This window comes from Haliotis asinina, chromosome 15, assembly GCF_037392515.1.
Source record: "Haliotis asinina isolate JCU_RB_2024 chromosome 15, JCU_Hal_asi_v2, whole genome shotgun sequence".
In the NCBI taxonomy this organism is placed as follows: Eukaryota; Metazoa; Mollusca; class Gastropoda; order Lepetellida; family Haliotidae; genus Haliotis; species Haliotis asinina.
Genome location: NC_090294.1, coordinates 26,600,332 through 26,672,420, shown reverse-complemented (window position 1 = coordinate 26,672,420; position 72,089 = coordinate 26,600,332). Strand labels below are relative to the sequence as shown.

General features: G+C 39.6%; 1 protein-coding gene across 1 annotated transcript; it reads left to right on the top strand.

The window, feature by feature from the left end:
- The first annotated feature begins 31,031 nt into the window (after nucleotides 1-31,031).
- LOC137264944 (uncharacterized) lies at nucleotides 31,032-32,471 on the top strand. The gene is made up of 3 exons (XM_067800294.1): nucleotides 31,032-31,426; nucleotides 31,665-31,929; nucleotides 32,235-32,471. Exons 1-3 carry the CDS (start codon nucleotides 31,032-31,034, stop codon nucleotides 32,469-32,471), a joined length of 897 nt encoding a protein of 298 aa, XP_067656395.1.
- The last annotated feature ends 39,618 nt before the right edge of the window (nucleotides 32,472-72,089 follow it).

Genomic DNA, 72,089 nt, shown 5'->3' with positions numbered 1-72,089 from the left:
TTGCCATTATTTATTTCTACGGCTGTTTATGCAATTAGCCATGAAATCCTGGGTTATAATTGGTCTTTAAAAATGCATGCTTGTCATAAATGGTTAGTAACGGGTGGTCAGTCGCACTAAGTTAGTAAATATAGATCATTGTATACTATTTGATTGATGTTCATGATATGAATAAATATCAGTTATTAATGTGAGGATATCGGCATATAACGCGATTAACCTTTACAGTCAACATGTGATATCTCATCGTTTGACGTTTATGTTTTGTATGTCACAGTGGTTTCTGAAATACTGAAGCCTCTCCCACACATGTTAGCATAGTGTCCATGTGAGGAAGACACTAAATATTCACATATACATACATTTCTTTTGCATCTAATTAAAACATATTCTAGCGAAAGTTATGTTTGTTTCTATTCTGTTGTGTTTACAGTAAAACTGGGTTGCTATTACTTCTTACACTCTATTTTTGCAATATTTTGGATATTTGCAAGCAGCGTGCAGTGGGTGGTCTTATGGCGATATATGATTATCGACTTTTTAAACACATCGCCCTTGAATGACTAAATACTGCATTTGTCAATGAATTATTTACGAATGGACAAACATATTTTTGGAATAGACACTAGCCACGTAAATACAAAAGAATTATATGATTCACTTATTTTCCTATTTTGAGGTGTCGAGATCGAGCCCACCTGTGACCGGGTGTAAAAACCTTGGAGTCAACTTTGTGTGCAGATTCTTTCCGTGTAGTCACAACCCCTAGTGAACGGAACACAACCCTGTGCACTTAAAAGAACCCACGAATCCCTTGGTAAATGACCGGATGATGACAAACACATATTTGCGGGTACAACGACCAGTTAACTTGGACAAAGTACTGTGACTATGTGTCCCAGTCCACCCAGCTGTGAGGTGGGTACCTAGATAGGATGAGACAGCTACTCGTACAAGTAACTCGGTACACCTGGTGGCAGCATGAGTTGTACTATCCCCACGGAGTTGAGACTGATCGTACGATGTGACACTGAGACTGACATCCAGTTATCGAGGGAAACAAATCCCAGCGCCTTGAGCAAGCACTAGTTGCATGGATATGTGCGCTATATAAATATCCTATAATAACGTCAGAACGCTGAAGAAGGTGAACTATCAGTGACACACAGATTTGTTGCCTGGTTAGATTTTTTTGTTTGTTGTTGCACCAGCCAGCAGTATTCTTGCTACACTGTATAATCATGTCGGTAATTGAGTTTGTTGTTTGGTACCTCTCTGGGTAATATTCCAGCTTAACAACGGCGTCTGCCAAATATGGAATCTTGATTAGACACTCTAGTGACTGACATCAGGAGCGTGCATTTGCTCATTTGGGTTACAAATACATACATCAATTAAGTAAGGGACAGGCACCACAAGCAACGGTTTCTGATGATCTGATATTATGTTGTTGTGAGTAACGAGTCACGTTGCTATTCGGATTGACAAATAGCTTTTTGACGAAGTCCGGGGTACGAGTTGATAGCCATTTGTATTCACAGTGCGTACGGTCGAGGTCTCTGTGTTGGGATTGTATGTGAGTAAAAAACTCATTATGTTCAACTAGCCTGTGAATTGATGCTGAACATCCATGCTCCTAGTGTAAACATACATCAAAATAGTTGGTTGTTGTTGTCTACGTCGCACCGAGCAATATTCCATTTAAATGGCGGTCTAAAGTAAAGAGGGCGTGGTGAATGAATGGCAGAATAGCGGATTCGAAAGACCTTTGTTCCCTAAACATCTTGCATATATGTGGATTTGATAGGATTTCTTTTAAAATTTCAATGAAGTCCGCTGTTGTTACCTTTGCATTTACGCGAACGTAAAAGAAATTCAGCCCGCATCTTTCATTTTAGACGAAACAGTTTCCTGTTTAAGTACCATACAAGATGACATCCAAAATGGAAAAGGAAGCCTGTCTGATTCGTTTATTTGAAACCGAGTTCTTTGACGGAAAAGATCTCAGAAAAAGGATGCAATAACTTTGAAATATTGGAGGAGGAACAAGGTGAATACAAATTGACCCGTCCCTCACCAGATTCGCTGAAGGGAATTTCTTGACATTCCTGGAAAACAGACAACCGTGTAATGTTTATACTGTTCAGATTAGGAGATTGAATTCAGATGGAATCGTTTGAGTCAGGAGATCGATGGGAAAGTTAAAAGATAGATATTCTGTACAGTGTTTGTCAGTAGTTGGATACTGGCAGTGTCTGGCTGGAGAAGGATGACAACAGGTCAGTTTGGTCAGGTTTGACCTCGATCTGTACACAGCCTGATGAATTACAGGTCACATTCAGGGTCTCTGGGGTGGAGATAATTTAAAATGTCTCGTCAAGAATGGAGTTATTTGCGATGAGGCTTGGCGTCGAATCGTACATGTTTACTGAGGTGTGTCGATGTACCTAAATTCCACTTTCACTGACACTGATTAATTTTTTATGAGACCTATAGAGCCGATGTTTATCCTGTTCATCATCTCACGGTAAAGCTTAACAACAATAGTCATCACAATGCAAATTGCATTAGATGATAGAGAATAACTGCCAAAATCAACATTTTCGCACCTCAAATAACTTTAAGCCCCATTTAATTTTAGTCCTACGTAGGAAGGAGAATGCTCGGTTGTGTTTCCGTGAGGTAGGTCGAGATGTATGCAACTTCATGACAATAATCGCAGCAAATGTCCCCACGTTTTAGCGGGGTGGCATTAACGCAATTACAGAGATAATAGGGATTATTTGGACCACGAATCCTTATTATAAATAAACTTCCAAATAACATATCAACATTCTCATGCTACAAATCGAGGTTTTCTGGCAAGTAGCCGTGTAAACAACATGCTCCAACTACGCTGTTTCGTAATAATGAATTCTTTGTGAGGGCCATTTTCAACGCCAGTTACCCTTTTCCCATGAGTTAGACTACAATATTGTCCTTCGAGTTAATAAGAAAAATAATTGAAAGACGTATGTTCGCCAAATGACGTTATTGATACAATTAGCTTTCGCTTGCTGTCCCCAAGGAAATACTTAATGCCAACGCAGTAATAACATACGCACAGTGTCATTCTTTAACAGTCGAAAATTTGCTAGCTGCCATGCAGATCGTCATTTGACATGAGGTGAAATACAATTGAGATGGCTTCAGCGTCTCTCACTAGAACCACAGAACCACTTATCGCCCTGGTGTCTTTCTTTAACGGCGCTGAACGTGGGTAAATCACCCAGTTGACCACAAAGGTTGCACAGGAGGCTTTTATGCATAGGTACCTTACATGAAATACATACCAACAGAATTTCTGATCGTTTCCGACATAAAAGGAAGGAGTGTGGATTTAATCACGTTGTTGACAGTGTGAAAACCCAAGTCCAAATCTCTTTAGCAGTTTGTTCTAGTTCTTGTGGAACAAAAGGATGAGCACCATATTCTATAGATAATGTATGCAGATTTACTGCTTGTGTGCAACAAGTTTGAAATCCAAACAGTAGGAATGTTTTGCAATAGTCTTCTATTCTTACATGAAGTACGATGAAACAACACCATACAATCAACATTGCCCTTTTCATACGTGACGGCATGTTTGACAGCTTACAAGTCCAGCTGAAAAACTACAGGTTACAGGTTAACGCATTAGTTACTATTTCAAACGATGCAGCCGTCCTTGGCTTCTCTTTAGATTAGAGATAGTCGTGCCGTTACCATGGAGATCTGACGCCGAGTTTCATATGTACTTGAAGAACGCCTGAGATGCAGTATAAATTACCCAGCAATATAAACTTTTCAGCGGTCATTTGTGTACACCTTGGCACTGAATCACATTGGAAGGCTAATTCCATTACGAATGATTGTACAATCATTCTTTTCCACAACTGGGTGAAGTATCCGTTCTTTATGGACTTGGTGTTACTGTTGTTCCAGTGAATATGATAGCTTGACAAATGCTTGAAGAGGCAAATACAGACAAATGAACTAGCATACGATATATTTTGTTTCATAAGTATTACTTTGATAACACTCAAACACGCTGATACACATAAAGCTTGATATTCAACATTGCTTTATGTGTCGAAGATATCTGCTGTAGTAGCAGTGTACAGATTGAAAAAACAGCTGTACCCAGCTTCCTACCATTCCTTCCTTCATTATGCATATGAATCAGAATTCCTCCTCTGACAAAATCAAAATCAGCTAATTTGACGAGATAATTAGTCTAAGCTTCAGATACATCTTTCATCTAACAGCTTTCAATAAGTTTTACATAGTCAGTTCCTATCCACTTACCTACCCACCTGAACCTGAAATAACGGAGACAAGTGACCACCGCAACTATTTCCTGTTTGTGTCTATGTGTTAAAATTCAGGCTGTCTAACAAAAGAGATGACGTCAGTACTACCCTGTGACAAAATAGTTTCTGGATCAGAGTTACCACATTCAAGCCCTCAGAAGTGGTGCATGGAAGACCTTCACTGGATATTGCTAAATGTGACGCATCGGCGACAACAATTGTCCGCAGGTTTGATTTGATTTGTACCATGTGTTCCTAATTGTTTGAAATGTACAAATGACTAGCAAATGATTGTGGCAGGTACACAGGTGGCCACATACCATTGTACCAACACCTAATTTGATTTAGGTTTCTTACAGTTGGAATTATACAATCGACTCTACTTCTATTTAGCAGTGTGCTTATGGATATTCGGGCTTTCATTGTATCTTCTCATCCAAAACAACTTTTCCCAATACATGCACCAGTGATTGAACTAAACCAGCAATAGGTCGGACACGGGCAAGGATATTCCGCCAGACACACCTAGAACCATCTGGGCGAACCAGAAATCAAATAGATTAATGACTCAAGCTAGTTTTAAATTGTTGTGTGATCATCTAGTCATCATACTGTCTGACATTTTTAAATATATGTATATGTTATCCCCAAAAAGAAACGCATAAGCGATTTGTAAGTTTAAAAATCTTTTAATTACCTATTGCGTTCACACAATCGTCAAAATATGTAACAAAAGTGTTGATAACATGATTTTACACAATTGCACAAGTAAAACATGAATATGACCTGAAAATGTTGATTTTGATGAGATTTCTAACAAGGATTAGAAAGGCATCGCCACAACCCAGCAGAAATCACCGTAGAATTGAAATTGTGCAGCAAAGAGCCATCACTGTCACTTAAAATATCCACTTGTTTGTATAGATATCGCCTTCTTCTAAAGTAGTGTAAAATTTCACGCACTAATTTCTATTTGTGGACGAGTTATACAACATTTTGGCAACAGATTTCTCGTCTAAACTCAATCATTATCAAGGTGCGAAAGACTGCGCCTTGGCGCCATAGCCACTGGTCCACACATATGTGCCATCCAACAATATGTGAATGCAGGCAACCATTTACAACACACATTACCCCGACGCTTATGTCAGTAAGTAGCTTTCACAGAATTCTCATGCTCGCCTGCAGACACTTAATGAAATACAGACAAATGGAGGCATTGTTTGGTCCTAGAAAATTTCTCTTGGGAAACGAATATGTTTAACAAAACCTTTTGCTAATGTCAATTTAGCGATTTCTCCCCAAACCTTTGCCACGCATTAGTTTTTACCGGAACTAATGCTGTGACACGTGTCTTGGAATTCATCACCTATCTTTCAAGCAGTTATGGACATGAGTTCACTCAAGCTGAAAGAACGTTTAGCGTGGGAAGTTGTACGCATGAGTATCACACACAGCGATGTTTGGAAGAGAGTTTAATGTCGATTGATATTTATTACCTCCATCCCCGTGATATTTACTTAAATGGCATTTAAATAGTTCAAAGTTTCATTTTAGTTCCACATGCGACATTTCGCAAATCCATTGCCCGAATGTTTTTCGCCATATTTATTCTCTACACTTAAAAGGATCTGGTTAATGTTTCATCGTTCAAACCAATATGAGCTATCACCAGCATTTGTTAACAAGGAAATGGGTAAGTAGAACGAACAGGGACTCTCATCGTATTCTTTCCATCAGGAAAAGTATGTGTCAAAATAGCCTTTGCTCAGTTTCATTCCTGACAATGTAATTAAGTAAAACACTACGTTTCTAAATTCAAGTCATCGATCAGCATGGAATCCAGATACATTCTCAAACCGACACACCCCTAAATCGGCATTTCAGGAGTTGGAATATACTCAGTGCAAGTTTACACAAAAATCCGAGCATAAGACGTGTATGTGTGTGTGTGTGCGCGCGTGCGTGAGTGTGTGTGTGTGTGTGTCTGTCTGTCTGTCTGTATGTATGTATGTATGCCTGCATGTATGTATGTGCGTGTATGTGTATGTGTGTGTGAGTGTGTATGTGCGTGTGTGTATGTGTGTGAGAGTATGTGCGTGTGTGTGTGAGTGTGTATGTGCGTGTATGTGTATGTGCGGGTGTGTGTGTATGTGCGTGTGTGTATGTGTATGAGTGTGTATGTGCGGGTGTGCGGGTGTGTATATGTGTGTGAGTGTGCATGTGCGGGTGTGTGTGTATGTGCGTGTGTGTGTATGTGTGTGAGTGTGTATGTGCGTGTATGTGTATGTGTGTGAGTGTGTATGTGCGGGTGTGTGCGGGTGTGTGTTACGTATGCGTATGCGATGGCTCCATCTTTACAATAAGAGCGACCCTTTTTCATTATCCTAACTGGAAGTAGCTGCTCTAGCATTTATCTCAAACTCTAAATACCATTCGTCTTTGACTTTAGTTAATATTCAAGTGGTGCTTCGTTTCTGATTAATACAGAAGTTTCGTTGGCCATTGATGAAAAACAGATACCCCAATCGCACTTAACATGTTCAAACGATACTAACAGCTTACTATTATTTTTTTTATTAATTTCACTATTCATCATCATTTGGAATTCCAACCATGTATAGGCATGTCACAGTAATTAATACACAAGTCAATTATGCATTCAAAGTTTCAGATCAATAAGGACGTGATGATATTTCAAAGAAGGATAATCCCGGTTACAATTGGTCTCCATCGATTCAAGAGTAGTCTAATGTTTTGGGAATACAGAAAAGGGTTCTGTCCGTACGTCCTCATACTTCGTCCAAAATATATCTCCTAAACTATTTGTGATAGCTTACCCAAGCTTGGTACACGTCAAGCAAGATCCCTAAATGTGCCTCTTGGGGGTTAGACCCAGACACATGGAAACGTGACTTAGGCTGTGACTATGAGGATGTCATCTTGTCCTTAGCTAAACTATATATGCTAGCTACATCAAACGTGGTGCCATATATCATGCATGATCCCCAGATGTGCCTTTTGGAAATTAGAGCCAGATATGAATTTATATTTTACGGTTTCCATGGAAACGTGACTTATGCTGTGGTTTTGAGGATACTATTTTGTCCGGAGCAGATCTCTTAAACTGTACATACTAGCTTCATCAACTTGGTACACGTATCAAGCAGGATACCTAGGTGTGTCTTTGGGAGAATAGAGCCAGATTTGAATTTATTTATTTACTTACTTACTTACTTACTTACTTACTTACTTACTTACTTACTTACTTACTTACTTACTTACTTACTTACTTACTTACTTACTTACTTACTTACTTACTTACTTAAATTTGGTACACATGTTCGCCATGTTCACCACGATCCCTAGATGTGCCCTTTGGGGGTTACACCAGTGTGTGAATTTTATATTTTGTGGTTTCCATGACAACAAATTTGACTTTGACTGTAATTTGATGGTTGAACTTTAAAGCCGTTCACAATTTCTTCACTTCACCAAACGTGTCATATAGAGAGTCTGGTGGCACAGTGGTGCATTTTGGTAGGTTTGGTTTTCAGAAGTCCATACTAACACGTTCGACCTCGACTGAATTTGGTGGTTGTGTTCTTTTCAGGTGCAATACTGTAAAACCTGTGGGCATTGATGACTTTAAATTTCTCTTCTTGTCTATGTTTGGAGATCAGCATATACTCTTAACGATACTAATGATATCTGTCAGTGTGTCCCTGCTCATCGTTTAACCTATATATTTTACAGCGGTGTCAGAAATACTAAATCCCAGCTGAGTTGACCTTTGTCTCCCACACATTTTGCCCTAGATTCCATATTATGAATGTTCCAGTATATAATCAATAACCCCTAGGGATAAAAATGTTTGCTTCCCATTGTGTTGTGTTTTAGTCAAAGTCGAATGCTAACCATGCTTTCACTTGTCTATTTGCAAGCGGTATACAATCGAAAATATTGCAAACTTATATGCTCTTTGATGTTTGTGTCACTTAAATCACCAGATAATGCATTTGCTTGTGATAGTTTACGATTGAAAATAGATGTTTAATAACAAACACTTACCATGGTAATAAAACGTCTAAGAAAAATTGTATAATGATAATTGATAAAATATATAGCTTACATAGTCATCTGTTGAATACTTGTGTAGAATATATTGCTCGGTTTGGCATTAGTTTGGTTCCTAAAAGTTTGTTTGTCGTGTAACGCAACCATCAATGATGGCGGTGTGTAAACAGCTGAGTCTGCAATACACATACTGGACATGCTGGACATGCGTTTGTTTGTTTGTTGTTGTTTTTTGTTTGTTTTTTTGTTTGTTGTTGTTTGTTTTCTGTTTGTTTGTTGTTTTTTGTTGTTGTTTTTTTGTTTTGTTTTTTTTTGTTTTTTTCTTCTCTAAATTATTTAATTTTTTTATTATTATTATTCATTCAAGTCAGTAGACAGTTACACAAATAAATGATGCAACAGCACAAGTACACAATAAGACAAAAGTTCATATGGATAAAAGTTGTACATACTGGATATATGGCAGCAGTGGTGACCATTTTCTGTCAAATGGTAACATTTTATTATTCTTAGTAGCAATAAACTTTTCAGTTTTGAATATATCACCCAGTATTTTTAGAAATGCGTCCAGTGATAACTTGGTGTTTTTAATACTTGATACATGAATGTATTTTTTACCAGCAAGAAGTATATGGTTCATTGAGTCATTAAGTCAAAAGACATGCGTTTGTTGTTTGACTCCCCTCACTCTACAATATTCAGGCTACACAGCGGCGGCCTGTCAGACGAGACAATCTAGTGACTGACATCCATCATGAGTACAATTGGGTTACAAATTCATGCAATAGCCCTGTAAGGGACCGTCACCATCCGATCATCTCGTACTACAAGGAAGGGTTTTTTGGGGGATGGCATTATCTTTATAAGGAAAACGTTTCACGTAGCGCTTCAAAGGATGGACGAATATCTGTATTATGCATTAATAGCCGTTTTCAAATGTAATCCGTACCGAGGAGTAGGGGTTCAAGTGTTGGGATTTTGTACCAGGGATTAAATCTCATTTGTCTTAACTCGTCCTTGAAATACTGCTGAGTATCCTTGTTTCTGGTGATGACATTACCAAACGCCCTGACAGTTGAATGAGTCAACAATTTAAGAGGCCGTAGAGATCGAATACAAAAGCGCATTGCTCCCTGAACAGCTTGGATATCTGTGGATCGATGACATGTCTTCTAACATTAAGATTAACAGATAGTCCAATACATTAACTTTTGTATTTACACGAACGACATAGAAATTCTAGTTGCATCTTACATCTAGACAACAGAACAATTTCCCATTTAAATACTATACAAGCTTACTTCAAATGGAAATTGAAGCCTGTCTAATTGTTTGATGTTAAACCAAATGTTTTGACGTAAAATATCTGAGGAAAAAAGACACAATAACTTAGAAATATTGAAAGAGTGACATGTCGAAATCATCATTAATCTTGACAGGATTTTTGGCATCGCCAGCAGACTTTCATCTGACGTTGAACTGTGATATAGTTATACCGCTGAAATTGAATCAGGTGGAATCGTTTGAGTCAGGAGATCGATGGGAACGTTCAAAGATAGAGATTTATTACAGTGTTTGTCAGTAGTTGGATGCGGGCGATGTCTGGCTGGAGAAGGATGACAAGAGGTCTGTTTGGTTAGGCTTGACCTAGTGGTGGTGGCAGCTTTATGAATTCCAGATCACGTCCAGGGTGTCTGGGGTAGAAGTAATTCAATAAGCACTGTCAAGGATGGAGTTATTTGCGTTAAGGCTCGGAGTGCCTTAACCGTACATGTTTTCTGAGGTGTGGTGCCGTTATGGCGATATAGTGAAAGGTGGCGTCACGAATACTCTAAATCATATTTGTTAAATTGATGGTGGTCACATGAGAATGTTGTCACAATCTTGAAACAAACTATTTGTTTATAAACCATGCGGTAATTTAAAGTCGATTTCTACCAGCTCGTCACTTCAGTCAAAACGTATTTAAAACCTTAGCAGTAATCATGAAATATGCCCTTACTATCCAAATTGGATTGAATGTATAATACTGCAATTTACATTTAGAATATATGCTTGACATTTATGTTTGATCCAAATTCTGTAAAATGTTTTAATCGTTATAGTACGTCTATTATGTCGTCACACGAAACTTTAAGGACATTTGGAACTTCATTTATACCTAATAAATATAAGTGCTATATAATGAAAAAATAATGATTGTAGAATTTACACCGATCCGTGAAAAACAAAAGTTGTGCGGACATCAAGGAACTACCACATAAGACATAACGCCATTGTTCAGTTCCCCTCGATATGTCAAGAAATTATCTAGAACCAGCAATTCTTTTCCAAATAGTGAGTGAGTGTGTTTAGTTTTACGCGGGTTTTAAGTTTAGCAATATTTCAGCAATATGACGACGGGGGATCAGAAATGGGCCTCACTAATTATGGGGAGTCGAACCCGAGCAAACGCTTTAACCACTAGGCCACCCAACCACCCTTTTTTCAAAGAGCGTAAAACGGCGTGTTAACACAATATATTCAGAGAGCATAACTTTGATCCTATACAGCTATTGCTATCTGTTTGTGTGAATATTTTTATACAATATTATCTTATTTGAGCTTATATTGACTTAACATTGTATAATTCTATATTAGTCTCCGATCTACAATATTCTTGGCAAAAACTGGGCCTCTTTCAACTGCCATAAGACGCGATTAAATGGAATAGGTCCCAGAAAACTGTAATTGTTCATCATCACCCGATATGCTGTTTTTTTCTCACAATATCAGCCACTGGTTTAGATTATGTCATTTACTGCTTGAAATAATATCTTTGGATGAGTACTGACTATGACAAATATAATAAAGAAACACACATAATAATAACATTGAATATGATGAGTTCAGTTTGATGAGTAAAACTTTGCATTAGCTGATTACTGAAATGCAGTTTACAAACTCACTCTTGGTAGCATTTCCGCACTGAATAGTTCATTAGACATTCTGCAAATGTAAGGCAATTGATTCCCTAAGAATAATGGTAGAAATAGGCTTCGAACATTATTTTTGTCACATTTGGATTTATCCCCGCACGTCTACCAGAATACATTTCAAAAGTTTTACTAAGGTCTTGAACGTCACATCGTCGTTGACGTTGACGTCAAAGTTACGACTAAGACCCATGTGAAATCATCTGCCCGTCTATTATTATCGCTTCCTTAATACTGATCTCATGATTTAAATAACCACATCATCTTGCTGATTACAGGTGTAATGGACCTCAACATCCAGCAGAGACGCAAGTGCATGTTACCAGCAATTACACCAATATATCTGATGCCACAGATATTTGTTCTAATCGCAGTTTCGAGCAATTTGTCTCGACGGAACAGCTTTCGTTTATCTGGTCATCAAGACGAAGACACCCATAGCTTTTCCAATATTGGCGTGATTTCGTGCGAAGTCGTTATTTACTGTAATAGTCCGTGATTGGTAAGGACGATATGGTGAAGATTGGTCCAGGGGTTATAGACGTATCCCGCTTACTAAATCAAGGATAAGATGATAGTCGTTATTGACTGGCCTCCCATCGTCTGGAAGAGCGTCTGAATCGTCATCCTCCATTGACAGAGATTTGTCATGATGTACAGTCCTGTTTGTTGCTATAGACAGATCCTGTCTGGGTATTCTTTATATGTGGTTAAAAGACAACTGTCCTTTCCACATGTTTCTGAAAACATCGTTCCAGGTGGACATCAAGACGACGTGGTTTCTGAACATCCTGAAGTCATCATGATGTTTCATGATACTCTTATATCGGCATTGGTATCAGGAATATTACATAAAGTGCATATTACTGGTTGTGAGACTGACTGCGCATCGTTAAGCTGGATAAGGATCTTCGGATACAGATATTTACCTGTTAGAGTCATATCCATTTAATAGCCTTTTCAAGATTAAAGCCCCAAGGTGCCTTACAGAAAACAGAGACACTGTGCAGAATGCAATAACTAGCTTAGGTCCTAAAGTGGCAAATTCATGTTTGTGGGTAATGGGGAATAGGTCAGAACTTCCAAGCTGTCTAAGATCTACGTGAAATAGGCAGCAGTTTGCTCAGCTTTAAAAACCATTACTTGTCAGTTGACTGCAATTGGTTCTCCATTGTAAGTCGCACTTCACCATGCTTTTGTGGGATCAAATATTCTCGCCTTTTCATGAACAGCAATTCAAATGGGATCATCATTGTTGAAAGGAATTCTTACTTTATCTCATTTAAATACATCGCATATGTGGATTTCTCGCTTAGAGCTGGTCTTTATCGGATTTGGCTTGTCCTAAGTGGCAGTAAACGGGATCATAACTTGTGGTCAGACTCGCTGATTTCGTTGTACCCCAATTGCATAGATCGATGCTCATGCTATTGCACAGACCACCGCCATTTAGCCAGAATATTGCTGAGTGTGGCGTTAAACAACATATAAAAACAAAGGGCGATGGTTACGTTCGATGACTTGTTTGGCACATGTGACTGTATGTCGAACTTTCCTGGTTCACATCCACGCCAAAACGACTTCACTGCCAAGATTCAGCGACCTCCAACTGGTGTCTGGCAACACCACGCGCATTGGTTTTCGACGTTTACCGTAATGACGTTGACACATAATGATCCGAGTAATACAAGTCAGTTATGCCTGATATATTAACATGTTATTTATTAAAATAACAAAATAAAATTACAAAAAAATCCATTTTCCAACCAAATAAAGTTTCGTGTAATCCAAACATTTGGACAGTTTTCTGTAATAATTATTCCATATCAGTTTCAAATGTTGATGTTGAATGTTTGTTAAGTAAACCGTTGATAATTGTGACGTCAAGCCAATAATCGAGGTATGTTTCCCGCATGACTTAAGATCGGAACGTGACAGACGATGGAGCTAATGTGTTCCACAAATGTGTCTTGACAAAATTCCAAACAACCCGCTAAAACAACCCATTCTACAAATGTGTTTAGAACTTGCAAATAGCAGTGTTCCCCGCAGGGTATTAGAAAGGAAAAAACAATTGCTTGCAAAGGTCATTTTTCACTGCGATGTGTTGCATTCTCCATGGACCTCTTCCATTGGAGTTGTTTCCGTGCATTAGAAGATGTCAAATTACTGAGCGTGCGTAACACCTTTCCAGGTGACATTATGGATACAATTACCTTCTCCTTATGCTCCCTAACAAAACATTTATGCCGAGGCAGCCTTTGCAAAAGAGGCTATGGTGCGAGACCAGAGTCAATTCATGAGGAGTAGTATACTTTAAATGGGCCTCCTCTTCTCTTTCCGAAATCACTGATCATGCTGAACGTGGGTAAATCGTCCTATCAACCACGTGGTTGACGTGCCCGTGTGGCTAATGTTTAACATATGTGAGGGTCGGTCATGATTAGTGAAGATGGATAGTAACTTTCATATTTATATTTTTTCTGATAAGTACAGGAGGACATACTGGACAACAGACTTGACACCTTGCAATTGATTGAAAAATGACAGGTTAGCAGTTAACAAAGAAGCTTGTTTCAAAAGATGTGTTGCCGTTCTTGACCTCTGAGAGTGGAACTCGTTAAGGATAGTCTTTCCGGCTGGAAATCTGACACCGACCTTTACATGTTCTTGAAGAACATCTGGGGTACGTACTTAATTACTCGGTTAGCAATGTCAACCTTATATTGAGCTGTTACATGTTTCTCCGGACTCAAGATTGGAGGCTACTGTTTCATTACGAACTGTAGACACTGATTCCCACAAGACACAAATGTCCAGTTCCATATTTGGGTGAAATAACTCTTCAGTCTTGGTAAGTGCAGTTGCAGAAGATGTCTTAAACTGACAATCACTTATCACAAATGAGACTTTTTCACTCTCAACGCACTCTCAACGTCGTAAAAATGTCAATTCATACGACAGATCGTATCACAAAATGTGGTAAAAGACAAACAAATTAAGTTACCATGTTACTGGTTCCTCGAGAGTAATGTCATTTCACAAATCTGACTTTAAAAGAGATCAGTTTTATTTCACGTACACGCTGCAGCACGTGCCGTCCAATGGGCCACTGGCTGTGTACCCGTTCAGGCTCTTTGAACAACAGCTCAGTCAAACTGATAGAAAGCTCAGCGAAAGAATTTCAAGGGTTTCAAGTAGTTGTATCGCATACAGTGATGCTTTCAAGCGGGTTTGTTGTGTGATGATAATGATTGATTTTTATCAACTAACAGTGCTTCAAACTGAGAGGCAGTGGCAATTTATGAATGCATATTTGTGTATTCGTGACGTGATATATTGACATGGATTTAACTGGTTCAAATTCCCTACTCCACATCCACACATTACACCTGTGAATTACGTGAATGCCTTACACCAGATTTGTGCTATTAACGTTGTATCGATCTTGTAGAAAGGTTCATAAATCAAATCGAGTTGAGCTATCTTCTGCTTAAACCTGGAAATGTGGTTGTAAAATATACATGAAATGTCACGATATTCCCTCCATCAGGGAATATAGGTGTTACATTGTCCTTTGCTTACCTTCATCAAGGACACGTTAATCCCACAACGCTTCAAAATACAGACGACTGACCTGAATACCATAGGGAGGATTTGTTCGGTTCATTCAAACCAATCCAAGCCAAAACATAGCCACTAATTCAATAACATCCTCAAAACGCCCTGCTCACTGAAATATCTGATATAATATGATTTCCTAACGGATAGATTTTTTTCCAAGTGCCGGTGTATATCTCTTTATGCATGTATTTGCTACAAGAAGAGAACCAGACCGTTTTCAATAGCAGTAGGAAATTGCTGCTCTTTCACCAATCTCTATTACCAAGTTTATTTGTCTTTGTTCTCCAAATCGATTTGTCTAGAATTTCATACATATTTCAGGTTTGCTCTGTTTCATGCGTATCTGTTTCAGTTCACCAAGGGTGGCGGCTACAAGGATTTGGTCTATCCTGCTCACCATGTTTGAACGATTCTAACAGATTTTAACTGCCTATTTGGGTCACAGCCACAATTTAACAGCATTCATTCCAAGTATGAGATCAAATGTAGGGATTTTATATCAGGAATAACGCCTCACAGTGTTTAACTGACCCTTGAAGTGAAGCACAGGATCCATGTTCCTGGTGTAAAGATGCATCAAAGGTGCCGACCTTGGAAATGCACTTACAAGTAAGAGGCCATAACGACTGAATGGCCGAATAGTGACTATAAAACATCCTGGGTATTTGTGGATTGATAGCATGTCTCCTTTTTAACGTCGCTGCAATAATATTACGATGAACTCTCACATAGTCCCTTTTGTATTTACGAGATTTAAAAGAAATTCAAGTGGCATCTTACATCTTCGACAACAAAACAATTTCCTATTTAAATGCCATACAAGCTCACTTCAAAATGGAAAAGGAATCCTGTCAAATTCTTTGATGTTAAACCGAGTTCTCTGACATGAAAGATCGGGCAAATGGTAAAACTGACAAGTGTATTCATCGGAGACGACGGAGGCAATTTTGAAATAAACTAACTAGTAACAGGATGATAGAATATTTTCCTGTCTCTCATCAGATGAGCTGAACGGGATTTCTTGACATTGTCAGAAGACTTTCATCTGACGCAGAACCGTGATACGTTATATTGCTGGGATTGGGAGGACTGACTCAGACAGAATCGTTTGAACGGGCATCGATGGTACGTTCAAAGATAGAGATGTATTACAGTGTTGGTCAGTAGCTGAACATTGGCGGTGTCTGGCCAAGGGAAGATGACAGGTTGCAATTCCAGTCAGGTGGCACCTGACCATCTCAGGGGATGCTGAAATTTCATAAGCATCACGGGCATAGGCTTGATATAAGGTTGTACTTGTTACTGAGGTGTGACGCCCACATGGGGATGTACCAAAGTTTGATTTCATCACATCATCTTTCTCTTGCGTATTGATCTTACGGTTATGTGAAGAGTATTTTAACGTCATCTTTTGAAGCTGAACTTCAAGTCGTTTATTTGATAGAGAGTTATAAATGTCATTTCTATACGAATTATATCAGAAAATCCAGGAAAGCTGTCACCTGCATTACGAGAATGTCCGACTCTGTATGATTGAGTATAGTTTTACGCCACTTTGAGCAGTATTCCAGCAATATCGTGACGGGAACACCAGAAATAGGTTTCAAATATTGTAGTCATTTGGGGAAACGAATCTGGATGACGATTGAATGCTTTAATCATTAGGCTACCCCGCCGTTCTATAGAAAGAAATGGAACACGCATGACAGTAGCGATTGATCCATGTTTGTCTTTAGTCATTTCCAACTCGCATTATAAGCCTAAAGTATCACGACTGAACGCTTATAACTATACAAAATATCAACTTCATTTCTACCAAATACAAATGAATACCTAAATTACGGAATCTGATCCGTGAAGGTCCAGAGTATAATAAGCCTTCAGCAACCCATGCTTCCTGTAAAAGGTGACTCAGCTTGTCGTAATAGGCGACTAACGGGATCGGGTGGTCAGGCTCGCTGACTTGGCTGACACATGTCATCGGTTCCCAATTGCGCAGATCAATGTTCATGCTGCTGATCACTGGATTGTGTGATCCAGACTCGATTATTTGCAGACCGCCGCCATTTAGCTGGAATGTTGTTGAGTGATGCGTAAAACTCAACTCACTCACTCCCAACCATCTAAGGACTCCTTTAGATTGCAACCTCATTCTCCCCAACAAACAGCATAGTGATTTATAGAATGGAATCTCAAATTAATGCTCGTGGGTAATGCGGCTTCCAGGTTTGAAGCGCCAGATTTCTCAAGTCCATTGTTTCAGGAATGTTCAGTGTGAAACTGCGACTGCGTTTCTCAGCTTCAAAAAACATAGCATGTCAACTGACTGAAAACAGTTGTCTTCAAATGATCCGGACTTCACATTCCTTTTGGTGAAGGGTGAGAAAATCCGCTCACTTTTTCATTAACAATATACAGATACCCCCAAGGGCGCTGGTTGGTGTCGTCTGTTTATCACACTCAACATGTTCAAAGGATTCTAAGATACTCGCTATATTTTCTTGAATTAACAATTTAGTATCATTCGACATTCAATAGTAAACATTCATGTCATTGTAATTAACACACATTTCAATAACCAGAGTTTCAGATAACAACGGACGCAGTGATATTTCAAAATACTCGTATGCAATTACCTGTGAATTTCTCTGTCTTCACTGATCCATTTTCGTCGTAAGAGTTGTGTAATGTTTATCAGTACTCTTAACAACATTATCAATATCTGTCAATTTGTCCCTGCTCATCGTTTGACCAATATATATTTTACAGCAATGTCGGAAATACTGCCCAGCTGGTTTGACCTTTGTCTCCTCCATCATCAGTAACCCCTCCGGACATACTCTTATTGTGCATATTTTACAATATTCTAAGGCAAAATATGTTTGTTTCCTATTTTGTTGTATTTTAGAGAAACCGAAATGCTAATACTGTTTTAAGCGGTTCACAACTGAAAATATCACTAAAATATATGCTCGTCGATGTTTGAAACTCTTGAATGAGTAATAATGCATTTACATATGATATGATATTTTACAAATGAAAATAGACCTTTAATAACAAACACTATCCCAGGTAATAGCAACTCATTCTGTGAACATGTCTATCATAATTGATAAAATATACAGCTTATACCAGTCATATGTTGAATACATATGTAGAATTACTGGCAATTTTACTCGATTTAGGATTATTTTGATTTCGTAATAAATTATGTCTGACGAACAGAAGCAATGACAATGGAGCAGAAGCAGTTAGCAGAAGGCTGAAATGGGTTGAAGGCCACTGAGCTCCATGATAATCCAACCTGTTGCCAGGTAATGTAGGTGTGTTTGTCGTGTAACACAACCACCAGCCTTACAATGAAACATTTGAGTCTGGAATAGACGTACTGGATATGAGTTTGTTGTTTGACGACCCCCTCGACAATATTCAGGCTAAACAATTGCGGTCTGTCAGACGAGACAATCTAGTGACTGACACCATGAGCATGGTTTTACATAATTGGGTTGCAAATTCATGCATCAGCCAGGTCACCTCTTTCTGTGAACATGATATTATGTTTTTACGTATAGCGTTTCATAGAAATTTAAGTTGCATCTTGCATCTTAGACAACAAAACAATTTCCCATTTAAATACCACGCAGGCTTACTTCAAAATGGAAACTGAAGCCCGTCTGAGCCTTTGATGTTAAACCGAATTCTTTGACGTAAACGATATGTGGAAAACGACGCAATAACTTTGGAACATTGAAAGAGTGACATGTCGAAATCATCATTAATCTAGACAGTATTTTGGGGCAGCAGACTTTCATCTGACGTAAATTAAAATCGTCATATGTTTATACTTCTGAGATTCAGTCAGATTCAGTCAGTAGTTGGATACAGGTACTGTCTGGCAGGGAAAGGATGACAAGAGTCAGTTTGGTTAGGCTTGACCTAGTGGTGCTGACAGTCTGAGGAATTCCAGATCACGTCCAGGGTGTCTGGGGTAGAAGTAATTCAATAAGCATCGTCAGTGATGGAGTTATTTGCGTTAAGGCTCGGAGTGCAACCGTACATGTTTCCTGAGGTGCGGTGCCGTTATGGCGATATAGTAAAAGGTGGTGTCACGAAACTCTAAATCGCATCTGTTAAATGTGTGGTGGTCACATGAGAGTGTGATGACACAAACTTGAAACCGTTTGATAATGAATCATGCGGTAATTTAAAATCGATTTCAACCAGTTCGTCACTTCAGTCAAAGCTTACTTTAAACATTAGCAAGCACAGTTAGTTAGGCAAGTGTTATGCAAATTGCCTTCAATTAATAATACTGCAATTTACATTCCAAGAAACTATATGAGCTTTGTAAACTTCATTTATACCTAATAAATATACGTGCTTGACCTAAAGAATGGAAAAATATAATGATTATACAATTTACATCGCTCCATTAAAAACGAAAGTTCGGCTGACATCAACGAACTACCATGCAAGACATAAAATGTCATTGTTCAGCTGCCCTCGATATATCAATAAATTCTATACAACCAGCAAACCTTTTCCCAAAGAACGTTAAAACGGTGTGTAAACACATTATAGTCAGAAAATATCATTTTTAGACTAAACAGCTAATACTGAGTTAAATCTTTCTTTATACTATAACAGTTTATGTGAGTTTATATTGACTTAATATTTTCAGTGCAAGTTACCAGCACTTACACCAGTACACACCAGTATGTTGCCATAGATATTTGTTCTAATCGCAGATTCAAGTAATTTGTCTCTGCAGCTATGCAAAGGTTTTCCAATATCAACGTGACTTCATCAGAAGTCATCATTTACTGTGATTGATTATTACTGCTTGGTTGGTTGCATCGATCTGGTGAAGATTTGCCCTGGGTTAAGATGATAGTCGTTATTCACTGGTCTCCCATCGTCTAGATGAGCGTCTGAATCGTCACCCTCGACTGACAGAGATTTGTCATGAAGTACAGTCCTGCTTGTTGCTGTAAATAGACCCTGTCTGGATATTATCCATACATGTTTTTTCAAAAATGCCCTTTCTACGTGTTTCTTAAAACTCGTTCCATGTGGACATCAAGAAGACGTGGTTTCTTGAACATCCTGAAATCATCAAAATGTTTCATGATACCGTTATATCAGCACTGGTATCAAGAGTATTACATAAAGTGCATCTTACCGGGTGTGAGATAATTGGGTGCGGCTCGTTATGCTGCATAAGGAGGTTCGGATACATATATTTTTCTGTTCAATTACTGTAAACAGACAAATTTTCGCGACCGTTTAATTTTCGCGAACTTCACGTCAGGCTTCATGGCCCGAGAATAAAAACACGCGATAATATAGATATATCACACGCTCTATTCAGGGACGTCAACAACACAAAAACAATACAGGTGTCATTGCTCAATCACGTGTCACCCCTGGGCTAATCTGGATTAACACGGCTCAATCACGTTCTATTTCATTGCTCTTAAACCTAATTGAAAAGGATTAATTCTGAAATCAGTTACATGAATTTGTTGTTAGATCACGTCACAAATCTGTTTATTTTCTAACAGCTCAATGGTCACGCACCTGTGTGTCGTGGAAAAACATTCAGAGACGCCCCTGTAACAAGATCACCTCGCGGAGATAAGAAGGCGCGAAAAGGTTTAGTGACCGTCACTCGCGAAAGAAGGCGCGGAAATAAGACAGTTTACAGTAGTACATGTCATGTTGTCGTGTTACCATTGGTGACATAAATCATGGTCATAACGCCATTTAAGCACCTTGCTATCATGTTCGAAACATATCCTTTTAATAGCAAATTACTGTTTGTGGGTAATGCCGGATCTAACTTAAAACGTCCAGGCTTTTAAATACGTTCTTAAGATCCGTTCTTCTTGATACAGGCACAGCTTCAAGCACCATGTCATCTAACAGCAGCTGTTTCTTCTTTATGCCTTGCACTTCACCATGCTTTTGTTGATGGGTGACGAGTGGGGCCAAATATTTTCACGAACAGTAATTCAAATGGTTTCATCACTATTGATAGGGATTCTTTAACACATCCCCGTGATATATTCAGAATCGTACTTTACCTCATTTAAATACATCGCATACCTGACCCGTGGATTTCTGGGTTAAAGGTGGTCTTCAGCAGCCCATGCCGATGCTCATGCTATTGGTCAGTGGAATGTCTGGTCAAGAGTCCGACTCGATTTTTCACAGACCGCCGCCATTTAGCCAGAATATTGCTGAGTGTGGCGTCAAACAACACATAAATACAAAGGCGATGGTTAGGCTCGATGACTTGTTTCGCACATGTGATTGTATGTCGACCTTCCCTGCTTCACATCCACGAAGACGACTTCTGTCTATAAAATCTATAAAAATTAAATTTAAATTGTAGAGCGCTAGGATCTGGCAAAACAACTCAAAAGCGCTATTTTATCAAAATCTCTGTTGAGGAACATCATATACCTTCCTGAAAATGTGGGTCTTTAGATTTGCTTTGAACGCTGGCAGTTTATCACGTGACCTATGACTGAATGGCAGACTGTTCCAGATGGTTGATCCAAACCTGTCGAAACATCAGTCTCCAAATGTTTTTGGTTTTGTTGTTGTGTCACCGGGAAGCAGTTGATCGCGTGACCTTGGATATTGTGTTGACTGGCAGAGTTTAATGCGGCCTATGAGATATGCTGGAGCGAGTCCATGTAGACATTTGAATAGCATCACTGGTATTTTGAAACAAATCCGATATCCGTATCCAGTGGAGCTGATGCAGTAATGTGTTCCGCTTTCTAGCGCAGCTTTATTGTGGACTCTCTGCAGTTTCTTACCTAGAGGATCCGGGAGTCCTATCAGAAAGGCGTTGCAATAGTCCAGCCGTGATGTGATGTATGCTTGGACCAATGATTTGTTCCAGATATCTGTGAATCATGCTGATCTGACGTAGATAGTAGTTTGGTCTCCCACAAATGTTATTCATTTGTTGTTCTATTGTCATTTGCGAATCAAAGATGACGCCCAAGTTGCAAGCCAATGCTAAATACTGTCAGAGAGAGTCTAGAGTGCACATGTGCGGTTGTGAAAACTAGTAATTCATTTTGTCATTTTTTAAGTTTGAGAAAATTACCCGACATCCATTTTCTGATGCCATCTACGCAATGCTCCAAACAAGACAATGTCCTTGATGAGTTTTCTGAAATTCTGAACTCTAGATATATCTGGATGTCGTATGCGTATAAATGCAGACCCAATCCAAAAGATCTCACAAAGCTACCGGGAAGGGATTTGTATATGTTGAACAACAAAGGACCCAAGACAGACCCAAAATTCCAAATTGTAGCTCCTGAGAGCATGATAAATGTCCATCAACGGCTGCCTGAGCTGTATGATCGGAAACACGCCAGAGCGGTTGCTGTGACAGCACACCTCTTGGAGTAGAGAGTAGTGCCTGGTGTCAGTAGTGTCAAACGCTGATGAGAGCTCCAAGAGAACAAGAACTACTGCTCATTCACAGTCAATACCTGGAAGGATGTCATTCTGGACTTTCAGAAGCCTAGTTTCCGTGCTGTGAAACCTTCTATACACTGATTGTGATATCTCTTGAGAGCTGTTCACTGCCATGTGTGCATTGACTTGTGTAGCTACTAGACGTTCAGTGAGTTTAGAAATGAATACGAACGTGGGAGACGGGTCTAGATCTGTAGTTCTTGAAATGTTCTGGGTCCAGGTTTTTCTTTTTGAGGAGTGGTGTGATCATGCCTGTTCTGAGCTGTGGAGGCTTAACACCTTCGAAAGGAATGTTGAGGTAGCAGTTTGCGTGAGTAGTCATGTAGGCACTGGATCTAGCAGACATGATTTGGAAGGTAATGCTGACGCACGTTTCTTGACTTCAGACCCAGTGACAGAGCTTAAGTCTTCAAGAGACATGCATCTAACTTGGGCGTGGGAGTCATTACGTTATTCGTTTGTTTGAAAACCAACTTCAGTACCAAGTTTCAGTCACCTTCAGCAGGTGTCCGGCCACACCACGCGCATTTGTTTATGAGTTTGACTTTTGACACATTATGATCCGAGTAAGATAAGTCAGTTATGCCTTATATATATATGAACGTGTTGTTTATTTAAATATCAAAATAAAGTCAGAAAAACTACAAACTAAAATTAGCTTCGTATAATTCAAATGTTTTGACAATTTTGCGTAATAATGATTCCACACCAATTCTAAATGTTTAATGTTTGTTAAGTTACCATTAGTCTTGATAATTGGAACGTCGAGGTAGATTTCCCCATGACTTTCACCTTCCTTTGATCGGAATGACATTACGGTGACAGGCAATAGAGCTAATGTGTTCAACAAATGTTTCTTGACAGTTTGTGCAAAACTCTTAACAACATGCTGAAAAACCTCATTCTAGAAATGTGTGTTTAGAACTTGCAAGTAGCTATGTTATCACAACGAGCTATTTCAAAATAGTGCTTGCAATGGTCATTTCCAGTGCCAAATGTTGCATTTTACATGGAGTTGTTACCGTGCATTTCAAGATGTCAGATTACTGAAGTGCGTAACGCCTCTCCAAAATGACATTATTGATACACTTACCTTCTCTTCTACACTCCCTAAGAAACCACTTACGCCAACGCTGTCCCCAAAAGTTTATTAACCCTGTCATCCTATAACTTTAGAAAGGAGGCTCTAGAGCGAGGCCAGTGTCAATTTACATGAGGTGTAGTAAACTTCAAACGGGCCACCACTCCTCTTTCCTAAATCACTTATCGTGTTGTATTAATTTTCTAACACTGCGTTGAATAGGGTACATCGCCCTAATAACCACTTTGTAAACGTGTCAGTGTGGCTAATGTTTAACAAGGTTGAGTCTAGATTGGCCAAGATGGATAATGACTTTCACGTTTCTAATTGTTTCCGATGTGTACAGGAAGACATACTGGACCACGGACTTGACAGATTGCAGTTGATACTGGGAAACGACAGGTTAGCAATTAACAAAGAAGTTTCTGTTTCAAAAGATGTGTTGCCGTTCTTGACCTCTGAGAGTGGGCCTCATTTAGGAAAGTCATGCCTGTTGTCAGCTTTATATGTTATTGCAAAACACCTGGGATATGGAGTAAATTACTGGGTCACCAATATCGGCCTTTTTTGGCTGTTACAAGTTTCTACTGACTTCAAAAGGAAGGCTACTGTTTCATTACGAATGATCGAAATTGATTCCCACAAGAGACAAATGTACAGTTCCATATTGTGAAACGACAGGTGAGCAGTTAACAAAGAAGCTTCTGCTTCCAAAGATTTGGCACCGTCCTTGACCTCTGAGAATGGACCTCATTAAGGATGGTGTTGCCTGCAGTCGTGGAAATGTGACGCCAAGTTTCACATGGACCTCGAGAAGATCTGGGTGGTAATTTATTCGCTCAGCAATATCAACCTTTTATTGGTCTGTTACGTGTTTCCCCCGACTCAAAATGGAAGGCTACTGTTTCATTACGAATGGTAAATACTGATGTCCACATCAGACAAATGTCCAGTTCCATATTTGGGTGAAATAACTCTTCAATCTGGATACGTGCAATTGAAGATGTCTTATACTGACAACCACTTAACACAAATGAGACTTTATCGATCTCACCTTACACAAAACCTCGTGTAAATATCAATCAATACGCGTTATCACAGAATTTGGTACTAAATAAACAAGACCTCCCAAATTAAGTTTCTATATTTTTCTGGTTTCTAAATAGTAATGCCATTTCCAAAATCTGATTTTAAAACGGGTCAGTTTTATTTCGTGCAGACGCTGGAGCAAGTACCGTCCAATGGGCCACTGGCTGTGTATCCGTTCAGGTTCTTTGAATAACAGCTCAGTCAAGCTGACAGTAAGTTCAGCGAGGGAGGTTTCAAGTAGTTGTATCGCATAGGGATATTTTCAAACGGGTTTGATGTGTGGCAATAATGACTGATTTTATCTACTACCTGTAGAGTGAGAAGAAGTTTATGTTTGAAGGTATTTACGTTTTGCATGTCTGTGCGTGTATTGAATCTGCAAAACGTGTTGGCGGTGTTAACTGCTTCAAAGTCCCTACTCTATGTGCATATGTTACACCAATGAATATCGTGAATGTTTTACACCAGAAGTGTCCTATAAAAGTTGTATCGAACTTGTAAAAGGCTTCATAAATCAGATTCAGTTGCGTTGTTATCATCAGCTTTAAAGTGGCAATGTGGTTGTAAAATATAAATGAAATGTCACGATATTCCGTCCATCAGGGAATATAGGTGTTACGTTGTCCTTTGCTTACCTTCATCAAGGACACGTTAATCCCAAAGCACAACGCTTTTAAATACAGGTAACTGACCTGAATACCATACGGGGGATCTGTCCGGTTCATTCAAATCAATCCAAGCCAAAACATCCCTACTAACTTAATAACATCCTCAAAACGCCCTGCCCATTGAAATATCTGATATAGTTTGGTTTACTAACAGATAGAATATTGTCAAGTGCCGGTGTATATCTCTTTATGCATGAATTTGCTACAAGAAGAGAACCAGACCGTTTCAATAGCAATAGGAAATAGCTGCTCTTTCACCAACCTCTATTACCAAGTTTATTTGTCTTTGTTCTCCAAATCGATTTGGGTAGCGTTTCATAAATACTTAAAGATTCCTCTGTTTCATGCGTGTCTGTTTCAATCAGAAACATTTTACGATAATATCCCGGAATCCCCCAAGGCCGTCCTGCTGAGAGCATTTATTCTATAATACTCGCCATGCTTAAACGATCCTAATGAATTTTAACAGGTAAACGCCACAATTCATTCATTCCAAGTTTGAGATCAAGAGTGGAATTTTATATCAGGAATAATACCTCACAATGCTTATCTGGCCCTTGAACTCATGCAAAGGATCTATGTCCCTGGTGTAAAGATGCATCAAAGGCACTTACAAGTAAGAGGCCATTATGATTGAGTGGCTGAATAGGCACTATGAAACATCTTGCGTATTTGTGGATTGATTGGATGTCTCCTTTTACATGTCTCTGCAATAACGCTACCATGAACTCTCAGTCCCATACATTTACTTTAGTATTTACGAGAACGTGAAAGATATTCAAGCGGCATCTATCTTAAACAACAAAACAATTTCCTATTTAAATACAATACAAGCTTACTTCAAAATGGAAATGGAAACCTGTCAAATTCTTTGATGTTAGTCCGGGTTCTTTCACATAAAAGATCGGGCAAATGGCAAAGCTGTCATGTCTATTCATCGGAGAAGAAGGATGCAATTCCTTTCAAATAAATTAAATACTAACAAGATGATGAAATGTTATCCCCTCTCTCATATGGTGAGCCGAATGGGATTTCTTGACATTGTCAGTAGACTTTCATCTGCCGCAGAACCGTGATATCGTTATACTGTTGAGATTGGGAGATTGACTTAGATAGAATCGTTTGAACGGGGATCGATTGGAATGTTCAAAGATAGAGATGTATTACAGTGTTGGCCAGTAGTTGGACATTGGCGTTGTTTGACGAGATGAGAATGACAGATATCCATTCTGGTCAGGCGGAACCTGGTGGGTTTGACAGTGAGATGAATTACAGATCTCGGGTCTCAGGGGATGATGAAATTTCATAAGCATCGTCAAGGATGGCGTTATTTACGTTTAGGCTTGATGTAAGGCGGTACCTGTTACTGAGGTGTGGCGCCCACATGGCAATGTACCAAAGTTTGGTTTCAGCACATCATCTATTGGTCGCTTATTAATCTAACGGTCATACGAAGACTCTTTTCAACCACATCTTTTAAAAGCTTTACTTCAAGTCGTTATTTGACATAGAATTATAAATTTTCTTTCTATGCGAATTGCATAAGAAAATCCAGAGAGTTGTCAACTGCACTGCAAGAATACCTGACTCTGTATAGTGAGTGATGGAGTATGATTTTACGCCGCTTTTGGCAGTATTCCAGCAATATTACGGCGGGGACAACAGAAATGGGTTTCAGATATTGTAGTTATCTGGGTCTTCGACGTGATGATTGTATCCCACCGTTGTATAGAAAGAAGTGAAACACGCATGGCAATAATGATCGATCCACGTTCGTCTTTACTGATTTCCAACTCTCATTATAAGCTTAATTTATCACATCAAACCGTTTATAACTATACAAAATATCAACTTCATTTCTATACAAATTAATACAAATACAAATTAATGCCTAAATTACGGAATTCAGAAATAAACAGTGAGCCTCAAAGATATTTTTGATTTACATGTTACATGTTTCATGTTTATAAAAAACGAAAGAATTATATGGAGATTTCAAACTCAAATGTGTTCAGAGATAATATTTAATTTTGTCTTTCAGTATTTCATGCTTCACTATTATGTTTATGAAAAAGAAGAAGAAAAAACCTAACATACTATTTTCTTTATATATTCTGCGCAGCTTGTTCAGATGCGATTAATAGTATCTTCTCACTGTTACAGTCATTGCGATTTCCTGTTACAGTACCTGTGAATTCCTGTTGCAGTACCTGTGAATTCCTGTTACAGTACCTGTGAGTTCCTATTGAGTTAACGTTGTATTAGTTTACATAAACTCAAATTTCCTGGTAAGAATGTAACCTTAGGGGCGACTAAATGACGGTTCGTCGTTAGTAGATTTACCAGGGCTTTACATATGATGTCAGTCAATGATTTATCTTTTTAGACCTGATTATTTCCATATAATCTCTTTGGATTATTTCTGACTGCATAATAAAACAATCAAAGTGAATATAATGATGTTCCTGGAAGATGATTGTAACTGTTTTAGTAAGTTAAACATTGTCTCACACGAAAACTGACACACCATTCACAAACCAACGGAAGCATCTTGCTATTAAAGGTCCTGCTGTTGTGCTACCATAGGTTACTTAAATGACAATCTTATTTTTCGTAACTTTCGTATTCATCCTTTTTCTGACTTGCTCTCTGGAATTCAGTTGTATTTGCCTCAAACTGGTCACCGTCAAAGTTTGCGTCCCGCGGGCGTGCCATGAGGCTTTAATTTCAGGATTTTATCGCGTTTGTTGGCACACTGCACAAAGGATAGCAATGCATCATCTCTTTCCTCACTCACTCACGCACTCATTCACTCATTTCCGCTTTAATTAAGTCATACTAAATGTTGAATTTAAAGTCCTGAAAAATATAATAAGATTTGGTTGGCACCGCTCAAGTGTGCCCAACGGCGAGGTTGGTTATATTTGACACACAGTTGCACACCCATTTCTGAAGCGCCATTTTGAGGTTTTCTCACTCTCTCACTCTCACTCACTCACTCACTCACCACGCCATTCCGAGTTACTTTGACACTGCTATGTTGTAACGTTGCACCATCATATCAGCGGAATACAAAAGAATTTGAAAGATGAAAAAAATGACTGGAAATTATGAAACCCGCACGTTTCATTAGTTCGCTATCATGTTAAAAACCCATCCATCCAACTGCTCTTACAGATTGTAATCTCATTCTTCCCTGCATGCAACACAAAGATTTACAGAATGCAATCAACACTTTGGCTCCTTAAGTCGCAAATTAATGTTCGTGGGTAATGCGGCATCAGGGTTTAAGATTTCTCAAGTTGGTTGTTTCAGGAACGTTGCACGTGAACTTGCGACCGCTTTTCTCAGCTTCAAAACCCAATGCATGTCAGCAGATTGAAAACAGCTTCCTTCAATGTGCTCTTTTAGATCCGCACTTCACGGTGCTTTCGGTGCTTGGTGACGAGTGGGACAAAATGCGCTCACCTTTTCACGAATACTAATTTAACTGGTATCATTTGATAGCAATTCATAAACATATCATCATGATATATTCAAAATCGCAATTTACCTCATGTGAATACGTGGTATAATGGATCTAATGGTGAGTCTCTCAAGAAAATAGATGGTGTGATACTTGAGCTGTCTCTTTGCATGCAGCAGATGTTGCCATCGACACCTGTTTCACATGCGACGACCCATGAAGATGCGGGTTAGAACTGCTCTTCAGTAACCCACGCTTATAAGCGACTAACAGGATCCGGTGACTTGGCTGATACAAGTCATCATATCCCATTTGCGCAGATCGTTGCTCTTGGTGTTGAACACTGGACTGTTTCGTCGAGAGACAGTTCAGTGATCAACCGCCATATACCTGGAATATTGTTGGATAGTGTTCAGACAATTGAACGCTTTAGTCAACAGGCAGTATTCACGGAATTCATACTCACCTGACAAGTTAATCACAAGAGACATTTTAAGCTCATGTCACCGACATCTGGCTACGTCTTAATACTGAGACGTCCCCAAAACTGCCAAGTCGTCTCTCTATCATACTCAACAATTTCAAAGGAATTTCTAAGAGGTTCACATGGCCGTGTGTTGTCATCACGATATTGACAGTGACTACAGCATACTGCTATTTACATTCCAAGAATGCTTGACAGTGACTAGAAAACATGCAAGATACATGACGTGTATGTTTGATGCAAGTTTCTTTTTTATGTTTCCAACTTTCATAATGCGACTAGTATGTTGTCACATGAAAATGCTTATGAAAAAAGTAAAAAAAAATAATTTACATCCATCCAACAGAAACGAAAGGTACACTGACGTCAGCAAATCACCTTATCAGATTATAAAATGTCATAATGCTTGTTCAACACTACCATTGATATATCAATAAATTTATCTTATCAGAATATTCTTTTTCAAAGAAAGTTAAAATTCTTTTATACTAAGGCAGTTTTCACTATAACAGTTTGTGTTACTTTATACTGGTCTAACTTTGTATTACTGTCTATTTATCTCCAGTTCACAATATTTTGGGTGGGAATTGGACCTTCTCCAGCTGCCATAACAGGCGACTAAATGGAATAAGGCCCCAAGAAACTGTCGTTTGTCATCACCAGACATGCTGCTTTCTATAATATCAGCCATTACATTAGATTATTTACCATTTTAAGTGTAGGAGAATGTCCGAAAACTCGTGATTAGTTTCGCACGTGAAGCAGGTTCGAGGCCGTAGGCCGAGAACCTGCTTCACGTGCGAAACTAATCGCGAGTTTGAGGACCTTCTCCTACTTAAAACTAAGTTCGACTACTTGTTCGTGCGCATCTAATGTCAATGTTACGATCAAATGCTTGTCATAGTCTGGAAACGTTTGTACACGTCGCCAAAACGCAGTTTAACACGACGAAAACTATGGGAGTGTTAATCTCGCGAAAACTGATAACGGCACGTGGATCATTCAGTTTTGCTTGAAGTCATAGTTTGTTGGGTTCATAATGGAAACCTCTGATTCAGATATGGAGATTTTTATTACGCAAAACATTTTTTCTCAAACTTCAGAAGTTGTAATCAATTCAGACTTTGAAGATTTACTTAATACCACTATTTCAGAACCAAAGGACACCCCAAGTTTTGATATAGGTGTTGACGACATTTCCTCAGGTTCAGATGATTTTTTGTTTGAAGCAAGTCAGGCTATTGAGGAAAGAATATATGATAATGAATTCGATTTGTCTAACAAACGTAAACCACCTGGGCCCCTTCTACAAAAGCAACTGCAGCCATTTGTTCCGGAAGCCGTTACTGCTGAAAATAGATGCCGTTTTGCGGAACCTTTGACAGATTCTGACTTCAGTAAGTTGTGTAATTCATCTTATTCTAGAAATACTGAAAACAAAAGTATGTGGGCTGTGAGACTCTATCAGGCGTGGGTAGATGAGAGGAAAACAAGAGAAGGTCCTAGTAGTTGTGACTTAAATTCAAACATTTTGGAATTAGCTGTGAATGAAGGTGAATTGAAGAAAACATTAATGTACTTTGTGACGGAGGTCAGGAATCGGAAGGGTGAAGAATACACTGTATGAGGTTATTGCCTCTCTTCAATACTTTATTCGTCGGAATGGAATTCAAATAAACTTTTACGAATCTCCCTTATTCTCCGGACTTGGGACTGTTTTGGACGCCAAAATGAAATCTCTAGCGCGACAGGGAATTGGGATTGATAAGAGACAGGCAGCTGTAATAACTGTTGAACAGGAAGGTGTGTTGTGGAAAAAGGGAATTTTAGGTGAGGACACCCCTCAAAACCTCATAGACACTCTGGTGTATCTGATTGGTTTGAACTGCGCTTTAAGAGCAGGGGATGAACACAGGAATCTAAGGGTGGGACCGAATTCACAGTTCTACCTGACCAATATGGAAAATGGGTGTAAAACTCTTAGGTACACTGAGGATGTTTCCAAAACCAACAGAGGGGGATTAAAACACAGGCGCATGGAAAAGAAGTCAATAAGCATATCCGTCAACAGAGAGCGACCTGAGAGATGCCTAGTACGTCTCTACGAAAAGTACATGTCACTTCGGTGAGTAAGAAATAGTTTTACTATGCTGGATGTGAATATTTTAGTTTTAGGTCTCGCTTTCACTCCTAATAATTGGTATACACAGAAAGGCATGACATGTGTGACTCAGAAATTATAGTATTACTTTTGTCACGGTTTATAATATTGGAAATACTGTTACAATGCACTGACATTATTGTAAATTGTCACTGAATGGGCAAGATGGTATCAATATTACAAATTCCTTTTTCTTTTTTAGGCCAAGAGATGGCAAGTGTTCTGATTTCTACCTCCGACCACTCAGGTTTGTGAAAGATGACACATGGTATGCTGACTGTCCTTTTGGTAAACATCCTTTGAGAGGAACAGTCGGTCGAATATGCAAACTTGCTGGGTTTGCGGGATTCTACTCCAACCACTCTCTTAGAGCAACAACAGCTACACGTCTCTACGACGCCGGTGTGGACGAACAGCTTATTGCAGAAAGGACGGGGCATAAATCTGTAGCCATTAGGAGTTACAAGGTGTGTATACAGTTATTCTTTATCATAAACTCGTCCCCAAACGACGTTTGATATGAATAGTTTTTTTGGGCGAAACATAATGTAACTACTTTAAAATATAGTTTGTCGACTCAAATGTTCCACATTTCAACTTTTTGGGCCACGTCCTTCTGAATATTAATTTGTAAACTGCTATTCGTCTGGCTAAGATTATGTTGTTTAACCTGTCGCCTGAATTTCACATAGCAGACTTAGTCTATACTACATTTACCAGAAGATCAGGATAATATGCTGCTGTGAATAATGTTAACATTTTCACAACGCAGAGAACATCATCGGAGATGGAGGCCCGGGTTGATGACATAATACAGAGGAAACGACGATCTGTCACAGCAGCAGCTACAGTCACATCCACGACATCGTCGCCCACGTTCTCAGTCTGTGCCGCACCAGCCACCATTGAACCTGCCACTGAACATGCCACTGTAGGCCAAGATGGAACTTCTCCGCGAGATCTTCAACTAGTTTTGAAAGATGGTGTGACACTGTCTACTAAATTTTGAATGAAAATGTAATCATGTTATTTGTGTTCTTATTGATATGTTATTTTTCCGAACTACTGTCATAATGTTTGCTTTTAACAACCAACTGAATGAGAAATTGTTGAAAACGGTTAGATACCATTTTCAACCAACCAACCAAAAGTTTGTTACTGAATGACGTCATGCTGTCTCCACCTGCTGTATTTCTGCGATCAGTTTTGGTGATATGAGAACGTTGCATACTATGGATCAGAGACAGCTAGACGTACTATGGGAGTGTGCATATGACTATGAGAGAGTAGACTTTAGTTACAAACTACGGGAACCTTTCCTTTAGTTTGTGTAACTAATGGCTTTTTCAGTGAACATGAACATTTACCCTTTTGCGACTAACATTCACATAACTTAGTTTTAAGTAATATGTTTGGATGATTACCGACTGTGACATGAAATAACAAAGAAAAAATAATAATGCTATAATAGGATTGAATGTGATTGTGATGCTTGGGAAGGGGTGTATTCTATAAGTTAAATACTGTACCGGATGATGCGGAAAGGCAGTTTAAAACACACTTTTGTTAGTATTTCCTGTATTTCAGCCCATCAGGCATCATGCAAATGAAAGGAAATGGCTTACCTGCCAAAAATAGCAGAAAGGGTCAATACAAATCATATTCGACAACTGCTTCCATCATTAATGTGGCCATAATGTGTCAACTTTGAATTTGTGTCCACATGTCTTCCAGATAACATTTTAAAGTGAGTTTTTACCAAGGCTTTGAATGTTATATCGTCATGAATTAGATTGAATGTGAAGACCTGCGTGTCTATCACCATATCTGTCTTAATATTGATCTCATGATTCCAGTAGCCACATGATCTTGATTATTACACGTATAATGGACCTGAAGATCATGCAGAGACGCCGGTGTATGTCACCGACAATTCCACCAATGTACCTGCTGCCATAACTATTCGTTCTAATCTGACATTCGACTAATCTGTCTTGACGGCTATGAGTTTATCTGGTCATCAAGACCAGGACACCCATAGGTTTTCCAATACCGGCGTGATTTTGTATGAAGTCATCATTTACTGTTATAGATCATACCTGCGGGATTGACTGGGACGATCCGGATGAAGATTGGTCCTAGAATTATAGACATATCCCGATTTCCAAATCAAGGACAAGATGATAGTCGTTATTTAATAGTCGTTTGATTTGTTGACAACTGTCCTTTCCACATGATTTTGAAAAACTCGTTCCAGGTGGTCATCAAGAAGACGTGGCTTCTTGAACATCCTGAAGTCCTCACCTTATAGGCAACACAGACAGGTTAGCAGGTTAACAAATAAGCTTTTGTTTCAAAGGATGTGTTGCCGGCCTTGACCTCTGCGAATGAACCTCATTAAAGATAGTGTTGCCTGCTGTCGTGGAAATCTGACACCGAGCTTCACATATACCTGGGATGCGTAGTAAATACATCCTCTTATTTGACTGTTATATGTTTCTACTGACTAAAAATGGAAGGCTACTGTTTCATTACGAATGGTAGACAAACATTTCCACATGCGACAAATATACAGTAAATGTTCCATACTTGGGTGAAATAACTCTTCAGTCTCGGTGTGTGCAATTTGCAGAAGATGTCTGACAACCACTTGACACAAATGAGACTTTATCAGTCTCAACGCACTCTCTACCTCGTGAAAATGTCGATTAATACACGTTATCGCAAAATTTGGTAGGATATAAACAAGGCCTCCCAAATTAAGTTACCATTTTCTGGTTTCTCGAGAGTAATGTCATTTCACAAATCTAACTGTGGAGTGAGAAGGTATTTATGAATGCATATTTGTGTATGTCTTCATTCTGCAAAATACACTGGCGTGTATTTAACTGGTTCAAAGTCCCTACTCCACGGCCAGGTGACGGACTTGAATGCTATACGAAGGCTCCCTTCCGTTCATTCAAATCAGTCCAAGCCAAACCATCACCTGTAACTAAATAACGTCCTCAAAACGTCATCCCTACTAACATTTCTGCATTTCTTCAAAACGAGAACAAGGGCATTTTGTATAATTATAGCAAATAGATGCTCTTTCACCATTCTCTATTACCAAGTTTCTTTGCCTTCGTTCTCCAAATCGATTTGGGTTCAGTTTCATAAGTATTTGAAGGTTTGCTCTCTTTCATACGTATCTGCTTCAATCAGAAACACTTTATGATTATATCCGGTATCCCTCATTTGCCCGGCTTGGGTATTTGGTCTATCCTATCCACCAGGTTTAAATGATCCTAACAGATTTTTGCTACCTATTTTGGAATCCGACGTAGCATTTATTCCAAGTTTGAGATCACGTGTGGGGATTTTATATCAAGGACTAACACCTTACAATGCCTGTCTGGCCCTTGAACTGATGCTGATATAATATCCATGTTCCTGGTGTAAAGACGCATCAAAGGTCCCGACAGTTACTTGCACGCAAGTAAGGATGCCGTAACAACTGAGTTGCCAAATAGCGACCATTTAACATCTTGAGTACGTATGGATTGATAGCATGTCTCCTTTTCCACCTCTCTGCTAAAACTTTACCATGAACTCTCAGATAATCCCATACTTTTACTTTTGTATTTACGAGAACGTAAAAGACAATGAAGAAGCCTCTTACATCTTAGACAACAAACCAATTTCCGATTTAAATACAATACAAGCTTACTTCAAAATGGAAAAGGAAGCCTGTCAAATTCTCTGATGTTAGACCGAGTTTTTTGACATAAAAGATTGGGCAAATGGTAAAACTGACATGTGTATTCATCGGAGAAGAAGGATGCAATTCCTTTGAAATAAATTCAATACTAACAAGATGATGAAATACTGTCCCGTCTCTCATCAAATGAGCTGAACGGGATTTCTTGACATTGTCAGAAGACTTTCATCTGACGCAGAACCGTGATATCGTTATACTGTTGAGATTGGGAGATTAAATCACATGGAATCGTTTGAAGGTAGATCGATGGCAACGTTCAAAGATAGAGATGTATAGCAGAGTTGGTCAGTAACTGGACACTGACGCTGTCTGGCTAGAGGAGGATGACAGGTTGACGTTCCATACAGGCGGGACCTGGTGGATTTGAAAGTGAGATGAACTACAGATCACATCTCGGGTCTCAGGGGATGATGTAATTCCATAAGCATCGTCATCGACGGAGTTATTTGCGTTTGGGCTTGATTTTAGGCAGTACTTATTTACTGCGGTTTTAGTGCCCACGTGGCGATGTACCAAAGTTTGGTTCTATCACATCATCCATCGCCTGCTTATCAATCTAACGGTCATGTGAAGAGTAATTTCAACCACATCGCCTAAACGCCTAACTTCAAACCGTTTTTTTTAAAAGAGAATTACAATGAGAATCCATAAAATCTGCCAATTTCATTGCAGGAACGCCTGGCACTGCATAGATAGTATGTACGACTTTACGCTGCTTTTGGCAATATGACGACGGGAACACCAGATATGGGCCTCAGATATCCCATCTGGGGAATCGAACCTGGGTCGGACGGGGGAATGTTTCAACCTCTAGGCAACCCCATTGTTGTATAGGAAGAACTGAAACATTGCATGACAGTAATGATCGATTCATGTTCGCTGTATTCATTTCCAACTCTCATTATACGCCTAGTGTATCACATCAAAGGCTTTATAACTGTACAAAATATCAACTTTAATTCTACCAAATACAAATTAACGCCTCAATTACGGAATTCAGAAATAAGCAGTGTGCTTCAAACATAATGGAAATGACTGTAACTTTTTTAGTAAGTAAACATTGTCTCACGCACGAAAACTGATACCCCATTCACAAACAACCTACCAACAAATGGATCTCGCATTTTCTTTGTCAAAATCTACAAGTCGAAGAAGCTATTAAATGTGTTACGTGCTGTTGTGCTACCATATGTTGTTTAAATGACGATCGTATGGGTGCATTTCTTTCGTAATTATCCTTTTCTGACTTGCCCTCTGGAATCCTTTCGTATTTGCCTTGAACGGGTTTTTGTGAAAGCTAGAGTCCATCGGGCGTGCCATGAAGCTGTAATTTTAGGATTTTATCGAGTTTGTTGGCACACGGGACAAAGGATAACACTACATCATCTCTTTCCTCACTCACTCACTCATTCTCTCACTCGCGCCATTTCCGTTTTAATTAAGTCATACTAAATGTTGATTTTAGTGTCCTGAAAAATATAATAAGACTTGGCTGGCACTGCTCCATTGTGCTGACGCCGAGGTTGGTTATATTTGATACACAGTTGAACACCCATTTGTGAAGCGCCATTTCGAGGTTTTCTCACTCACTCACTCACTCACTCTCTCACTCACCACGCCATTCCGAGTTACTTTAACACTGCTATGTTGTAACGTTACACCATAATATCAGCGGAATACAAAAGAGTTTGAAAGATGAAAACAATAACTGGAAATTATATAACAGTTGGAAATTATAAAACCCGCACGTTCAATCAGGTCTCTATCATGTTAAAAACCCATCCATCCTATTGCTCTTACAAACTGGAACCTCATTCTCCCCTACATGCAACACAAAGATTGAACAGAATGCAATCACCAGCTTGGCTCCTTAAGCCGCAATTTAATGCTCGTGCGTAGTGTGGTATCTGGGTTTAAACTGCCAGATTTCTCAAGTACGTTGTTTCAGTGGCGTTCTATGTGAAATTGCTACTGCTTTTCCCAGCTTCAAGAACCACTGCATGTCAACTGACTGAAAGCAGCTGTCTTCAATTGGTTCATTCCGTTCCGCACTTCACGGTGCTTTCGTCGAAGGGCAAAATACGTTCACCTTTTCACAAACTCTAATTTAATTTGTATCATTCCAATTAGATAATAATTCATAAACACATCCTCACGTTATAGTGAGAATCGTACTTTACCTCATTTGAATACATAGTATAACGAGTCTATTTATGGGTATCTCGAGAAAATAGACGGTGTGGAATTTAAGCTACTCTTTGCATGCAGGAAATGTTGCCATTGACACCCGTTTAACATGCAACGATCCGTGAAGATCTTGGTTAGAAGTGATCTTCAAGTGCTTTGTTTGGATCTGCATTTCAAGATGATTTTGATGAGGGGGGCAAAATACGCTAACGTTCTCACAAACAATTATTTCTCAGCACTATTTTCTCAGTACTAACATCATTACTTTCTCACCACTATCATCACTATTTTCTCACCACTGTCATCACTATTTAATTGTAATTCATAAACAATTTCGTGATATAGTCTCAATTTATCTCTATTAGATACCTAGCATTATGATATTGTGATTGGTCTCTCAGGCATGCTAGTTTTGAAAATCAATTAATTAGCTTTTTCAGATGCACACTCACAACTTGGACCATATGGTTTCTTAACCCGTTCGTTATTGCCTTTGTAAAGCTGTCATACGAATAAACCATGAAAAATTAACATCGGTTAATTTTCACACACTCTTGCACGCTTGTCCTCTCTTTGCAGTCGACAAATGTAATATACCTGGGGGTGTCAACATACACGTAGCATGATGGCCAAATCAACTTCAACGAACCACCATATGGCGAGGTAAACAATATATCTTGTAAGCTGCTGAAACCAAACTGACAGTACTGCTAAACACTTGTTGCTCGCACTTGACGTCATTCGCAGGCCTTACTCCACGCATCGCAGTTTGGGTAATACCATCTGCCTCTTCAAGGGGATGTTCACATGTTGTGGAATACAAAACGAATTAAAAATTAAAAAGAGGTGGTTGCTGAGAGACGCCTTGCAGGACACCTGTTGTTGACGCGGTGTCTACTCAGGACGTCGGCCCTTGGATGAAATGTCAAGGTTTAGGTAAGAACAGATGTTGACGTCCTGTCCATTTGACGTTTTACCGATTCACGGGGGATTAAAACATTTGATGAAATTAAAAATGATCTGATTTAAAAAATATTGGGGTGGGCCTTTCCCACCAATCTCTTCAGACGAGGGTGCCATCCTTCCAGATGGTTGTGATATGTGGCTGAAATATTGCAGATGTGACGATGGATATTAAGTCACTCACTCCAGGTGGTTGTTGGTGCGGGGTCGTCGGAATCGTCGTGGTTCCACTGGGATCTATGGACATCAGAACGTTATTGACAGGTTACAGTTCTTCTCTGTGCACTTCCAGGGTCTCCTCATTCACTCGATACAGAAATCCAACAACACACATCTCCATTACGAAATCGCTCATGTAACTGTGCATTTGCCATTTCCATGCTGAATGCAATCTGTCGCGAGTTCTTTCCTTATACATCCGAATTGAATGAAACATGCATGCCCATCTTTGTAAACTTCATTCTCATATCATGACATTGATGACATGTTAAAAGAACTACGTGAACTATGTTCACGCTCTATGCGATGCTCTTAAAACATCTTAAATCTTAACATCTTCAAAAATCTTAAACCAACTCGTACTAGCGAAATAGCGTGACTGTTAGCAACCTCAACATCAAAGTTTACCCCGAGTTGACTTCGTTTCCTAAAGGTCGAATCCTTGTCCAAGAACCGTCGAGACTGTGATTACGCGTTGATATTTGGGAAGAATCCATAATTTTAGTTCGCTATACCCGAACCCGAGTTAATTATGCATATAGGTATACAGTTAGCAGCTGCGATAAAATGCTTGTTCGTTCCATCAGTTCGTTTTAGGCGTGCTCGGAATAAATTTAAATCAGTGCTTCGGTAAACTAACACATCTATATTTACCCACTTTCAACAAAATATCGGTATGTACGTCTTGTATGCTATCCACAAATATCCGGGTTAGAATTGGTATTGTGCAGGCCATGCCTATCTTCAGAGGCAGCTGACGGGGTCATGACTTGTTGCCAGTCTCGCTGACTTGGTTGATGTCACCATTTCTCATTTGCGTAGATGGATGCTCGTGCTGTTGGTCACTGGACGATTATTTACAAACAACCGCAAAACAGCAGCTGCTGGAATATTGCCGAGTGTTTCGTCAAACAATAAAGAAAAAAATCATGTTACTCCTACGTAGACATTGAAATATGTTACTGTCCTGCGAAGACATCGTAGTGCTAATGTGATCGCAGCTCTCACTTACGGCGCTACGATCACTTCGTGGGAGCAGGCCAGCACGTGTGTTGTAAGTGCTAGTTATATTGATAACTGTGGCTTAGACAGAAAACACACACACACACACACACACACACACACACACACACACACACACACACACACACACACACACACACACACACACACACACACCAAAAGTGGGTGTGGGAAATTGTGTCACACAAAACGTTGTAGACGTTTGCGAAATCGTCTAGATAATGTTCCCATTGAACCATTAACAATTTCTGATATTGAAACCTGTAGAGGCTGACCACGATACCTAAAGATGCTGGCCAGAAAAGGGCTGATAGAATCCAATTTGCAGTCGTGCAATGTCAAAAATGTTGACTGGTTTTAAAATTGTAAACATGTTTATGTGACGAGGTATTTGAAAAAGAATGTTCAGTAATTAGCTTTTGTCGATGCCAAAGGCCACAAGAATGCAGGTTATTTAGGCATTGTGCATAGCTTATAAACAAGCGCGAGGAACAGGTGCAAAATATTTATTCACAAGTTGCCTTCAAGGTGACTATTCGACGCTGATCGAGAAAATGAGAGAATTCTCGCACCATTTGCGTGATCTGGCGAGATAAAGATGTAGAGTAAACAGTTCACGAAATGGCGGCACGTTTCTACAGAGCAGGTGAAAAACGTCAAAACATGAAAAGGCGTGGGCTTTGATGGAGGAATGTCAAGATAAGGTTACAAAAACAATACTTTTTGTTTTCATTTTCTAATTAGTAACCATCTTTTAAGTTTGCCACTGGCTTTGAGTTGTCACTGGATATAATTCACAGCTCTCACTAAAACAAATGGACATGTGCTCTGCCAAATGATGGCTGTAAATATTGTTGATCCCCATGGAAATGCGCATTGAATAATTACTGATAACGTTTATGCTTTGTGGCTCCTTTAAAACCTATATAACGCAGGCTTGATGTTTTGTAATTAATCTAAAACAATGTATATAATAGGTATAATATTCCCAAAGATGGCCATTAGCAATGATTAGCAGGCGTTCGGGAACCAGATTCCATAAAGAACCTCATCAAATATTGCAAACAAATTGTTATGTAGCTGAAATATCCATTCTGCGAAAACGATACATAAATTTGTAAAGTGACCAAGAACCCCGCACAGCGTTCATAGAACCACGACATTAGTAAGTCTATGGTGAAATACAGAGTAAAGATCCGGGTTAGAACTGATCTCCATTATCCCATGACTGTACTAAGAGGTGAGTATAGCGGGATCGGGTGGTCAGACTCGATGACTTGGTTATCTCGACATCGTATCCTAATCGAGTAGACCGATGCTCATGATGTTGATCACGGGATTGTCTGGTCCAGACTCAGTTAGCCACAGACCGCCGCCATATAGCTAGAGTATTGTTGAGCGCGACGTTAAACAAAGCAACCAACCGACAGTAGATCGTAATGTTAGGAATGCTTTGTGGACCCCAAAACAAATAGTGAAGTGGAATATACCTTAAGCTCTGTAGCCAATGCAGTTGAGTCTAATGGATAAAAGGCGCCAAATTCTGGTGAGTACATGTAGCTACACACAGATGGGCTTGTACGAAGCTATAAAAGAGAAATGATCTTGCAGTGATCACATTTCGCCTCCCTTCATCGTGATAATTTTGGATTTATGGCGGGATGGAGTACAGAAATATGGTTTAAATAATCATCAAGTCATGAATTACTAAACTGAGAAACTCGTTACTCATGGAAGATGATTTTTCATAACCTGGTGCAGTTCAGCTGAAATGATTCACAAACGTATTGTACTTAGCATAACTGACCCATGAAGATCCAGTCTAATATAGGCCTTCAGCAACCCATGCTTGCCACAAAAGGCGACTGTTCTTGTCGTAAGAGGCAACTAACGGGATCGGGTGGTCAGCTCATGCTGTTGATCAGACCATCGCCGTTTAGCTGGAATATTGCTAAGTGAGGTGTTAAACGACACACAAACCGAAAAGCGATGGTTAGGCTCTCTGACTTGGTTGATACATGTGATTGTATGTTAATCTTCCCTGGTTCACACCCACTTCAAAACGACTTCACTGCCAAGTTTCAGCGACTTCAGCAGGTGTCTGGCAACACCACGCGCATCGGTTTACGAAATCACGACTTTGACCTTTCACACATTATGATCAATGACTTAAACATATTACCGAGTAAGACAAATCACTTATGCCTGATATATGATCGTGTTCTTTATTCAAATATCGTAACGAAATAATACAACTTTTCCAAGTAAAAATAACTTCGTATAATCTACAGACCTCCGCTATATAGCTGGACTATAATAATTGTTGAGTGCGGCGTGAAACTAAACTCAGTCACTCACTCCCTCCTAGCATTTCCGAAGATTTATTAAATATCGTTCCGTCGTATTAAATTCGACGGAACAAAAAGCACTGTTGCATTTCTCCGTGAATGTTGAATCGGGCTCAGATCTCATCCTCAAAACCTATGCTGGTCGTAGGGTGCGCTGAAAACAGCTTCCCGTTGTGCTGTGCGGAGACTTCGCAGACTGTGCCTCATCGCTCAATGACATAACAATGACTTAGCAATGCGAACGTTGCTCATGATATCAACCACTGATTTGTCTGTTCCAGATGGTACTATCTGCATGTCGCCATGATTTAGCTATATTGTTCCCTGTAAATTATCATTCGCTAAACTGTTCCTGGTTAGAACTGATCTTAGACCCATGAAGGTCCCGGGGTAGAACAGGCCTTCAGCAACCCATGCTTGCCATAAAGGGCGACTCAGCTTGTCGTAAGAGGCGACTAACGGGATCGGGTGGTCAGGCTCGCTGACTTGGTTGACACCTGTCATCGGTTCCCAATTGCGCAGATCGATGCTCATGTTGCTGATCACTGGATTGTCTGGTCCAGACTCGATTATTTACAGACCGCCGCCATATAGCTGGAATATTGCTGAGTGCGGCGTAAAACTAAACTCACTCACTAGAACTGATCTTAAGTAATTAATCCTAAGAGACGACTAACGGGATCGCAAGTCAGGCTTGCCGACTTGGTTTGCTCTTGTCGTCGTATCTCAGCTGCGTAGGTCGATGCTTATGCGAATCAGATGAGCACGGATTGTTTGGTCCAGACTTGATTATTTACAGACAGCTGCCATATAGTTGGAATCTTGCATCGTGCGACGTAAAACAAAACTCGCTCATTATTTATTTGTATCATATCAACACATAAAACTCTGTGCACTTTGACTTCGTTTAAAGCACATACCATGACCACACACAAACACTTCACATCCTATCCCGAGTTTGACTTCATTCCACGGTGAACGTGTTATGATGCTTAAAGTCGCTTTGGAGTTGGAATTAGGCACTTACCATTATTTCCTCAAAGAACTTTATTAACATCGTAATGAGTGTTTCAGCGCTTCAGCGAAATAACAAGACTTATTTGTGTTTGTACTTGGCCCACTTTCAAGAATACATCCTCCTTGAGATTTACACGACAAAAACAGTTTATTTCCGAAATAAACAAGGATGTACTTTTATAAACAACAGATTCCTTGTTGGCCAAACCGGAACTTCGTTCTTGGCAGAGCATGTGTATAATGCTTAAGCACTCGCGAAAGGTTATCGTTAAGGAGACAAGGAGTTCGGGGAGAACGAAATGGAAATTATATCGGGGTGATGAGTGATTCTGAAAGAGAACCAGGTTTTTCAACTCGGAACTCGCATGAGAGACGTGGGCAATATGGCTGTCACATTCTGCTTCAGTGCCTTTGAAGGCTTTTATCCTACTGAGCTTGCAACATTGTTAAGAAATTTTAAGAGGTACTTTCCGTAATTGGATATCTGGAAAAATTATACCATCGCCACACGCTCATCGACTGAAGTTTCAAAATAACATTTATTGAAAATAGACTGATATTTTTTCAGTATTTAAACAGCCTGTGCAACAAAAAAACATTACTTGAATAAAATCAAATGACATTGACATATGCTTTTTATTAAATTTCAAAATTTTAAACATAACGATATTTACAAAATTGGACGTCGTCATTAACGAAATAGAACTTAATATTACCTTCAGCATTGGTTTGAAAACTTGTAATATTAAGAGACATCAGTTTCATTTCAACCTGACATATCATTTATCAATTTGATTTATCCTCATTTTCAATTATCACATCTCAAACCTTATTGGGTGGAAAGGAGTAAATTTTATTACCTTCACCAACGATGATGACACCATAACTTCCTGTCTGAAGTAACTATGTTTTCTCGCTATGAACGATAACGGCACAGCCAATCGTGTGATTGACTCAGCATATAAAAATTAATCTATTATCTGTTGATACATTACCTGGCTCCCTTGGGATTATCCGTCGCCAACTGGATTTCACGGAGCTGAAGTTCCCTAGCCCGGTAAATTCACAATATAAATCATATCCCGCGCTCTCTGAATCAATACAGTCAGCAGGCACGTCGTTTCGTATCACCAAATGTCATTTTGTCATTAGCGGCTCGCCATCATTTCAAAATGATGGAGAGTAATCTCCCATGGGACTTCCGTTTGTAGTTTGGCTTATGAGATCGCACACCGATGGGTGAAATTTACAATGGAAACGAGGTTTCTAGGTTGTTTTCTGTTATTGCGTTGTGAATTTATCTTACTGGAAGTGTATGTTACCCATCAAACTGTTCCGGTAACTGCTAGAATTATGGCTTTGTGTTGTAGGGATGGATTTTTTACACTGTAAATTTCTTTTGACGTTCTTAGTGAGTAGATGATTGTACTGGAATTAACGATTTGAACTGCATTCAGTGTATATGTTTGCGTGACAGCTTGAAAGAGGAGTGAGTGAGTTAAAACGTCACATCAGCAATATTGCATCCATATAGTGACAAGAAATGTTGTAGATACACAATACATACAAGTAATTAAAGAACCAGTCATCGACGGACTGAAAAATAACTAAAGTATCACAAAAAGAGTTAAAACCAGCTAGAATGTATTTTTGAAAGTAGAAAACTGTTAGACAATACCAGGTACAAGGAGGCTATTGATCACCGACAACTGAGGGTAGAACCTTGAGATAGGAAGAAAGCGCGAAGTGATACAGATATCTAGAAAGAAAACGGTGTGATCAGGTATTTGCACAAATCATTTTATACTGGCCAAAGAACGCAGCTCTTCTTCCCCAGAATGTTAAAAAATGATATACAACTTCTTTACTGCAATAGATGCGACGTTCCAGTGTAGATTCTACTCCGAGAGGCCCCATCTATTGCAGGTACGTGAGGGTCCGAGGTAGATTAGGCCTTCAGCAACCCATGCTAGCCATAAAAGGCGACTATGCTTGGCGTAAGAGGCGATTAACGGGATCTTGGCTGGTACAATTGGTTCCCAAATGCGCAGATCGATGCTCATGCTGTTGACCACCACAATATAGCTGGAATATTGCTGTGTAAAACTAAACTCACTCACTCACTCACTCACCTATCTATTGCAATAAAGAAGTTGTCTATCCTTAAATGATATCGCTCTTCATCATACTAGCTTCTAAATGCCACTTAAAGAAGATGTATGTATATCGATGTGTTTTGAGAACTTTGAAAGGAAGTGCAAGTCGAACAGAGGTGAGGTTAACTTCGCCTTCATATGCACAGCACTGCCAATACACTGAGGCACAATGCTACATGTCAACAATACTCCATTCAGACACTTAAATCCCCCGCTCAAGCACGTTAATACCCAAAAAGGCAAGTAAATACTTCGTGAACTTGTGATACTTCCAATAGTGTGTCCATGAACTCGTGATACTTCCAATAGTGAGTCCATGAACTCATACTTCCAATACTCCCTGCTGTCTTCAAAGATCACGCCCAGATGACTAACTTCAAGTCTGAGACAAGGTGGTTACTCGCACCCTATTTCTTAACACAGCTTCATGTTAAATGGCGGGTGCGTAAGTTTAGGTTATAAATTAGCTACTTCTTTACAAAGAAAGTTGGTGCATATAAAAAGAAGGAATTTGTAACAGCAGAGAAGTACTGATTTTCAAAGCGGTAATAATCGCACCATCCTTACTCACAGTACTGAGTGGGTGAGTGAGTGAGTTTAGTCTTCTGCCACACTCAGCATTATTCCAGCTATACGGTGGCGGTTGGTAAATAGTCGACTTTGGACCAAACAATCCACTGATCAACAACATGAGCATCGATATGCGCAATTGGCAACCGGTGGCGTGTGAAACAAATCAGCAAGCCCGACCACAATCCCATCAGTTGCCTCTTACTACAAGCATGGGTTACTGAAGATCAGTTCTAACCCGCATCTTCACAGGTCCATTGTGGGTTATAGAGTTCGTTCCTCAAACCAAAGACCGGGTTCGATAGCCAATATGCGTACAATATGTGAAGCACATTTCTGACATCCCCTCCTCACTTTTGCTGGAATATTAATAACGTACATATACATTACTAGCTGCTCGTTATTATGTGTAGATCACGAAACCGTCTGTGAATAAACTGTAGTCATTCATAGCTATACAACATATTTACTGATAATGTCAAGAATACCCCAAACCTAGGCCTCTTGGCTCCAACCTGTTGTAATTATCATCCAGGAAGACATTATCTGCACCTTATGAATATTCATGAACATGTTTGGTTCCGGTTTCAGGTTCAAGGTTCCAAGGTTTTGTCGGCAACTCAAAATGAATAATGCAGTCTGATGCACGAACTGTCTGTATACTGATGTTGCAGTGTCTTACAGAAATCTGATCGTGTACAATCACGCTGAAACTCAATTCGCTCGGACCTCGTCAATTCGGAAGTGATACTTTCTGGATGTTTACTACTCGGAACGTCAATTTGGAATAAATAATAGCACTCAAATATGATTCATACATTTTTAAACGAAAAATCCCATGAACAGGCGTTTCAGTTTGTAGTTTCAGTTACACAGAGGAAGTAGGATTTATCTTTAGTTACACCTGGTGCAAGTAGGTTAACATCTCTTAATTCGAATCCTGCCGACAATGATGCCCTTGCATTTTACCCATAATGAAGGCCGTTGGTGTAGACTAATGTTTACAGCGCTAGATTATCATTGTTTCAGTTCAAGACAGTTGTGAAGCCCATATCTGATACACCGTGATATTGCTGGAATATTCATCAGTCACTCACTGACTCACTCACCCTAGCTCCCATCCCATGATATTTTAATATTAATGTATCCCAAGAAAGACTAACCAACATTATTTCCCTCCTCTAAGTCGTTCTCATAAGAATGACATTATTCTTGAATTAACTCCAGTAATGATGTCAACATTCTTGAGTCACTCCAGCGATGACGTACACATTCTAGTTCAGCGCCATATTTTGTCAAGTTAAGTAACCCAGTGTTGAGTATCACAAATAAAACACCAAAACCATGGACACCTAGATGCCTTGTATCAGAAGGTAACGCCAAAGTAAGACAAGACTATGCCGAAAAAAATATGAGGCAACGTATAGCTGATAATTCTTTCTAATGCAACGTTACGTCTAAAAACGCCATCTAACTCGACGTCTCGTCCAATAACGTAATGTAAAACAAGGTTACGCTTATCAACACCATCTGACGTCATGAAGCACAAAGTAACGACAATGTATTTAAGGTAGAGCCATGTAACATTCAGGGTGGAAGGGAGTCGGTCGAGAAACATGTGCAACGCTCTACTCAAAACTAGTTTTACGTTCGACGCAAATGTGTAACAAGAAGCTTCATCTCCCTACGTCCATGAAACCTTCCGCATCAGAATGGCCACTTCGCAGCCATACTAATCTTATGAAGAATTAAAACTTGAGTCGTTATCTTCCAAGAATCTTGACCTTTGAAAATCACTTCCGTTGTAATGGTATTATCTAGGAATGACGTTCTCGAAAGAAGCCATTTACCTGTCGCTTAACCACAATCACATTCACGATGTCTCTTGACGGAACCGCACCGTGTCTGAATAGAATATCAATCTATATACATTAGGGGTATCAATGTTCCGTCCGCGTAATGTCGTAAGCGGTAGCAAAGTGCCATCGTTTCCAGCAAACTGGCCATTACCTTGCTAATTGACCCAGAGGATGAATCATTCAACATTGTCAAAACATGTCCCAAAAGATGTATTGAAGTCACTTTGTCATATTGGCTAGATGTTCTTCAGATTGCCCTATGTTACATTTATGAGACATGCTACGCATGCAGCACTGATCTTTGATTGTGTTGGGATTGTCATCACACATAGTGGCCACAGAAAGCCCTGTTGACAGAAATGCCACGATTTTTTGTTCAGAGCTGCATCCCTTGGGTTTGTCAGACAGCTATTATACTGGGTTTTTTATCATCATTAGGAATACTTTACACATAACTGCAAAGGGCAGACATGTCATCTGAGACATTCCTCGAGCAGCGAGATGAAAAGAAAAAATGCAAAGCAGAAAGAACAATGTCGTTAATTATATATTGATTTGGAATCTTTTTCCTTCCGTTCCTGTCTTAGGAATTTCATTTGGCTAATTTTGGACTGTTGATTCTAATTATATGGAATGTTATCAGTTTTACGAGTTACGTAGTCTGATCATAAGTAACAATTTGGGAGATCGTAAGTATCATTGGCAAGAGTATGCCAGGAAGATGACACTGGCGAGTTGTTGGTTTGAAGTGAGAAAATCTATTTCCACGAGTTTGTATTAGCGGGAACTGTCCAAAAACTATGCAGGGTTGTTTATTGAATAGAATGTTTTTAATTACAATTGGACATGATTCATGGTTCGTGGTAGTGCTGTTCTCTAAACCATAAAATATATATGAAGAACGTACTTTGAAGCCATCGTGCCCATGACTTTCACCTTTCAAACACTTCCCCCCTTTCCTCGGTTAAAGAAGGGCACTCTCAAATGAAGTCATTTATTTGCCGTTTACCCACCATCAGATTCATGATTACATGTAACATTACAGCGAAGCCATTGGTTGCACTGCACTGCACTGCATTTCCATTCTAATTTTTAGAAAAATGGCTTGGTTGTATCCACTAAGTTACTTTTAGAATAATGACATTATTTATATATACAATTGTTAATTATATCGAGATGTTTTCTTGGTTCTGTTCCAAAGGGGTTTCTGGTTAACTGATTGTTTGAACTTGGAAGCCGACTGAAACAATCTATCAAGGAGCACAAATGCAACAATGTAAGGGTTGTGTTGTACTGTACTTGTAATGAATTAAAGGAAATGACATAAAATGTTGTTTTTGGAACAATATTTCACTAGGGTTGTGTGCCTGTTTTCAGCTGTATATTAGAGGGGCTATGTTAAGAAAACAGCTTAGCACCGTGATGTCAAAGCATGCCACTTTTACATAACTATGGGAATCGGACGCACAACCAAATCAAGCTTCAGACTGTAACTATACACGTAAAAGGATACAAATTTACAATCCACAAAAATCGGTATTGCACAGACAGATCATTGATTGGTGACTGCGAATAGAACTTAGAATAATACGATCCAGCTGAAGAATATATGCACTGTATACATGTATACAACTACCTGTATACATGTCAAAGGATATCACTTTAAGACAAACACAAATCTGTATGGCAATGACACGTCAAGGATCAATGAGTCCGGGATTCGAACTGGCATTCAAGAATGTTGCCATGCACATGCAAATGTGCACCTGTACATATCTGATCCACAAGACTAATGCAGTTTTGAGAGATAGTTTTCTTCACCCGGAGATACCTTTGATTTCAATGGGCATTCTCGGACTATTTTGTACAATTACGCAAATAATACCTTTGAACGAACAATTGGTATTAGTGTTGACGGTTTTACTCGTCAGTTGTCAATGGACGTTTTCTCTCTATAGCGGCTTCTACAGTTTCTCAAGTTAGAAATAAAACATTAGCCCTCTCTGAAGCAAACCAATAGTGGAACTCACCTCACTTAATCATAGACAAATAGTATCTGCCACGGCATAAGTTGGTCATGAATATTTTACCAAGAAACTGGTAAAATGCTTTGATGAAGTGCCAGGCATGAGCAAATATGATTCGGGTGATCCTATCTCAAGTCCCATAACATCCTTGCCACATTTAGTTCCAGGTAACCAAACTGAATAACTGTTGTTCGTGACCAGCATTTTCTCGGTCAACTGATTTATGTGGGTGAACGTGTTCATCTGCATCTTCTGAAACCGATCCCAGCGGCTAGACTGGCACGCTAAGAAGGATGAATTCCAAGATGAGAGTGCCCAGCGGAAAAGTGCCTGGTGTGGTGTCAAATGTGAAGGAAAAAAAAACCACCCGTCGGTATGCATACAGCGGGATTTAGAAATCCTGTTTTGTTTTTTGTTTGTTTTTTTTTGGGGGGGGGGATTGGAGGGTTTTTAGTTTTTTTTTTTGTTTTTTTTTTGTTTGTTTGTTTGTTTGTTTGTTTTTTGCTTTTTGTTTGATATAACGTTTTCTAGGGTATTTTAGGTACAAGTATACATTTATTGTTAATGTAAAACGGAGGAGGCAATTCCAAATGGTTGGTAGTTTTGTTTTAAACCACGCACTCAGTAATATTCCAGCTGTATGGCAACGGTGTGTAAATAATCGAGCCTGGACGAGCCAATCCAATGATCTGAAGATTTGTAAACAATAAAATGACGCGAAGAGTTGTCTTTTGGTGCTTTCGTTGTACAGACGATATGCAACAATACCAAATGGTCTCAAGCTTGTAATATAATTTACAGTCGCTGTAAAAATAGGCAGTAATTGTTATAGCGCCGTGTGTTAACGGGACAGTCTGTAAAGGTCGCGGTGAACTGGTCACGGGAAGTACAGTCGTCCTCACTGATTCCAATGGGCATTCTGATCTTAAAAACGGTAGTCTTCAGGCGTGGATGCCTTTGTGCAAGGGGGTTTTGTACAACTAAATAATGCCCATGTGTGTACAATTGTATTAGTGATGACGGTCCTACTCGTCAGTTGTCAAATAACGTTTTCACTCTAGAGCGGTTTGCACAGTTTCTCAATACTGTTCCCGAACCGATCAAGTTAAGAGTCTAAACATTAGCTCTGTCTGAAGCAAATGGTTGTTGAACTGACCTCGGATAATCATAGACAAACAGTAACAGTCACACCACAGCCGGATCATGAATATTTTACCAATAAACTGGTAAAAGGCCTTGATGAAGTGCTAGGCAGGAACAAATATGATTCGAGCTGATCCCAGATCAAGTCCCATAACATCCTTACCCCATTTAGTCTGAGATAACCAAATTGAATAATTTCCTGAATAAACTGACGTTCGTGACCAGTATTTTCTCGTTCAGCTGCCTAATGTGAGCAAATATGTTAATCTGCATCTTCTGAAACCCATCTCAGCGGCTGGACAGGCACGTTAAGGAGGATAACATTCAAGATGAGAGTGCCCAGCTGAGACAGACTTGGACAGCCAATAATGAAATATGGGAACTTCTTATATTTGATATTCTTAAGGTTACTCGGGGTATTGTAAGCAAAAGGATATACCTTTCTTCGTGCCTCTTTTTCAGTGTTATAGTTTCAATACTGTCGGTAAATGGGAAGAGCTTAGTTTTTATGGAGATGCTGTATCCCTACACCTATCCGCTGTCTAACTGTAGGGTGGCATAGTGGTCACGCCGACGACCCGGGTTCGATTCCACACATGAGTACAGTTCTGTGAAGCCCATATCTGGTTATTTTGCTGAAATATTGCTTAAAAACCTCACTCACTCCCCCGTTTGAGAGAACCGAATTCCCTGAAATGCCACAGTTTGTTCTAAGCATATCAACAGTTGCACAAATAGAAATACTATGTGAGTATAGGTTGAATCCGTTTTGTCGAAATCCCAGCAATAATACTCCACGGGGAAACCAGCATTGGGTTTCATAATCTTGGGAATTGAACCCGAACTTTGAGATGATATGAACACATGCTAGCCATAAAGTGGTTTAAGACTGAAGTTTACAAGCATTGTGTAATTACAGTATCTCATATTCCAAACTATAATTCGAGATACTAATCAAGTATAGTTAAGGAAACCTGATTATTTGATATTGGCAAAGGAGAGATATCCGCTATACTAATATGAAAGAATCGGGTTGCACGTAACCTTTTAGTAGTATGGGCGATCGGGTTACAATGAATGAATTGACTCAGTCAGTTTTACCGCCTTTCTCACTTTACCCGACTCCTGAATATCCTGTTTAGAATTGATTTTTTTATCTTAAACAATCCATGCTTGTCGTCAGAATCTAGGTGGGTATCGTAGTCCATTCGCCCAAACCGTTGCTCTTGCTCTCAGTCACTTGATCCTCTGACCCTCACTCGATTATTCGCTGACCTTTGCCATTTGACTATTGTAGAGAGAGGCGTAAATCAACAAGGAAAAGAGGCACACACATTACACCCATTTTGTACAAACTCATTTGACGACCATTTTCTAAACGGACACAAAGCTGCAGAAAGTTACACGACATGAAGATTGAATCTAGATGTGTCAGTATTTGCCTATACTTCACACCAGTTCTCTTCTCAACACGAGCTGCTTTGATAAAAACGTTACCTCAGTTATGATTCTCAGGACTAGTGTCCTTGACAAGAGCCGCTATTTGAACCTGGTTAACGTATTTACGCGTCTATCAAGATAATCTCCGCCCGGAGACAAAGACAGGAACGGAAGCATGTTCTTGCAGGCTCTATGGCTTTGGAACAGCACTGATTCCAGATTAACCATGCTTCATCGATAACAGACGCTATAGGTTCAGATAAAATTCAAGGCTATATCAATCGAGCAATGTCTTTGGGCGTCATTTAAAGTGTGGCGTTGTATATGCATTCCAAAGTCGCCTCCCTTCACCGTGTCAGGATCTGCTATTTTCACATCGGTTCTGGCGATTGTTTTTTTTCCAATTGTGCTGGGTTTCACTAACAAAGTTAGCATCCATGACATGCTTCATCTCAGGATTTCCTTCCACGGAATTATCTTATTGCATGATAGTGTGTGAGTGAGTTTAGCTTTACGCCGATGTTACTAGTATTTCAGTGATATCACGGAGAGGGACATCAGAAAAATGGGCTTCAAACAGGGAATCGAACCTGGGTCTTTCGCTTAGCAAGTCAACACTTTAACCACCAAGTTAACCTATTGCATCATGGGCTGTAAAATGTGGTGCCACGTGCTCTTGTGCATGTGATAACCAACTCGGATAAAAAGACGGCAGTTTTCAAGATTAAACTATGCGCTGAAGCCCCGTCCAAAATGTGTAAAATGCCACTGTCCAACAATACCCCTTCAAGGATTCCACAAGGAATAATTACCTTAAAGTTTCTTTTAGTGTCTTGTCCCCAGACATGAATCATAGCATTGTGGTACGTTCGCTTGTAGTTTCTATAACTTTGATATATTGTCGTTCTTGGTGGAAACATGGTCTTAATGACATTTTAAACTACAGCAATCGTTTGAATTAATATTTCCATAGGTGTACATTCTCCACGCCTAAAATGACTTGAATGTAGGTATGTAAGTGCAAGTGTTCTTTTATTCTTTTTTCCATGTTTCTTCGCAAGTTTTGTGTTGCGTTATGGAGGAATGTCTGGTAAAATGTAAAGGAACACTGCGTTGAAGTGGTGTTCCCATATTTGTTTCCTTTACTATATAACTCTGAGTTCCTTACAATGATACTTCACTTTTCTGGTATATATACCGAATAAACATCAAACGAATGAATGTTTTTGCTGTGTTTGAGGTTGTTCGGTAAAATATGGCCTTCTGTTCTTGTGCTGCTGCACCGGTGACATTTTGTGAAAATGTTTCAGTATTGTTCTTCATCGTCTTGAACCAAACAGTCTATTTTCGGCTGACATTCAAGTTCCGAGTGTTCTCATCGATGTTCATAGATCCTGTTTTAGAGACCGGAACTGCTGTATCAAACAAACCCTACTGCAAATGGTGTTTCAGTGTAACAGTGGTCTCCTTTAGAATTATCTCAGATTACACATCGTCTGAGAAAAATATATACAACGATGATCAAAGACATAGCTTACTTCAGTCTGAAGCATAACACCTACCATCCTTACGTATGTCCAGTACATATACCGAAAAACTGACCACCGGACCTCTTTGCACCTACACCTCAGTCATCTAATTTTAAACACACTATATCTGTTCGTTCTCAAAGGAAACCCAGCCTGAACTAACTTAATACACATGGCGACATTTAAATGATGGAGTGCGTGGAGCTAATCCCCTTCTAAGTACTTACAAGTCAGTAAGTAGACATTATTCACGGTTAGGTTATTTTAGTTCTGCGCTTTATTGCACTTTGGTGCTTTCAGACACGACACTGAGCATGAACGGTTTGGGTTAAGTGTGTTTATGTCCCATTACTTGTATATTTGTAGTGTAGTAAGTGAGGACATGTATGTGAGAGAGTAAATTTGATGTATAATCCAGCCTTGTGTCTGTGTCTGTGAGTCAGTGGAGAGTAAAGGTGTGACCCAGCCATGTGTCTAAGTTTCAGACGAAGAGCAAATTAAAGGTGTGACTCACAGCAATGTGTGTGCGAGTCAGAGGAAGAACAGAAGTGTGCCTCAGCAATATGTCCATGAGTCAGCTGAAGAGCAAAGGTGTGAAAGGCTGTAGAAATATATGTTTCCAGCTGTGTATCAGTGAAACAAGCCAAGAGTCAACTTCTGTGAGTCAGTACGTGTGCGACCCTGCAGCTTTCGTAAACATTATTCCAGCAACACAAACACGCCCTTTAATGAGTTTGGGTATAACCGTAGAGCCTGAATAGTAAAAATAGATGTATCATTTGTTTTCATTCGGGAGGTTAACGTCTTATTTCGTGATACTTAAGAGAACCACCATTAAATACATAATAATGTATCCCCATAGTAGGGATGGTGTGTTTCTTGTATTGTTTGCATTGTAGGTGGTACCAAGCCGCGAGTAGTTGTTCATGACACAGACTATCTATGCCTGTAAAACATCACGCACTCAGAAAGAGAAACATACATGACAAACAGGAATATGCTGACTGTTGAAACACATTTGAAATTTACATTCACATATTGTAGTGACTTCAGTCCTTCAGAGACTAAAATCTGAACACATTATAGAAACAATGATTGATTGAGGTGCTCTGTGCGTTCGTGAACAATTCAAAGACCCATATCTCAGTTTAAAAATAAAAGTGAAAAATTTTGCAGAGCTGTTTTAAACACGGCATCATTACTAGCCACGATGGTTCTGGTGCGATTACATCAATCAACCCACTTTCTGAAGGATAGTCAAGTCCGCAGGCACTGTTAAACATGTGGCAAAGCACAAGCTGCCACACGCGTCTCTTATATCACGGTTTGTTCTCTGTTCACCAGCCAATGATGATACATACTCCACCTTTCATTATTTATTTAATATTTTGTGGGGGGAATTTAACCCATAAAACATCTGTGAAGACTCGGTATTTGTATTTGGCAACCAGTGCTTGCCTTGAGAACCATTATCTGGATCGGACAGTCAGAACCACGGACTTGGTATATGTATGTCCCAACTGAGCAGGTCAGTGCTCATGATGTCAATCACTTGGTGGTCATTATTCGCAATTAGTCGCAATTACACATTAACAGACGCTGTCATACACTGTAATGCTGAAGTCGACGTTAAGCAACAAACATGCAAATGCATCCAAAGATACATTGTCTTTTGTCTTGATATCCTGGTGTGTTAAAAAATGACCGAAAAATAATCCTACCCGTGTCGCAGAGGGCTATGCACTTCAGTCTGTTCGAAGGATTGGTCGTCAATAAATGTTCCAACACTTATCATGAAATGTAGCTTTCCTTTCCGTAGGGTTCACCAATTTCAACCATGTTAGGTCAATGGTAAAACGTTGACATGTGATGCAGAACTGCATGTGGTTGTCCATCTGATTCTGGCGATCCGTATTTATTTCCATTTTCTCAATTTGCTTGCAGATCACACCACGTAGCTGGTTTATTGTTAACCTCTTCACTCACGCTCTGTGGATACTTTCACACGAATAATTAATTTTCGGTTGTAATACTTGCATAGATTATCTTTGTCATCATGGCTTGGGCGATGTGTTTAGCTGTTATTATTGTTACATTGAATGATGAATATCCTATGTACGCAACCCATGTCAGTTTTTGTTAAGTTTGACTATTACGAAATCAGTGAAAAGAACATGCAACAGGATTAAAGGCTGGCTTGCAATGCCCATCGTTAAAAGATAAAAATTCCAGATTTCATGGAGATTTTATTGTACATCATGAAAGAATCACCCTAATCAGACTCAACTTTTCCATGTCCGTTTCATCGACTCGGGTGTCACGAGATTGAGTTGAAAAGGTTGAGCAGAAAATCAGTTCTCTTTGGCTTCGTTTATGTAGACTAAAAATGCACACGTCAGCGTATTTCCTGAAAGGCTTCTGGAAATGTTGTTACGGAGGCTTTGTCCATTCTGCATTATTGATACGGAAATAGCCCATGATTAAATTGCAAGGTTCGGTCAAGGCCTTAAAACCATGAAAATATCATGCCACTTTTGGGATGCAATAAGGCGTGTTTGATTCTGAGCTATATTGACCTCAAATATATTCATGACTGCCGAGACGCCCATAAAATGGCAATGGCTTACGATTCAACAGAGTATGAGCTTCATAGCAGAATGATGGTAATATGTTCATAACTAACCATTCCTTTCCCCATGTGCAAATAATGTAAATAATGTTTTGTTTGCTTTTTGTCAGTGAAAAAGCTGCAGTTCATTTGAGATTTTTATGTTTCTCTTTACTTTTACGATTCATGTACATACTGAGCTGGTTTTGATACGACAACTCAAAATACTAAAAGTTTAGTCACGACGATATATTATCGAAAGTATTAATGTACTGAAGCTGTGACACGATACGAATCCCTATAAAAGGGTGCTGGTATGATATGTATCAAAACGCCAAAACCCGTAATTTTAACACCAGCAATAAAAAACCTTAAGGCCAAAGCAAAAGCAATGTTTAAATCAAAGGAAAAAGTCACATTCGATACTAATGCTGTCAATGCATTCACATAATAGAAAGAATTTTAAGTTTGGTTGGGTCTACAAATAGCATCGCGATTCGACAATATTCAAATTTAACCATGGATGCATCGTGGCCTATATCGGGATATGACAAGCTAGGTCTCGCCAGTTAAGCTCGCTAACATATCTGTCCACTGCAAAATTGAGGGGAACAGTCAAATACTCTATTAAAAAAATGAAAATTGAACCCAGTTGTTTGCTTCACTGAATATGTTAAAATTCAACGTCACATTGTGAGCAGAAAATAATTCGATCATCAATGTCTATCACTTGATATCTGTCCCTGAAACATTTCAAGTCACACGACTAGCCAAGATCGATTTGTAAAGTGAGTGTGAACAAGCCTATGGTTCTTCAGAAGCGAATACGCCCAGATGTTTGGTCCGTGCACGAGTGTCAACCTTGTCTCCCAATCAACGCGCGAGATAATCAAGTCTTGACGTCCAACCTGCCAATCTCGCCATCTGTTGAACATAGCCTGGTCAAGATAGGGCAAACAAGAGGTTGTCCTTGCTGCATATAGCAACCGACGTGATTTGGTCAGTAAGTTTAGCAATATTCCGGCAATATCAGTGCAGGGTACACCAGTAATGGGCAGGACACATTGTACCACGTGGACAAATCTAACGCAGATCTTTGGCTTGACGAGCCAACGTTTTAAACCCACAAGCCTACCCTGCCCACCTGTCATGTTTTAGACAGGTGGCACTAAACGTCGGGCTCTACTGATGTACGCTTGTAGAAAGGAACTTCTAAACTTACTGCTTGAAACAACCTTTTCAACATTCAGAATGTATCTTGTTTCACCCCAAAAGACCATAGTTTCCGGTTTGGAACTGACAAACTTTGTTTGTCATATGAGGCGGTAGATGGCACCTGGTAAACAGGTTTGCTAATATGGTTGACTTGTTTTCAAAATTATGTAAACATGATGGCCAGTCACCTGATGGTCACGTCCAGACTAATTTATTCACAGACGGCTGTCATATTGCTGGAACATAACACAGAGCGGCGTAAAATAATTGACTAGCACGGACAAGTGTTGATGATCCAAATTTGACTCTCAAGCTTCTCCTTTCAATGAAAATATGAAAATGGCAAAGTACTGGACGAAAGAAATAACGTCCACTCACGAGGTGTTTTATGGTGACTCGTTGTCTATACAGGTTGTTGTAAGCTGGCTTACCCTTTGCATGTAGGTATGTATACTACATGTAGGTATATATTACAACAAAGGAAAAAGGACTTATTACAAGGGCAAGATTTTCGTTCTAGCAAAAACATGACGTTATATCCTAGGTGACATTATAACAAGGGGCAAATTATCCAGGGTGCACTGTACATTGTTGATGTAATGACAATCAATCGATCTAGTTTTATCCCTTATAGCAGTTATCAAATATCAAAATTCACTGGGGTGTTTGTTTTTTCTCTTCGATACGAATTTAATTATTGTAAGTAATATCCTCACTAAAGCATTACGAAATAACCGTTATTTGTGTCACAATGTACAAGACACGAATAACGAATGATAAATTAAAATAAACTTTATTAGCTTTGGTTGTCACGAATGTATATATAGAAATACATTTTTCTTATTCCGTTCGAGATCGGTAAATCAATATGTTTTTACAAGATTAGATTTTGGCTTATTGAACGTCATCACAAAACGATGAAATTTCTCATCTTGATAAAAAATTTGCATCGTGGAAGATACACTCTAGGCTGACTTTCCCATATCATGTAACTGTCGGTGATCCACGTGTCACGAGATTAAACTGAAAATAATAGAGCAGAAAATTATTTCTGTTTGGCTTCGCTTATTTACAAAATATGCTCGTTGGGCTACGTTTCCTAAAGGGCTTCTGGAAACGTTGTTACGGAGACTTTGCTACACGATCCATTCTGCAATATTGATACGGAAATAGCCCGTGATTACATTACATGGTTCGGTCATGGACTTAAAACCATGAAACTACCAGGCCACTTTAGGGGATGCAACAAGGCGTGTTAGATTCTGAGCTACAGTGAACTCATATTTGGTCGTGACTGCTGACACGTCTTTAGGAATGGCTTCCGTTTTTTTTCTGTGTTACAGGGTTTGACTCAGTTATTAAATGAGGGAAAAGGTTGTTATGTAACAGTTCTTGGATAAAATCGTTAGGTTTGCTGAAACATCGGTACATTTATTTGAAGGGGTGTATAGAATTGTCTTTATAATTACTATATAGTGAGTATTTACTTCATAATTATTTTATTATTAACTGTTCTTTGACAGTGTTTTGCAAATGTGCTAGACTTAATTTTTTTTTCACCGTGGCCCTACAATGCTTCCGTAAGCCACTGTGTTTTCCTGAATGGCTGGGTTTAAAAATGTCTCCTGATTTTATTTTAGTTCCTGGTTTTCACCATGTCAGTAGAACATTTACATCACTCGTGTTCGTTTAACGCCCACCTGTGATGGTCCCGGGTTAGAATAGGCCTTCAGCAACCCATGCTGGCCATAAAAGGCGACTATGCTTGTCGTAAGAGGCGACTAACGGGATCGGGTGGTCAGGGTCGCTGACTTGGTTGACACATGTCATCGGTTCCCAATTGCGCAGATCGATGCTCATGTTGTTGATCACTGGATTGTCTGGTCCAGACTCGACTATTTACAGACCGCCGCCATCTAGCTGGAATATAAAAACTAAAATTAAACTCACTCACTCACTCACTCGTTCATCGCCGCAATAGCAATAGCAAATACAACAACATGTGTCAACCAGTCGGCTAGCCTGCCTGAAGGCATAGGGTTCATTCTTAGGTCAGGGGTAAGATTACTCAGTAAATTGTAAATTAAGTTGTAATGAAATGAATGGACCTTCAGCCATACCAGAATGTTGCTGTCTGCTTTTGATGTGTTTAAAACTCCATAAGGTGTTGACGTACAATGTACTGATTAATTGAACTAAAAATTAAAAGGTCTTAATTGGCCCACCATGATGATTATAGGGCAGTATAAGGTATTAAACGTACACGAGAAACAATGTACGTGAGTTATTGTCACAATCGGGGTATATAAGCTTACAGTAATTTTCAAACTGTACTTTTCATTCTATACATGACATGACATGGCATGACAAGACAAACCAGCGCTTTGTAGTATTAGCTGTCCAACGTAATGAGCAAACTGGAAGACAGTTGGCAGACAATCAGCCAAGTCACTAATGGTCTGCGTCTGATCCATTTCGAAATAAATAAGACCAGTATCGGCTCGTGGGAACGAATTTTATTCAGAATCAATCAAATTATGAATATAGCGAAACTGACGTCATTATCTCATAGCTGACATCAGCATCTGAACCACAGGCCCCTGGTCAAGCCCAGATTGATTTGGAAAGTGACCGTGAAGAAGGCTTTTCAGAAGCGAGTACGCCCGTCAACCTTGTCCATATCAGTCCACGAGTTTATCATGCCTCGACGTGCAACCTGTCAATCTCACCATCTGTTGAATATAACCTCGGGGTGACGTAATAAGTGGCTGTCTGAACTTCAAATACAACGCCACGTGACAGGCCTAGGGTATCACGACTTGAGCTGGTGACCCTAATAAACTGGATGTATCCGTATAGTATTGTGTGTATATGTTGAGTGAGTGGGTTAAATTTTTCGCCGCACTCAGCAATATTCAGTTATATTGCGGTGCTCTGTAAGAAATCGAGTTTGGACAGAAAAATCCAGTGATCAAAAACATGAGCATCGGTCTACGTATATGGGATAAGATGACATGTGTCAACCAAGTCATCGAACCACCCGACCCGATCCCGTGAGTCTCCTCTTACGACAAGCATGGGTCACTGAAGGTCAGTTCTAACCCAAATCGTCACAGGTCATATTTTTTAGAGACTTAAAATTTTTAGTATGTTAACATTTTCAACAATTTAAGACATGTTGTTACATAAGTATTGTAACAGGTTATTTCAGCTAGTTTCTTATGAAAAGCGCATGATATATTTCTGAAAACATGTTAGTTACAAATCTTCACAGGATTTCAGTTATACCAAACTGTGTCATCTTTATGATCGAGGAAAACTGAAATTGATGGAGTTTTGATTATTTATACTCTTTGGTGGAATCTCTGAAAAACGTGCATGGTGCTGACACACAATGCTACGTGGATACAGCCATGGTGCTGCTAACCTGAATACATTTGGGAATAGAACCCTCGATCACAGGATCCGATGACAGTCCAGCTGGTGCTACTATGCGCGGTGACAATATGGATCCTAGTTTGAACCAACAGTACAACGAATTGAGGGAACACCTAAACATTCGGGTCCAACAAATTGAATGAACTCCTAAACATTCCTCTTCGACCATAGTGCATGTTTGTTGTTGGATCTGTTTAAAATTTAAAAAGGTTTTTACAAATTTTAACTAGCTTTGATGCCGCAGGGGGCATACTCTGTATTCTTGATCGGTTGTTTAGGAACTCGAAATAGACTTTGAATTGAGTTATGTGTTGCAAAATTGTACGAAACTGGATTATTGAAATCCGTCGGTTCCAAATGCATTCCCGTGCTTCAAATACTCAATAACACCCGGAAAGTGGCCAACACATGATGTTTATCTCCTAAATGACGACGTTGATTTCCTGTCCATTTGCAACGTTGTGGCGTTGAATTACTACTCTGTGTGCAGGTCAGGCAAGATAAAGCAAAGCTGTCGGTGGGGTGGACAGACGGACACTGACAACTTACGATTTTATCATTTGGCTTACTCTACAGGGTGCAAATACTTAAATTTGACTTGCTGACCCATTAACCGTGGTGACCAGGTATATCTTGTCATATATGTCATCAGGCCCATGAGGTCCCGGGTTAGAATAGGCCTTCAGCAACCCATGCTGGCCATAAAAGGCGACTATGCTTGCTGTAAGAGTCGACTAACGGGATCGGGTGGTCAGACTCGATCACTTGGTTGACACATGCCATCGGTTCCCAAATGTGCAGATCGATGCTCATGTTGTTGATCACTGGATTGTCTGGTCCAGACCGCCGCCATCTAGCTGGAATATTGCTGAGTGCGGCGTAAATCTAAACTCACTCACTCACCCATATATGTCATCAGCATTTTGCAGTCATACACATGCATCAAGAGCAAAATATTCGCTGCTGTTGATGTTCAGATGTTCAGTTAAGGAGGTGGGCAGCAAGTTTGCTTAAATAGAGCGACAAACCCTTTTTACATGCGTAAGAAATCTGCGCTGAATGCAGAGTCAATTCCGGATAAATATTTATGAATACCTATAGAATGTACGTGATTGCCTCTCGTGTTCTCAACATAACAGTATTCTATATGAAAAAAACCCCAGTGAAATCAAGTCTTCATCAATTGTTTATTAAGTATAGATAATTCCATCATCACCCACTCGCTCTAAATGTAAATGTAGATATAGACACGGGTTTCAACATTTAACTGTAAATGCGATGAGCATATCTACCGGGCCATAATCTTGCATGTTTTGAAAGTGTACTGTAACTTATCCAGTCGGGAAGAGTGATAATTTTCAAAATGACCCAATGAAAATTCAGTAACCAGTCAGACCAGTGACTGTTGAGATTTATTGCCCGACTGGATTTTTACTAACCACGGGAGAGCGGACCAGTGGTTATATTGCCCACTGATCTATCTGTATGTGACTGAGTAGGCTGTCCCATTGCTGCAGTGTTGTATGGACTATGGACATTTCAACACACAATGTTCTTACGTTTAGTACATTACAGATATGACATATCCCCGTGATGGGAGAGCTTTAAAAGGGAATTCATTAATTATTAAAGAAAATCCTAACCCTTTAGCCAATCCGACGATGTGATGGTATTTGTCCCGAAAAGTAAGTCATGGACAAGGTATGGTAATCGCCTTTTGGCCCACTGAAACATGTCAAATGATGCAGTGTAAACCTTTAAATATTCGCATGACAAGATCAGGCAAGTTCAAAAAGCTAACGTTATTTATTTCTTCCCTGTATCATGAATTTTTAAACTTGAGTAAGTCAGATAATCCGATATGTTAGTCTGGAATGTTCTGAATTCACGGAAACGTAGCAAACCCATGGCCAGGGTCGAATGTGTGTTTTGCAAATGCATCCATATATGTATGGTGTCTCCACAGGAAAGAACTAGAGAAAAAAAAACATAAGTTGTAAGTCGTAGATGTTATTGGTCAGTGAGTAGTGAGTATGGGTTTCCGCCGCTTTAAGCAATATTCCAGCAATATCACAACGGTGAACACCAGCAATCGGCTTCACACATTGTACCCATGTGAGGAAATCGAACCCGGATCTTCAGAATGACGAGCCAACGCTTTACCCACAAGCCTACCAACTTTCCCTCTTTTTTTATGAGTCCCAAACACGGATATCTCGAAAGACATTGTTCTTTGTTTTGAGTTAAAATCATGAATCCATCTGTAACGCTTCTTGACCAGGTTCCTTGATAGTACTATGCGTTTGCTAACGATTGGGAGTATGAACTCGTGGGGAGGGTATTTCAGCGTTAAAAGGGTCACACAAATCTTCCACGAGATGTTAGTATTGTCAATATTCCCTCATTCTTAAATCCTTTCAAGAAGCTGAATGTGCGTTCGCCTCGAGACAAACACAAAGTCCTCATCAAATATGATCCCATTTCTTCATTACGGTTTTCTCCATGGAATGTAATTGATTTGCCAATCAATGAATCGATCCCTGTCTGACTGGATTGTCAAATACGATTATGTCCGTTTAGCGACAGGAAAATAGATTGTAAAACCCATCAACGTTCCTTTTTATGTCTTTACCTCCAGCGTCAAATAGTATAAGATTCAGCTTTAGGTCTTGTATCAACATTTCAGGATTTCTACTTGCGTGTTTTTATTACACGAAATTGGCCATCTGGGGTTTTTTTTCTTCGGATTAACAGCTTGAGATGTCGATGCTCTTTTCAGCATTCATTCAGTTCACGGAAGATGAAAAGGCTCTTCGAGGAACGTGTTCTATGTTTAGTGTTTTGGAAGGTAATTGTGTTAAGAAGTGGGTTAATTTAACACTACTTTCAACATGTCAGTCACATTACTGCGTGGCAGCCTACCGCTGGAAAAAGGACGCTAGTGAGCAAGTCTGTGCAGAGTTGAGTCCCTTAGGCGTATTGGAAACATAATTAGAATTAGGCCAAGTGGTAATCCGGGATCGTTTCCTCACATGGGTGCAATGTGTAAAGCCAGCTTCAGATGTCCCGCCGTGATATTGCACGGATATCACTAAAAACAGCGTTAACTCCCTCACGCACTTGCTGGAAGCCTGTTCAAAATGGCGTAAAACCACACTGACTCGCTCACTGTTGATGAACTGAGAATCATATCAGATAATGTGTGATCTGGAAAGTATGATCATCAGATTTCTGATCCATTAAGGACAGAATTGCAAAGCGAATAGCGGTGCCTTTGACGAATCGACAACACTGTAGAGTTATCGTTAGGGATGTAGTATAACACCTTAAAGATATTTCGTTCCTTTCGTGAGTTTTAAGCTCTTGTGTTTTTACCGAACCGTCCTATGTAAGACCTCATGCCGAAATCCGGATTCGACTTCAGGGTGTGCTGTCCGTGTAACACATTGTGTGGATTGAATGGTTCCATATCATAGACGTTGCTCTTAAAAGTCAGTTGTAAGCAAATGGGTGCAAAGCGCTGTGATTCGTTTTGGAGATGTGCATCTCCTTGACACGTTTACTAGGGTTTGAAACTTGGTTGTCCCTGTTTCTATGTGGGCCGGTGGGGTAGCTTAGTGGTTAACACGTTCCCCCGTTACGCCGACAACCTGGGTTCTATTCCTTACACTGGGTACAATGTGTGAAGCCCATCTCTGCTGGTCCCCGACATAATAATGCTGGGACATTGCTAAAAGCGACGTAGATCTAAACCCATTGACTCAATCGCTGTTTCCATTTTTGTTACACCATTTTTGTTAAGTTCCCATGGTGATCTACCTTTACTTGCTGGCGATCTATCGCCCGATTTACACTGAACACGATCTAGTTTTAATTAGTGATAATCTAGTTGTTATAATCTAGTTGTCGCTGACAGCCTTTCAAAATCAGTAGAAATACCTTTTTCAGCAGTATTTCACATTTTGTCGGCACATATGGCTGAAATATTAACTCAAAGCGAGGTTTAACCCACATTATGTTCATGCTCTCACTTCAAAGACCAGTTCCGCGGTTTCGCGGCGCTGATGCCTTCGTTCTGTCACGTAAGCCGTGCTACACTGCTTCTTTATGAGTTGTCATCGATGTGATCTAAAACTCCCCCTGGTAAACATCACTTTGATACAGGTACCATAGACAGGTCATCTCAAAGGAACTTCTGTCATGTACATATAATGAGATCTTCGCTAATGGGATGTCTTGCCCAAGACCAACGATCGGAGTATTTTCGCAGAACTATTCATGTACTTTGTAATGCCTCTTGCCTGGCGCTTACATGTCTACGACTAGTAATAGAGCTAATTTTGTGTTAACTAAATATACACGTGGTCTTTCTGTACTAAAAAAAAGGCTGAATTTCAGATCGGCGTGCCTTTTATAAAGTATGAAGTATCCCTCCAAATCCTCTCAAGCACAGCAGTGATCGACATGGCATCCTGTTTGCTTTGGGTTTGGTAAACACCCTTGTTTGACGATGACCAAATGTGAAATAAATGAAATTAAAATATTGAACGGTGATGTTGCTAACAGCATAACATGTCTTCAGTGTTTCAGCTATGGTGTTCAGGGGCGGAGGTTAGCCCAGTAGCATGTGCTCATTACATTGACGACTCCGGTTCGATTCACATGATTCACGCCTCGATATAATCAGATGTTTGGTCTCTTTTGTGGCATTAGGGACCGTTAATCTCTCTCGTGCAGCGGAGTAGCCTAGTGGTGAAAGTGTTCGCCGAAGACTCGAGTTTGATTCCCAACATGAGTAAAATGTCTGATGCCCATTGCTGGTGTCCCCCGCAGTGATATTTCTGGAATATTGCTAAATGCGGGGTAAAACTAAACTCACTCACCTATGGTGCTCACAGAATACAGTTATATATTGAAAACTTGGTGATGAAATCCTCAAAAATGTTCAGCGATTCAGTAGAACATGATATTTTCTGCTGTGTATGCTCTGGCGGTCTACATCTATTCCGTTGCACCTGCGACGTATAACCTATCGTGAGGCACTTATCACAAAGGTGCTTATTGGCGTATCATGTATGGAAAATTAACTCTCACCTATCACTGAGTGAGTGAGTTTAGTTTTACGCCGATGGCGGTCTGTGAATAATCGAGTCTGGACCAGGCAATCCAGTGATCAACAACATGAGCATCGATCTGCGCAGTTGGGAACCGATGACATGTGTCCACCAAGTCAGCGAGTCTGACCACCCGATCCCGTTAGTTCTCACCTATCACCACGCGGTTGTTGATTACGTGAGACACAGAGGGACATATATTGCATTGATTTTATAAACGTTACCACCCACACTAATTACGAGGAAATATCATTCATTTACTGGCAGTGTATCCGTGACCGTGATGTCTTCATAAGTACATCTGTGTATTTTCTTGTGTGCTGTGTGTGACTCATTGTCCTCTTGAGACGGTACGTAGGTTCGAAACAGTATATTTCCTCTTACCGCAGTTTTAGTGGTATTACATATGTGATTTTGATTTATGGGTCATCTGCCCTGCCTGTCAGCACCTAATCAAAGACGACCGCCTGTAATCCACCAATACCTCCTTTGTCCACCTGCCTCTCACGCTTTTTTCTGTGCGGTGTAATCACAGCTGTATACTTCAACCCATTTACTGTTATCATCTCATTGTACATCAGACCCGTGAAGGTCCCGGGGTAGAATAGGCCTTCAGCAACCCATGCTTGCCATAAAAGGTGACTATGCTTGTCGTAAGAGGCGACTAACGGGATCGAGTGGTCAGACTAGCTGACTTGGTGGACACATGTCATCGGTTCCCAACTGCGCAGATCGATGCTCATGTTGTTGATCACTGGATTGTCTGGTCCAGACTCGATTATTTACAGACCGTCGCCATATAGCTGGAATATTGCTACGTGCGACGTAAAACTAAACTCACTCACTCACTCACTCATTGTACATCAAACCAAACAGTCGTACAAACTCTACTCTAATCACAATCAATCACTCTCTACATCAGCCTAGTCTGCTCAAATCACTATCAGGTATCCAATGCATGTACGTGCACCTTATCAACTGTATATAGTCAGTATGCAGTAGCGTACATATTCTCCATGTTTCAAATTTTTGTATCACTTCAGAACGTACACCGAAACGTCGCAGATTATCGATAGAACTTGGTTTTGATTCACCTTTACAACTTCTAAATTGCCTGTCAAAGAAGGTAGGAAAGGTACTGTAAGTCCCCACGGTCCCAAGTATGGTTGCCTAGCTTCAGTTGGTGATCTCTAGTTTACTATGAATTCATGATTTTTTTAAAGTCACGATATGACTGAAATATTACCGCTGTGACTATCACTCCTAACTCACCCACTCACCACTGATATTGCTGTACATGTATATATTTTAGGTATATGTTCCAAACAACGTATTTCTAAATGTTCGATTGTGTGTTTCGAAGTGTTTCGATTGTGTGTGTGTTTATGTGTGTACATCTGACAGATAATACTGCCATGAATATGTATTATATCTGAAAGTTGTTGCTTTTTTCTTGCGTTTTTTTTTATCTATTTACATTTCAAATAGTTTGGGCTTGATGTAAATGCCGAATTCTAAGGTACGACGTACAATTAAACTTTCAACAAACAAATCATGGACATATATTAGTATCATGGTCAAAGTAGAAGTCAGGGTAAATCTTGAAATCCTGCAAAGTGAAAGGTCTTCCCAATTCCAAACACTGACTCATGCCGTGCTGTTTTTACCAATCGCGTTCGACATAAATATCATTTAATCTGCAAAGCACCCCACTTCACCCGTCCCTCATCTGTATAATGCCCTATAGCGCAACTACTTTCAACTGTTCCCCAGTATCACCATCCGATGTCATTTCTTCGGTCTGTAAGTCTCGCGAGGCGCTACTTCCGGCACTAAGCAGATTCCCGTGTCCCTTTGAGCAAGCCAACTTGTGATGTGTGAGACGGTGCCCAGCTGAAGCTCACTTCAGGTACCCGATTTCTTGTGACAAGCGTGTTTTCAAGAAGTAGTTCTCGTACCAAATTGCGCGACTTATAGGTTCTTTACTAACAGGTGACTGCCATGAAACCATTCGAAAAGGTATAAAACGTTGTTCGTCACCGAAGGTATTTAAGTCTCGCGAGGTGCCGTGATCTTCTTCCCGGCCTCTTCAATATAGAAAAATGCCATCCTTGCTTCATTATAATTTGTTCTATATAACCAATCCCTTTTATATCCTTTCTTCTCTATCACCACTCCATTTTATATCATTTATTCTATATCACGCCTCCTAGGTATCTATTTTTATCCCTTCTCTTCAACAATTCCTTTTTCAATATCATTTATTTTGTCAAAGTCCCCTGTTACAAAAATAATTATGTATCACATCTTAGCTATCATTTATTCTAGATGGCACTTCCCTTGATTTGTTCATTTTCAACATCAGATTCTATAATAAAAAAATTATCTAAAACATCAAAAACTCCCTTTTCACTTTCTTCTTGACTAATATTTGATATATGTCACTACTGGAGGCTGCAATTAGCTGTTTGTTCTGTCCGGTTTTTAGGAACATCTAAATTTCCTATATCTTCATGTCATGAAATAGTTGCAACTTCTCTACAGAGGTCTCTCTCATAAAAATAACACACTGGCAGGTATGTGCTATTTCACAGAAAGTATACTTTTACTGAAGGTACTAATGTTGTCTAACATCGTAAATGTCAAATCAGTTTTCCCCGGAGTCATCAACGTGATATTTCACACGTAAAGACCTGATGATCGAATGCTCTGAATATATTTACAAACGAAAGGTGACGAAAGAACCAGCAACTTGTGTCATGTTGTGCGAAGGAGTTGGGTGGGCGGGAAAACTGTCTGAGAACAAAAGGTCAAGGCTATACTTCGATTTCTTCTGACGGAGAGTGTTGACGACAATATACAATCTACGTTACACAACGAGTCTACTGAAAATACTCGAGAAATATGGGGGAAAAGATAACTTTAAAGATTAAAGAAAGTTACACAAGGATATTGTTTCATTTATGTTTACTTCTTACAGTCATACGTGCTTTTCCAGTAAATGACTGGATGGTAAAACTGTAAAATGTGTAATCGGAGATACAAGATGAAACAAATAGAAAGATGAAAGACGAAAGAAGAAACTTATAAAGGATACTTGTTTCATTTATGTTTCAGTATTTACTGTATTATGCATTTAGTTCCAGTAAACCGTTAGTTGGCAATACCTTGAAACATGTAATACAAACATTTAAATGAAACTTACGCGGTTTTGTTTTTCCCATCGAACTTGATTTCTGACTGCGTTTAAAGGAATCCACAGAGATATAGCAACACGCCATCTCTTGACATCTGAAGTTTACAAAGGAGCATTCTTTCAAACCAGATTTCTTTTAATTACGCAAACCAAACATATACATTGTAACGAGGGGAAAACAGTTTAAGGCGATTTTAAAATATATGATTCATATGTAATCCGGAACTGCGGATATTTTTTTTAAATCCCGTTCTGTTCTCAAGGACACACAAATACGCAAATGGTGAACTAATTATTGTTTGTTTATGAAATGACACCGTATTTTTGCAATATTACGGAGATTGCATGGTTTCTGGAAAAGTTCATCTGATAATCGGTATCCTGAGACAACTATTGGATGCTGGATATCATTGCTAGCCTGAATCTCCACAAAGCACACGCTCGAATGCCAGATCCCCGAACCACAAATAGGTTTGAGAAAGTGAATATGGCTATACGCAGATTTTAGCAATGTTACAGCTATCCTACGGTGGGTGACACCATGAATGGGCTTCACACATTGTATGCGGGGAATCGAACCCGGTTCTTATGAGGAATGAGTGAACGCTTTAACCACTAGGCTACCCCGCTGCCCCAAATGGATTTGATTGCAATGATCATCTGAATTACAAGCAATATAATTCCGATCATCTAGAGCTAATATCGCTTTATGGATCTGGGTCCAGTTATAAAAACTTGATAAAACACTGACCATTCTTGTTTCAGGTATTTTCTGACGGGACAGACATGCAGGATTTGGTCGAAATATGAAATCAAACAGAAATTAAAGTTAAATCTTGATTCTTTATCACTGTCTGTGAGACAAACGTTTATCAGACGTAAAACGAATTTTTTCTTCATAATTTAATATTAAGCTCAGAGATTAGATATACCTTCATGCTATCGATCACTTGTCTCCTGGGCTCAGATACTGACGCATCCTTTGCACTTTGTCTTTTGTTGCGAGGACCCAGACCCCAGAGCCTCGACATCGCCAACAGATACGGAAGGTCTTTAGACGATGTTTCTCGTGAGTAAACACCCAGATTGACTGTGTCGTCCTTGCAACAGCATATTAACCACAACAGATCGTCTTTCCATCAAAAGGATTTCCGTGAGACATATCGAAACGATGCTACCGCTTACGTTGAGCCCCACTCCTGCACATAGATATAATTATATCAAGATATATTTAGCCCCCAGTAAGACAGAATGTAGGTAGATATTGTGTAACTGCTCTGAAGCCTAAAGTAGTCTGGTTTGGATCGCACTACACCACCGCTAGACAGGTACCTCCTTAAAAGGAAATTACACAACGGACTAGTATGCTAACTCCTTAACGGTATTACGTTTACAAATAAATATCGATCATCCATCTTGTTTTAAATCCAGCTCTCAAACCTTTATTTGCAAGATTGCAGTGAATCCAGAACGTGATATGGTCAATATTTGCCAACGTCAGTTTTCACAGATAGCTTCAGTTTCACTGAACAGAAAAGGATTTACACAACACATGTAAGACCGCGCCTCGAGGTATCTCTATTCCTATCTCAAAATTAAGATATATTCTGTCAAACACGTGATACAGGCAAAGTAAATTTATCTATCGGCCATCACAGGACTTTTCACGTCATAAGCAAACGACGTCACGTCACAGTCTATGACGTCAAGACAACCGAAAAAGAGTACGCTGCAACCAACCAATCGTTTTTCACGGTACAACGGAGCGCTAACTTTCAGTCGCTTTCAATCGCACCAATCGCTTACCTACGTTGCTTCGTTCGTAAACATAAATGGTGGCTGAGTGAAATTTGTGTTTGACTCTCTCAATCCCGTACAGACATTACACTGCATTAAACAACACGTATATAAGCAAACCGGACTTTATAATGTGATCGATAACAATGCTGTCGACATAATTACCTGCAACGATACTTATTTCGACTGAATCGATATTATTCTGTTCTTTCTCAGCTGTAATTAACAACTATTCAGTAATGTATATTTTCTACGTCAAAATACATCAATCCCTGTGTCATACACTGGCGTCTAGGCTACGGTGTGCATGTATATGGTTCTATTTCAGTGCATATAAGCTAAAAGGGATGCTGGAAATACCTGCAACACTGTAATAATGAACATAATGAGAAAAATTACCGCTTCGAATCACGTTCACGCCCTGATATAATCAGCTATTTTGGTCTATTTATGACATAAGAACCCGTTAATCTCCCATGTAATTGGGTATCCTAGTGGTTAAGGTTTTAGCTGAAACGCCGAAGATCCGACTTCAATTCCGTATATGGGTACAATCTATGAAGCGCATGTCTGGTGTTCCATGACGGGATATTGTCGTAATACTGCTAAAAGCGGCGTATAACTAAACTCACTCACTCATGGTGTTCATGAAATACATCAACACGCGTATCAAAGACGTGAAGAACTTCATCGACCCTACCATGTAAGGGGTGAAATATTTGATGGGGTCATCAGACCTGCTGATCGATCATGATATCCGGTGATTACTCACTCACTCACTCACTCATAGTGTTCATGAAATACATCAAAACGTGTATCAAAGACGTGAAGAACTTCATCGACCCTACCATGTAAGGGGTGAACTATTTGATGGGGTCATCAGACCTGCTGATCGATCATGATATCCGGTGATTACTCACTCACTCACTCATGGTGTTCATGAAATACATCAAAACGTGTATCAAAGACGTGAAGAACTTCATCGACCCTACCATGTAAGGGGTGAAATATTTGACGG

What these genes read in the sequence shown, in the direction of transcription:
- LOC137264944 (XM_067800294.1), top strand. Translation starts at nt 31,032, where the DNA reads ATGAAATCTCTAGCGCGACAGGGAATTGGGATTGATAAGAGACAGGCA. An exon ending in GAAAAGTACATGTCACTTCG is followed by an intron (nt 31,427 to 31,664) that starts GTGAGTAAGAAA and finishes TTTCTTTTTTAG; the next exon opens with GCCAAGAGATGGCAAGTGTT. An exon ending in TAGCCATTAGGAGTTACAAG is followed by an intron (nt 31,930 to 32,234) that starts GTGTGTATACAG and finishes TTCACAACGCAG; the next exon opens with AGAACATCATCGGAGATGGA.